The sequence below is a fragment of the Dendropsophus ebraccatus genome, chromosome 3 (genome assembly GCF_027789765.1).
Source record: "Dendropsophus ebraccatus isolate aDenEbr1 chromosome 3, aDenEbr1.pat, whole genome shotgun sequence".
NCBI classification, from domain to species: domain Eukaryota; kingdom Metazoa; phylum Chordata; class Amphibia; order Anura; family Hylidae; genus Dendropsophus; species Dendropsophus ebraccatus.
The window spans coordinates 162,534,315-162,601,621 of record NC_091456.1 but is presented as its reverse complement, the minus strand read 5'-3'; the positions used below and the strand labels follow the sequence as shown (position 1 = coordinate 162,601,621).

General features: G+C 46.3%; 1 protein-coding gene across 1 annotated transcript; it reads left to right on the top strand.

The window, feature by feature from the left end:
* Positions 1-23,096: 23,096 nt before the first annotated feature.
* On the top strand, positions 23,097-50,908 carry SNX18 (sorting nexin 18). The gene is made up of 2 exons (XM_069963044.1): positions 23,097-24,650; positions 49,252-50,908. Exons 1-2 carry the CDS (start codon positions 23,153-23,155, stop codon positions 49,503-49,505), a joined length of 1,752 nt encoding a protein of 583 aa, XP_069819145.1. The 5' UTR covers positions 23,097-23,152; the 3' UTR covers positions 49,506-50,908.
* Positions 50,909-67,307: the final 16,399 nt, after the last annotated feature.

Sequence of the window (67,307 nt, the reverse complement as noted above, 5' to 3'; positions counted from 1 at the left end):
GGGGTGTTATATAGGAGGCCAGGGTTCTGGTCCAGAACACAATTGGACCATCCCTCTGATCTCCAACCACAGGCATCTGACCACAAACACATCCACAGGCAGGAAGACCTGTGAGTCACAGAAAAAAACAAAACACAGATTAACCATGACGGGGCCAGACAGAACTTAGCAGGTGAAGTCGGGTGTGTCCATGAAACCAAGTGAGCAGACAAAATAAACCAGTGTTCAGACTAATGCAAAACAAAACACAGAAACAGAACAAATTCAAGACATTCAGCGCCTTCTCGGCTGCACAGCACCAGCCAAGGGGCGCATCAAGCTCCGCAAAGATACAGTCCTGACAATTGATTTGTAAATTACTTCTATTTTAAAATTCCCAGTACTGTATTTCCTGCAGGAAATGGTGTATTTTTTCCAGTCTGACACAGTTATCTCTGCTGACATCTCTGTCCCACACATGAACTGTCCAAAGCAGTAGCAAATCCCCATAGAAAACCTCTCCTGCTCTGGACAGTTCCTGTCATGGACAGAGGCGGCGGCAGAGGGCACCATGTCAGACTAAAAAGAATACACCACTTCCTGCAGGACATACAGCAGCTGATAAGTACTGGAAGATTTTTAAATAGATTTAAATTACAAATCTATATAATGTTCTTAAACCTGTTGATTTATAAGAGAAAGATTTTCCCCGGTAATGTTGGCATAGTAGTGGCTACAGCTCGCCAAAAACACAGACAACATGCATGAAAGCTTTAGTGCCAGATAAATAGTACCCAGGCCAGTTTCTGCCATTAGGCCAAATGTGTTTATTGCTCCGGCGGCAGATTGGTAGAGGTGGCATGTTTTGGAGTGGGCATAAATTATACCGTCTGCTACACACTGCTGACTTTATTGACCTCATGCCCTGTAAATGATAGCTGGACAAATACATAGAATGCAATGAGGTCTTCACACATCACTACACTACAATTGATCACTGCCCCTTTATATGGAGCACAAGGTGTAATGGTAGTATGACCATGAATAAGACCACCAGGAGTAGTCATAATGAGAGATGAGCGAACCTCGAGCATGCTCGAGTCTATCTGAACCCGAGCATTCGGCATAGCGGGGGCTGCTGAACTTGGATAAAGCCCTAAGGCTATGTGGAAAACATATCCATGTATTAATGTTTTCCAGACAGCTTAAGAGCTTTATCCAAGTTCAGCAGCCCCCGCTATTCCGAATGCTCGGGTTCAGATAGACTCGAGCATGCTTGAGGTTCGCTCATCTCAAGTCACAATACATTGACTCTTGTATATGTCCAGGATGGTAATAGAGATGAGCGGAGTTCATATGAACCTGAACAATCGGCATCTGACTCCCGCTGTCTGCCGGCTCCGTGCAGCGGGTGGATACAGCCTAAGGAACGCCTAGATAACTGGGATACAGCCATTGGCATAGGTTCATACGAACCCGAACTTCGGGAAATCCACTCATCTCTAGTAATAGAGCAGGTTTCTGAGTTCTAGCCACAGCCCCAAAGCTCGAGGACGGTAATAAATCAATTTAAAACACATTTAGTTTTTTAAAAAAGGTTTTAATTTTTTTTAAAGCTGTCAAATAAAATAAATGTTATACAAGTTACCTATCGCATAATTGTACTGACTTGAGGAACATAGATAACATGTCAGTTTTACCATAGAGGGAACAGCATAAACACAAATCCCCCCCCCCCCCCCCCCCCCGTGAAATTTAAAAATAAAAATTACTTTTTTTTTTTTTTTAATTCATTGAATTTTAATTCATAATGCAAATAATTTTTTCTGGTTTCTCTGCATATTTTAGGGAAAAATTAAGTCTGCATTTGCAAAGTACAATTGGATTTGGAAATTATAAGGGCTTATGTGGGTCTGTAGGTGAAAAAATGACGGTGCTATGGCCTTTTAAACACGAACAGACAAAAGCGCAAAACTGAAAATCGCCTTTTTTGTTAAGGGGTTTATAATTGCACATCATTGTGCAAATAACGTCCGTTATTTCAAAAATAATGTCATTTGCGCATTGATGGCATTAATTAAAAAAGACGGCCGTCATTTTTACATAGTGTGAACTTAGCCAGATGGTGATGTAAGCTGTAGGGGTTGGTCAGAGATGGTGACATCACTCTGGGGGTGTGGCTAGAGCTCAAAGATAAGATCCAGCCAACCCTCCTGTGACATCGGAGGAGGATGCTTTGATTAAAAAGAGGGAGCTGAGGAGCTGGAGACAATACACATTCTGTAGTGTATCTATTTTCTATTTCTTGTCAGCGAAAAACACACTGAAGCCATTACTATAAGTGATAACACTATATTACAAAGTTATATATCCTGGGGTGATCATCCTCTCCAGCAGCCACAGCCCGCACAGCTTTGGGAGTCGGGTCGTGACATCACCATGTTATCCAGGAAGTGACATCACCATGTTATCCAGGAAGTGAAACATTGTAGTAGTGTAAGTAATAAGTGCAGGGAAAAAAGCACTTTATGTGCATTTCCCGTAATAAGTATATATTGGTCATTTGTATAACTTTTTAGGACAATACAATGCTTTACTAAAAATTTACACCGGACTTTTCCTTTACGTATACCTAAACCAAGGTATCACTGTATAATTATATATTTCTTATACCGGAATACCCCTTTAAGCCTGGGACTAGCCTGTTGTACGTCCAGCATAAGTTATGTGATCATAGCACTTAAAGTGACTCTGTACCCACAATCTGACCCCCCAAACCATTTGTACCTTCAATTAGCTACTTTTAATCCAAGAACTGTTCTGCGGTTTGTTCGGCAGGTGATGCAGTTATTGTCCTAAAAAAATACTTTTAGGGTATAAACCCACACACCGTATAAGCAGCGTATTTACTGCTGCGATACGCAGCAAACACGCAGCAAATACGCAGCAAAAACGCAGCAGATTATATCTAAATAACTGAACACAGCATCAAATCTGTACCAACAAATCTGCTGCGTATTTGCTGCGTATTTGTTGCGTATCTGCTGTGTATACGGTGTGTGGGTTTGTACCCTTAAACTTGCAGCCCGTGCCAAACTGGAGTATCTGTGCCCTAACTTTGCACCACCACCCGTCCCTCCTCCCCACCCTCTTCATAATTAGGAATGCCACTGAAACATTTTCTCCATGCTGAACATTGCACAGGTCCTTAATAGAGATGAGTGAACCTCAAGCATGCTTGAGTCCATCTGAACCTGAACTTTCGGCATTTGATTAGCGGTGGCTGCTGAAGTTGGATAAAGCCCTAAGGCTATGTGGAAAACATGGATATAGTCATTGGCTGTATCCATGTTTTCCAGACAACCTTAGAGCTTTATCCAAGTTCAGCAGCCACCGCTAATCAAATGCCGATCGTTTGGGTTCGGATGGACTCGAACCCGAATCCGGTTCGCTCATCTCTAGTCCTTAACAATCCAGCCTATGTGCTGGGCAGACACAGGTGGGGAATAGGAAGCAATCTGCCTGGAGCATTCCTAATGATGAAGAGGGCGGGAAGGAGGGACAGAGAGGTTGTGTAAACTTAGGGCACAGATACTCCTTCAAGTTTAAAAGTATTTTTTTAGAACAATAACTGCATCACCTGCCGAACAGACCGCAGGACAGATCTTGGATTAAAAGCAGCTATCCGAAGGTACAAGTGGTTTGGGGGGGGATCAGATTGTGGGTACAGAGTCGCTTTAATACAGAATAATAGCTTGCTGTTTGGTTGCTTCATTGAAAGGGTAAAAAAACATTAATGGAACATGATGAATAACTGAAAAGCTACTAAGAATACTAATCTCAGTGTAAACGAGTGGATAGTGGAAAATGGGTTACCTTGGCTATATATAGGTATATCATTCTGTGCTACCTTCAGCCCTGCATAGTTAATGACCTTCGAGAATATGAACCCAACAAGCACATTGTAAAAGTATCCAGCCTGGGAGTATCCAGTGACGTCAGTGTGCCAGTGCCAAGGAGAGCCGGCCAGTGCTGATAGCAGGCTTCCTATAATTAGAGCCGGCTCTGGGAAAGAAGCTGTAATGTCTCACACCAGCGGAGTGACAAGGTTAATCAGCTGCCATTATCCTTTGGCTTAAGGGGAACAGTCACTTTTCAGCCAATGTGGAGAATATGTTGCTTAAAGACCAATCCAGCGTTAACTTCTCCTGTTACATAAAGGAGCTGGAAAGATGTTTTAGCCATACCTCATAGGGACAGAAATGATGAGGAATGATGTGTCTTTACTAGATATGAGTACAACTCCACCAAGCTTGAGTCTGATCATTCGGCATTTGAATACCGGTGGCTGAAGAAGTTGGATGCATCCCTAGGGAGTCTTGGAAAACATGGATACAGCCATAGGCTTGTGGTGTATGTTCCTTAAACTCACAGGTATTGATACCTGGAGCTGTACCCATCTAGATAGAGGCCAGATACTTAAAGGGGTATGTGGTCCGACCCCTGAACCCCCCGGTGATCTCCGTATTGGCTGGCTCTGTTATGAATAGAGGCCCGGGCCAGCACGTGACCCTCAGCTCTATTCATTGCTATGAACTGTCAGGAAAAGCCGAGTACATAGCTCTTCCAGCATACTCGCCTCTTTCTGTCGATCCATAGGAATGAAAAAAGCCGTGAGTCACGTGCAGACCCGGGGCTCTATTCATAACAGAGCCAGCCGGCCTCCAATACAGAGACCACCTGGGGGGGGACCCCCGCGATTTTCCCTGGAATACTCCTTTAAGAGGTTGTTCACGTCAGGTGACATGGGAGCGTCCAACAAGGTTCCATCTAGTGCCAGATCAAGAGGGCAATCAGGGTCCGGCTGTCAAGAGTGTGAATAGCGAGCAGCTACTGCCTCCACTATGTCAATGTGGAGCTTCACAATGGGCAAAGCTCAATTGCACCCCTGCCAAATGATCCATCCTGGTACACCACTTAACGAGCGGCTGAAGCGGCCTTGATCTTCAGTCACCATGAAATCTATCTAGTATAAGTAGAACATAGTAGGGAGTGGAGAGGGATGCAGCTGCAGGGTTTATTCAGGATTTTGCCTATTCTACGTCATACTGTGTGTTAAAACATATACTGTGTATAAGGGTCCTCCCTACACGTAGCGATCTTTGTCCAAACGGTCAGCACATTGAGAGATGTGCAGCTGATAAGATAGATTTTACCATCATATAAAATAACAAATCAGCCAACAAATTGACATTTTCCTGCTCATCAGCTAATCGCTGGCACTTTTCCACAGGCGGATTGTCGAATTATCGTTTATCGTTTTTAGGAACGTGATCAGCCTTTAAGGGTTTTTAAAGGGGTTATTCAGAATTAGAAAAAGCGCTGTTTCTTTTCCAGAAACAGAACCACGCCTGTCACCAGGTTGTGTGTGGTATTACAATACCGCTCCATTCACTTTAATGTAAATGAGCTGCAAAACCACCCTCAAACTAAGGGCTGCATTACCCTGCCCCATGACTTGATTTAAGCAAGCGCCAATCTGCTAGATACGGCTCAATAATCCTGGAGCAAGGGCTGTATATTTATATTGTTAACAATGTCCATGCAGCCCTTGCCTTAGCTTCAGCCAGCTTCCCGCAGAGTTTAAAGTGACAGGCTGCTCAGCCAATCACCAGGACAGCCAAAGATTGACTAAGCGGCCTGTCACTTAAGACACTGGGAGCGAGCTGAGGCTAGCAGGTAAACAGGGAGTGTGGTAAGTTATGTGTAAAGGCCCTATTCCACAGAATGATTATCGGCTGCATTCGGCCGATAATCGTCCCGTGGAATAGAAGGCAACGATTAGCCGACATCGTTCATGTCGGCTGATTGTTGCAGTCGTTTGTTTTTCAAAATGTTGAAAAATAAACGACTCCTATAGCAGTGATCTGCCGTCGCTCCGTGGAATAGGATGCTATGGGCTGCCCAGGAGATCAAGTGATCACCCGGGCAGACACCCCCCCCTCCCGGACTAACCCGCTCACTGCCGATGCGTGCAATAGCGGCGGCAGTAAGCAGGGTACTAGGAGCAAATGAGCGCTGACAGCGCTCATTTGCTCCTCCAGTCGGCCCGTGGAATAGGGCCATAAGTTTTTTTTTTTTTACAGTCATCAGCCGTCCGCCATGCATCGCTATTACACGTAGCAATGCAAGCCTGGCGACCGATGATTTTGGGTCAGGACCAAAAGACACAATCTGCCGACAATCATTGTCATCGGCTGTTCGTTGTCTTCAATCCACAAAGCAATGATCTGCCAAATCGTCCTGATTTAGTAGGTTATTTCTCCATGTGATAGGACCCTAAGGACGAGTGGTGCTGTTTCTGGAAGAAAGTGGACCTGTTTTTGTAAGATAGGATAACCCCTTTAAGGCAACCTGCCTGTGCTGTATCTAATACTCACTTATACATATCTATAGAACGAATGTGGTGTTATTATATATACATTACTAAGTTATATGCTCCATTAATTTATATGCTTCATTTACTTTACCAGAGGTTTCTGTACGGAATATTGCAAATCAAGTTTTTATTTGTAGTGGTCTATAATAAACTGTAGAGGAAGTTACTCTGACAACATACTCTACACCTCTGCAAAGCCGCAAAGACTGCGCTGTACTGAGACGTAGAAGTGGTTTCTGTGGTGTCTCCTGTCTCTTTAAAATGAGTTATTGTACTTTGCATTATTACTCACTCAAAAAGGTGCACCTAACAAAAGACACATACTTAATAAGGTTGAAAGAAGGCAAGAGTCCATCAAATTCAACCTACAGAAACCCTACTGTGTTGATCCAGAGGAAGGCAAAAACCGCTATGAGGCAGATGAGAATTGCCCCATCACAGGGAGAAAAATTCCTTCCCGAATTTAAAATGTCAATCAGAAAAATTCCTGGATTAGAGTCCTATAACTGAGTTCGGTTCGGGTTCGTACGAACCCGAACTCTCGGTAATGATTCCCACTGTCTGCCTGCTCCGTGGAGTGGGTGGATACAGCGGAAGGACCGCCTGGAAAACTGGGATACAGCCATAGCCATAGGCTCTATCCCAGTTTTCCAGGCGGTCCTCCCGCTGTATCCACCCGCTCCACGGAGCAGGCAGACAGCGGGAATCTGATGCCGAGCGTTCGGGTTTATACGAACCCGAACCTCGGCTGTTTTGGACAATCCCTAAATCTAGTCCATAACTTGTAATATTATATTTTTTCAAGAAAAGCATCCAGGCTTCCCCTGAACCTATTTAATGAATAAGCCATGAGGACATCATGTGGCCGAGAGTTCTATAGTCTCACTGCTCTTACAGTAAAGAATCCGCGTCTGTGCTGGTGGTGAAATCTTCTTTCCTCTAGACGTATATGATGCCCCCTTGTCATGGTTACAGACCTAGGAGTAAAAAGATCTCTACAAAGATCTCTGTACTGTCCAATCATATATTTGTACTTTGTGATCAGATCGCCCGTAAGATGTCTTTTTTTCTGAACTAAATAACCCCAAGCTTGATAACCTGTCCTGGTACTGTAACCCACCCATTCCCTTCATGAACTTTGTCATCCATAAAGTAAGCAGCCCAAGAGCCTGGTCTGTGTTCATACACTACAATCCTCCTCTGCACCCACTCCAGTTCAGCTATGTCCTTCTTATATACCGGTGCCCAAAACTGTACAGAGTATTCCATGTGTGGTCTGACCAGTGATTTATAAAGAGGCAAAACTACATTATGTATTCAGCCATAAATTAGGGCCCTAGAAAGATTATGTTATGTAATAATGTTTTTATGTAAACGTAGCATTTTGCACACTAGTCGCTAGTACAAACACAAAAACCTGGTATTTAATTGTAAGAAAAGAAAATGCACAGTTACTGTCTTGCAAAAACAGCACCACCTGGACTGACCTGTTAACCCATAGCTGCACCAGGACGTTACTGAACGTCCTCGTGCCGCTATGGGAGTTCAGAGGGGGGTCGCGTGGCGACCCCCCTCTGAACTGCCGCGATCCCGGGTGCCACATGTAGCCCGGGATCGCGGCTATTAGTGGGCACGGTCCGATCGCCGTGCCCGCTAATTAAGTACTTAGAAGCAGCTGTCAAAGTTGACAGCTGCTTCTAAATACTTGCTCATATCCATCCCTGGTGGTCTAGTGGGGGGATCGCCCCCCTGCGGCGCGATTGCGGGGGGGGCGATCCCCGCATCCATCCCGGGCCGGGGTCTGCGCCGTAATGGCGCTGATCCCGGCTCAGCATTCTATTGCTTTTGGCTGCAGCAGCCAAAAGCAATAGAACACCGATCTCATGGATTCATGCAGTATAACTATACTGCATGGATCTCTATGAGAGATCAGAGTGCATATACTAGAAGTCCCCCAGGGGGGCTTCTAGTATATGTGTAAAGTAAAAGAAAAATGTATTTTTAATAACACAAAATCCCCTCCCCTAATAAAAGTCTGAATCACCCCCCTTTCCCCATTTTATAAATAAAAATAAATAAATAAATTAATAAACAAACATGTTTGCTATCGCCGCATGCGTAATTGCCCGAACTATTAATTAATCACATTCCTGATCTCACACGGTAAACGGCATCAGCGCAAAAAAATCCCAAAGTGCAAAATTGCGCATTTTTGGTCGCATCAAATCCAGAATAATTGTAATAAAAAGCAATCAAAAAGTCATATATGCGCAATCAAGGTACCGATAGAAAGATCACATCATGGCGCAAAAAATGACACCTCACACAGACCCATAGACAAAAGGATAAAAGCGCTATAAGCCTGGGAATGGAGCGATTTTAAGGAACATATATTTTCTTTAAAAGGTTTTAATTTTTTACAAGCCATCAAATCAAATAAAAGTTATACATGTTACATATCGTTGTAATCGTAACAACTTAAGGAACATATATAACGAGTCAGTTTTACCCCAGGGCGAACGGAGTAAAAACAACCCCCCCCCCAAATTAAAAAAAAAACATATTTTTTTCAATTTCACCACACATATAATTTTTTTCTGGTTTCCCGGCACATTTTAGGCAAAAATTACATCTGCCGTAGCAAAGTACAATTAGTTGCGCAAAAAATAAGGGCTCATTTGGGTCTCTAGGTGGAAAAATGCAGGCGCTATGGCCTTATATATACGAGGAGGGAAAAACGAAAACGCAAAAATGAAAACTGGCTGTGTCCCCTAAGGGTTAAACCCAAACTCGAACTGAGGACAGGAGAGGTGCTGTTTCTGGAAGACAACCCCGTTAACTGTATAGTCCATTTATTAAGAAAGGGAAATAAAAAGTGTTAATCAGATGACTGCAACAAAAACCACAGGGTGTGATACTGAGATGGAGAGGAATTGGTTTAGCAGCTCAGAGCTCTTTTCACACAGTTTGCAGAGTCCGGCATTGGTACATCTGTGTGCCACTCCCAAGCTTAAAACCCCATATTTACCACATAGTATGTTCTGCGCTATTCTGTCCAACACACAGTCAGAAACCAAGATTGTTTGAGGCCAAAATGACAGGAACAGACTATAAACAGGGAACAGGTCATAAAGGAAAGACTGAGATTTCTCCTCTTCTCAAATCCATTCCTGGCTTTGGCTCCAAAAATCTGTCAGATAAATCTGTCTAAATGCACCATTACTAAGCATATTACATGGCCCCATCACTATAGTAAACAATTGGAGAAGCCCATTACACTGTCGTGCAGCAAGAGCTGTATATATCATATGTCATTAGCGATGTCCGTGCAGCCCTTGATATAAAATAAACGTTCATACATTACCTGTCCACGCTCCCCGGTGTTCTCTTAGTTTCTCCACAATCCCCGCAGCCGACGCTGTGACTGTTAATGTGACGGGGGTCCCGTCCAGGACAGTGATTGACTAAGCCGCCTGTCACTTCAGAGACTGGCTCTGAAGTTGCATCAGCGGCTGTGGGAAGCACCGAGAAGGGAAGAGAACATCGGGGAGCGAGGAGTGGTAATGTATGAACGTCATTATTTTCTTTACACATTATAAGCCATCAGCCACGCATCAGCAGCCCGTGATTTCAGTTCAGGGCCAGAAGACACGATCAGCCAATGATTGTACTCATCGACTGATCGTTGTCTTTATTACGCAGAGTGATGATCGTCCCGATTTGGCAGATTATTGTTCCCTTAGGGTCCTATTACACTGAGCGATTTTTAACGATTAACACAAACAAGTTTGTTTATTGTTAACCTGAAATTGTTCACCACATTACACAGAACGATAATCGTCAGTTACAATCGTTACTATGATAGTAATGAATTTTTATCATGAAAAAGCAGTTTGAAGCTCTCCCCCCTGTCTTCATTGTTCTCTATGGAGAGGTGAGAGATGAGGCACCAAAACAGGACAACAAAGAGTTAATTTACATTCACATCACAGGCTCTCTCCTCTGACAGTCACCACTGACCTCTGAATAGGGATCTGAATAGCTCCCCCCATGTGTAATCCTTTGTTCTCGGCTCTCTGCTGCCCATCTCGTTCCTTCCCCCTCCCCTCTTCATAGAATAGACAGATCTGACTGATAAAAAAAACTGTCGAGATTTCCTGATTCTGAGCAGTGGATGAGAGAGAGAGGAGAGGAGGGGGGGCCTGGGAAAAGGCTTTTTACATGCAGATAATGGCATATTTGTCTAATAAACCCAATGACAAAGTTTCTTAAAATCGCCTGGACTATGATTTCTGCAAAAAAAAATATTTAACGACAGTGACTCTTTAAATTCGAACATTTTACCGATTTTTCGCACGATAATAGTCCCATGTAATAGGGCCCTTAGACTGCCTTCAGTCCATTAAAGGACAAGTCCGGCGAAAATTATTTTTTTATATGTTATTACTTATGGAAAGTTATACAATTTTCTAATGTACATTAATTATGGGAAATGCTCATATACTGCTATTTCCCTTAATTTAGTGTATCAGGAAGTGTTAGAATTATCTCTGAAGCAGTGACGTCACGACCAACGGTGTAATTCCTATGGAGTGTCCAGCAGGGGGCGCTCTATATATAGAAGTCAATGAGTACCATTGACTTCTATATATAGTGCGCCCCTGCTGGACACTCCATAGGAATTACAGTGTATGTAATGTAATGTAATGCACTGTACTGTTGTGACTTTATGAATACATTTATGGAATACTTTGGGGAGCAAGTGTCCTTGCTCCCCAAAGTATCCCATAAATGTATTCAATGAATACATTTGCAGGGTACCGAGCAGGGAGGGAGAGAGGTGCCATCTACCTCCCCCCTCCCTCCCTGCTCGGTGCTGGGAACATATACAAAGCACTACTCCCCCATTATCTGCAGATAATGGGGGAGTAGTACCTTTTGCTATCCCTATCACCGCCCGCGCCGCCGCCGCTCACACAGGGGCTGCTATTCATGCCCCCCGCCGCTCCCCCTCCTCCTCCTCCTCCTCCCGGCATCAAACTTACGATCGCGCCGCTCCTAACTACCCGCCCGCTCGCTCGCCCGCCCCGTTCCTGGCCGCCGCTCTCTGCTCATGCCGGCCGCGTCAGCCCGCCCCCACCCCGGCCGGGGACACCAGGAAGCGCCGTGCTCCCGGCCGGGGTGGGGGCGGGCTGACGCGGCTGGCATGAGCAGAGAGCGGCGGCCAGGAACGGGGCGGGCGAGCGAGCGAGCGGGCGGGTAGTTAGGAGCGGCGCGGGCGGCGGGGAATCAGCGGCGCGATGAATAGCAGCCCCTGTGTGAGCGGCGGCGGCGCGGGCGGTGATAGGGATAGCACAGGCACTACTCCCCCATTATCTGCAGATAATGGGGGAGTAGTACTTTGTATATGTTCCCAGCACCGAGCAGGGAGGGAGGGGGGAGGTAGATGGCACCTCTCTCCCTCCCTGCTCGGTGCCCTGCAAATGTATTCATTGAATACATTTATGGGATACTTTGGGGAGCAAGGACACTTGCTCCCCAAAGTATTCCATAAATGTATTCATAAAGTCACAACAGTACAGTGCATTACATTACATACACTGTAATTCCTATGGAGTGTCCAGCAGGGGCGCACTATATATAGAAGTCAATGGTACTCATTGACTTCTATATATAGAGCGCCCCCTGCTGGACACGCCATAGGAATTACACCGTTGGTCGTGACGTCACTGCTTCAGAGATAATTCTAACACTTCCTGATACACAAAATTAAGGGAAATGAGCATTTCCCATAATTAATGTACATTAGAAAATTGTATAACTTTCCATAAGTAATAACATATAAAAAAATAATTTTCGCCGGACTTCTCCTTTAAAGGGGTTCTCAGTTTGTGTGTGGAATTACAGCTCAGCAGCATTGAAGCGAATAGAGCAGAGTTGTAAAAACACAAACACAACGAGGACAGGTGTGGCACTATATTCCTAATCCTGGATAACCCATTTAAAGTCAGTGGTTCGATTAGGGATGTCGTAGTATTCGTCAGAAAACCTTCTTTATAAGTTGCCGACAAATAAGGGGCTTTACGCTGCATTATAAGGGCATAAAACGGGCTTCATGCAATGATTTCACACGTACGTTGTCGGTAATGTCCCTCACTTTCGCAGTATGTGTTCCTTACAATAGTGTCTTTCTTGGTATACACATTTTCTTTTTCTACTCCGTTTCAAGGATTGTTATGTCTAGATATATCTTGGGTTATGGATATTGTTCACGCTGCTGAATTATTCAGCTGGTCCCGGCTGACGTCTACTGTTTTAGTTTTTAAAATGGCAATTTGCATAAATTCCAGAATGTTATAAAAAATGATCAGCTTAACAGCAATTACTTGCAAAGTCAATATTTGCCTAGAAAATTAACTTTATCCCCCAAAACACATTTCAACATCATTGCAGCCCTGTCTTAAAAGGACCAACTAGGACAGGGCTGGAGATCACTCTGTCATGATTAATGGTACTTTTACACGGTGCGATAATTCGCCCGATCGCACGATTAACGATTTTGAATGAACAATGTTTTTTTTTTTAATAACGATCAGCGTTTAGACGGAACGATACATCGTATGGAATAATTGTTTTGCAATCGTTTTGCGATCGCTTAAGCCTATCTCACACATAGGGGAAATCGTTGAAAGAATGTTTACACTGAACGATCTGCAAATTTTTTGTGAACGATCAACGATGATTTAAGAACATGTTGAAAGATCAAAATGAACGATTTCTCTCTCGTCGTTTTATCGTTTGCAGCGTTTACACGTACGATTATCGTTCTAATTAGATCGTTATCGTGCAAAAACGAACGATAATCGTCCCGTGTAAAAGGACCATTAGTAAGAATGACACCACTGGACACTTTAAAAGGAGGCTGGTGCTTGGCATAATTGTTTCTCTTCTGTTAACCATGGTTATCTCTAAAGAAACACGTGCAGTCATCATTGCACTGCACAAAAATGGCCTAACAGGGAAGAGTATCGCAGCTAAAAAGATTGCACCTCAGTCAACAATCTATCGCATCATCAAGAACTTCAAGGAGAGAGGTTTCATTGTTGCCAAAAAGGCTCCAGGGCGCCCAAGAAAGACCAGCAAGCGCCAGGACCGTATCTTAAAAGTGTTTCAGCTGCGGGAGCTTGCTGAGGAATCGAAGCAGGCAGGTGTGAGTGCATCTGCACGCACTGTGAGGTGGAGACTCTTGGAGCAAGGCCTGGTCTCAAAGAGAGCAGCAAAGAAGCCACTTCTCTCCAGAAAAAAGATCAGGGACAGACTGATATTCTGCAAAAGGTACAAGGAGTGGAGTGCTGAGGACTGGAAAAAAAGCCATTTTCTCTGATGAATCCCCTTTCCGATTGTTTGGGATTGTCTGGAAAACAGCTTATTCGGAGAAGACGAGGTGAGCGCTACCACCAGTCTTGTCTCATGCCAACTGTAAAGCATCCTGAAACCATTCATGTGTGGGGTTGCTTCTCAGCCAAGGGAATCGGCTCTCTCACAGTCTTGCCTAAAAACACAGCCATGAATAAAGAATGGTACCAGAATGTCCTCCAAGAGCAACTTCTCCCAACCATTCAAGAGCAGTTTGGCGATCAACAATGCCTTTTCCAGCATGATGGAGCACCTTGCCATAAAGCAAAGGTGATAACTAAATGGATCAGGGAACAAAACATAGAGATTTTGGGTCCATGGTCTGGAAACTCCCCAGATCTTAATCCCATTGAGAACTTGTGGTCAATCATCAAGAGACGGGTGGACAAACAAAAACCAACAAATTCTGACAAAATGCAAGCATTGATTGTGCAAGAATGGACTGCTATCAGTCAGGATTTGGTCCAGAAGTTGATTGAGAGCATGCCAGGGAGAATTGCAGAGGTCCTGAATAAGAAGGGTCAACACTGCAAATATTCACTTGCTGCATTAACTCATTCTGACAATATAAGCTTTTGTTAGTCATAATATGATTGCAATTATATTTCTGTATGTGATAAAAACATCTGACAAACACACATAAAAACCAGAGGGCAGCAGATCATGTGAAAATATAATATTTGTGTCATTCTCAAAACTTTTGGCCATGACTGTATATATAGCGATAACCTAGATGTATTGAAATATAGTATATATATATATATATATATATATATATATATTATAGCCAGATATACACCAGCCAGGCCACAGCTATTTAGAACTATTACGATGCACTCAGGTATGTTTACATTCAGGTATTGTAGAGTTACCTACCCCATCTGTTTGTTCCAAGCATCTACTACTCTTTCAGTAAAGCAATATTTTTTTTTCGTGTTGCTTCTGATCTTTCTCACAGCTAACCTCAGACTGTGTCCTCTTGTTTTATCCCTTTTTTAATTAAAGAACTCTTCCCTCTTGAACCTCATTTAGTTTCGATCATGTCCTCCTTTCTCTACTTTCCTCCAGACTATACAGATTCAAATTTATACAGTCTTTCCTGATATGTTTTATGCTTCAGACTGTTCACAATTTAAAATCTTTTCTATTTGGACCCTTTCTATGTAATCAATATCCCTTTGTAGGTGAGGTCTCCAGAACTGGACACAGTATTCCAGATGTGAAGTCACTAGAACTCTACAACGGGATCACAATCTCCCTGTTCCTACTGGTTATACCTCTAGCTATACAGCCCAGCATACCATTATATATACAGCCCAGTATACCATTATATATACAGCCCAGTATACCATTATATATACAGCCCATCATACCATTATATATACAGCCCAGCATACCATTATATATATATATATATATATATATATATATACTCACCGGCCACTTTATTAGGTACACCTGTCCAACTGCACGTTACCACTTAATTTCTAATCAGCCAATCACACGGCGGCAACTCAGTGCATTTAGGCATGTAGACACGGTCAAGACAATCTCCTGCAGTTCAAACCGAGCATTAGTATGGGGAAGAAAGGTGATTTGAGTGCCTTTGAACGTGGCATGGTTGTTGGTGCCAGAAGGGCTGGTCTTTCAGAAACTGCTGATCTACTGGGATTTTCACGCACAACCATCTGTAGGGTTTATTTGATTAGCGGTGGCTGCTGAAGTTGGATAAAGCCCTAAGGCTATGTGGAAATCATGGATATAGTCATTGGCTGTATCCATGTTTTCCAGACAACCTTAGAGCTTTATCCAAGTTCAGCAGCCCCAGCTAATCAAATGCCGAACGTTCGGGATGGACTCGAACCCGAACCCGGTTCGCTCATCTCTAATTCTGAAGTTTTTACCAACACAGAACTGCTGATATGAAACCTAGATAGAGGATTCCTCCTCCTCAATTTTACATTTGAAAACTTTGAACAGCAGTTTCCATTGTTAGGACAACTTATCTAGTAAAGCTAAATCATTCTCCATATTACTGACACCTCCAGGAATATTAACCCTATTGCATACAGTGTCATCAGGAAAGAGTCAAATCTTCTCCTATGTCACTAACCTCACCTACCAAACCTTCTCCTATGCAGTGGCGTAGCTATAGGGGTCGCCATGGCGACCGGGCCCCTACGCTAAGGGGGCCCGCACGGCCCCCCTTGCCACTTGTCTCTTTAAGCATCCCGAGAAGCTGCGGCCGCGCAGCTTCTCGGGATGCACAGATCGCTTTCATGTTCCGCCCGCACAGTGTCTGGGCGGAACATTAAAGCGAGCAGAATGCAGGAGCAGGACCTGTCAGCGTCCTCCTCCTGCATTCCCTCCCATAGGCTGCCGGCACTTCATACCAGCAGCCTATGGGACGCCGGGACATGACCTCTCCGGCAGGCGTGATGATGTGACGTCATCACGCCTGCCGGAAGTCCCGTCCCTGCGGCTCGCAAGATGGAGCCCGAAGAGGAGGAGGAGAGCTGCTGCCTGCACAGCGTGGATTAGGTGAGTAGGATGTTTTTTTGTTTTTTTTAGGGGCACCTCTGGGGGCATTATTAGTTCATGGGGGCACCTCTGGGGGCATTATTAGTTCATGGGGGCACCTCTGGGGGCATTATTAGCTCATGGGGCACTATTAGTTCATGGGGGCAGCTCTGGGGGCATTATTAGTTCATGGGGGCACCTCTGGGGGCATTATTAGTTCATATGGGGCACCTCTGGGGGCATTATTAGTTCATAGGGGGCACCTCTGGGGGCATTATTAGCTCATGGGGGCACAGCAGGGGGCATTATTAGTTCATGGGGGGCACCTCTGGGGGCATTATTAGCTCATGGGGGCACAGCAGGGGGCATTATTAGTTCATGGGGGGCACCTCTGGGGGCATTATTAGTTCATGGGGGCACCTCTGGGGGCATTATTAGCTCATGGGGGCACTATTAGTTCATGGGGCAGCTCTGGGGGCATTATTAGTTCATGGAGGCACTTCTGGGGGCATTATTAGTTCATGGGGGCACCTCTGGGGGCATTATTAGTTCAAAGGGCGCACCTCTGGGGGAAATATTAGTTCATAGGGGGCACCTCTGGGGGCATTATTAGTTCATAGGGGGCACCTCTGGGGCATTATTAGTTCATGGGGGCACAGCAGGGGGCATTATTAGTTCATGGGGGCACCTCTGGGGGCATTATTAGTTCATGGGGGCACCTCTGGGGGCATTATTAGTTCATGGGGGCACCTCTGGGGGCATAAGTTCATAAGGGAACCTCTGGGGGCATTATTAGTTCATGGGGGCACCTCTGGGGGGCATTATTAGTTCATGGGGGAACCTCTGGGGGCTTTATTAGTTCATGGGGGCACCTCTGGGGTCATTATTAGTTCATAGGGGGCACCTCTGGGGGCATTATTAGCTCATGGGGGAACCTCTGGGGGCATTATTAGTTCATGGGGAACCTCTGGGGGCATTATTAGTTCATAGGGGGCACCTCTGGGGGCATTTTTAGTTCATGGGGGAACCTCTGGGGGCATTATTAGCTCATGGGGGAACCTCTGGGGGCTTTATTAGTTTATGGGGCACCTCTGGGGGCATTATTAGCTCATGGGGGCACCTCAGGGGGCATTATTAGTTCATGCGGGCCACCTCAGGGGACATTATTAGTTCATGGGGGAACCTCTGGGGGCATTATTAGCTCATGGGGGCACAGCAGGGGGCATTATTAGCTCATGGGGGCCACTATTAGCTCATGGGGGCACGTCTGGGGGTATTATTAGCTCATGGGGGCACAGCAGGGGATCCTACATACAGGGGGCATCCCATATTCCTACTCGCTTTACTGCACATAACACCAAACAGCGCAGTTACTATGGGAGCCTACAGGAGGGAGAAAGGAAAGGAAGCTGCTAGAAATGTGCGGAGCCTAAATTGTTTGTCTCGCAGGTTCTGAAGAGATGAAACGTAGCTGGAAGGAATCATCCTAGAGGTCTGGACTGGATGGAGAGGAAAAGGGAAAGTGACGCCTCAGATCAAAGAAGACATCACCTGTGAGTCACTGTATGATGGTTTTCTTATTTGTAGAACATTATTTAGTAGGGGAGCCCCAAGGTAATTTTTTTTCCCAAGGGGTGCCCCGAGGTGGAAAAGGTTGGGAAGCTGGCACATGCTGTCATCTGATTGGGCCTCTTACCTAATCAGATGACAGCAAGTACCAGCGCCTCCTCCAGACATCTGCGTTGGCGGCCCAAGCTGTGTCCTATGGCCGTACCTTTACCGCGTCGAGCTCCAACTTGTGCTGCAATCCACCTCTCCTCAGCGTTGAGGCCCCTCCCCCAGGTCAGGTGACATCACTGTACAGCCGGCAAGTAACATCAGAGAGTACAGCAATGTTGTGATCTGGTGGGGGGGGGGGGGGGGGAGCCTCGACCCTGCGGGAACCACTTACACCATGGAGGAGAGGAGAAGTGGACTGCAGGGGACATCTACATTATCTGTACTCAGAGATATCACTGTGTTATCTGTGGTGTTACATAGGACTGCAGGTGACTACTACATTATCTGTACTCAGAGGGATATCACTGTGTTATCTGTGGTGTTACATGGGACTGCAGGTGACATCTACATTATCTGTACTCAGAAGAATATCACTGTGTTATCTGTGGTGTTACATAGGACTGCAGGGGACATCTACATTATCTGTACTCAGAGATATCACTGTGTTATCTGTGGTGTTACATAGGACTGCAGTTGACTACTACATTATCTGTACTCAGAGTGATATCACTGTGTTATCTGTGGTGTTACATGGGACTGCAGGTGACATCTACATTATCTGTACTCAGAAGGATATCACTGTTATCTGTGGTGTTACATAGGACTGCAGGGATATCTACTACATTATCTGTATTTAGAGATATCACTGTTATCTGTGGTGTTACATAGGACTGCAGGTGACTACTACATTATCTGTACTCAGAGGGATATCACTGTGTTTTCTGTGGTGTTACATGGGACTGCAGGTGACATCTACTACATTATCTGTACTCAGAGATATCACTGTTATCTGTGGTTACATAGGACTGCAGGTGACAGCTACTACGTTATCTGTACTTAGAGATATCACTGTGTTATCTGTGGTGTTACATAGGACTGCAGGTGACATCTACTACATTATCTGTACTCAGAGATACCACTGTGTTATCTGTGGTGTTACATAGGACTGCAGGTGACTACTACATTATTTGTACTCAGAAGGATATCACTGTTATCTGTGGTGTTACATAGGACTGCAGGTGACATCAGGTGACTTATCCAGGTTGCAGAAGTTCAAACTTCATCGTGCCCTGCTGACAGTTTATTTAGTTTTGCAGCATGTGGCTCTTCAGGTTGCAGCACTACAACCCCCATCGTTTCCAACTGGCAGTTGATGATGAGAGTTGTAGTTTTTCAGCTGGAGAGTCAAAGATTGGAATACAATGATTAGACAATGACACAGTACAGTCCATTATTTATAGGGGCAGTAGTGCAGTACATGAGGTGGAGGCAGTGACAGTGCATTAGAACATGGTGGCACATTAGAGTAATTGGATATAACGTTAGATAGGACTTTGCCTGACCGGGTGAGATGGGGGGGCCCCAAGCTAAAATTTTGCACCAGCTAAAACCTTACTGCCATGACGCGATGTTTCGGGGTCGCCCCCTTACTCATGCGTGAGTAAGGGGGCGACCCCGAAACGTCGCGTCACGGCAGTAAGGAACGCCCACTCCGTTCTATGCACACCTGAAAGAGCCCAGAGCTACCATTGCATATCAGCATGCGAATGTATCAGAAAATAAAGTAAGAAAATGAACGACTAAACGTGAGTCAAATCCATTTCCAAAATATTAAGTAGAAGAGTTGTATCTGCTATCAAGTATAGTGCACCGGTACGCATATTTATATACACGTGGACACACAGGCTTGTGGTAGCCTGGATGACCGAGAGCACATTGGTATTATACATACGCCAAGAAGTGAGACACTCCTCGGAAACATGAGCATCTGAAAACATTGGGGCTGAAGCCATACAACTGGAGCCAGTGCTGTGTCCAACCATCCTGTGATTGTGAAGACCTCTTTCTGAAAATACTGAGAAGAAGTAGCTAATCAGATAGTCAGCGACCACCTTATTTCCTTCCATGAATGTATTGTCCCCATTACTTATCTTAGTAATGCTGCAGTTTTTCTTCTTCTTTCCGCCACTAATGGGCTAGGTTCACACTGTGTAAACATGACAGCCGTCTTTCATAATACTTTTTTTTTTTTTAAACGAACCAATGACGGCCATCATTTTTACATGCTGCCAACATAGCGACATATCTGAAGGTTTTATTCCCCTACTTAATAGATTTTGCCATTCCTTCCCCTTTTGAGGCTTTAGCCACATTTATAATCTACTTTGCTGCCTTCTGTATAATTTTTCACCCCTCTCTGTCATCTGCATTTCCAGTGTCTTTATACCTCCTATAGCCCTAACATCTCTAGTAAACCATGTGGTTTCTTCTTTCTTTTACTTTTGCTAATAGTAGGAACTATTGTGGAGGCACTTTGTCACTATTATGGGGTTATTGCAGATGGTACTGTTATGGGGCACTTTGTCACTATTATGGAGGTACCGCAGATGGTACTGTTATGATGCACTCTGGTTGGCATTATTTTGGGGTATGGCAGATGGTACTATTATGAGGCACTCTGGCACAATTATGAGGGTATGGCAGATAGTACTATTATGAGGCACTCAGGTTGGCACTATTATGGGGTATGACAGATGGTACTTGTATGGGGCTTTCTAGTTGGCAATATTATGAAGGTATTGCAGATGTTACTGTTATGGGGCCCTCAGGCACTATTATAGGGGTATGGCAGATGGCCCTGTTATGTGGCACTAATATCGGGGTATTACAGATGGTTCTGTTATGTGGCACTATTATGGGGGTATGGCAGATGGTCCTGTTATGTGGCACTATTATGGGGGTATGGCAGATGGTCCTGTTATGTGGCACTATTATGGGGGTATTGTAGATGGTCCTGTTATGTGGAATTATTATAGGGGTATTGCAGATGGTCCTTTTATGTGGCATTATTATGGGGGTATTGCAGATGGTCCTGTTATGTGGCATTATTATGGGGGTATTGCAGATGGTCCTGTTATGTGGCATTATTATGGGGGTATTGCAGATGGTCCTGTTATGTGGCACTATTATGGGGGTATTGCAGATGGTCCTGTTATGTGGCACTATTATGGGGGTATGGCAGATGGTCCTGTTATGGGGTACTGTTTCTCCAGCTTAGCTCTCCACCTCCATTACAGGACAGAGGCTCCGGGGTGTGAGGGCAGACGCTCCGGGGTGTGAGGGCATGGGCTCCGGGGTGTGAGGGCAGACGCTCCGGGGTGTGAGGGCACGGGCTCCGGGGTGTGAGGGCAGACGCTCCGGGGTGTGAGGGCACGGGCTCGGGGGTGTGAGGGCAGACGCACCGGGGTGTGAGGGCAGAGGCCCCCGGGTGTGAGGGCACGGGCTCCGGGGTGTGAGGGCAGACGCCCCGGGGTGTGAGGGCAGAGGCTCCGGGGTGTGAGGGCAGACGCTCCGGGGTATGAGGGCACGGGCTCCGGGGTGTGAGGGCAGACGCTCCGGGGTGTGAGGGCAGACGCTCCGGGGTGTGAGGGCAGAGGCCCCCGGGTGTGAGGGCACGGGCTCCGGGGTGTGAGGGCAGACGCACCGGGGTGTGAGGGCAGACGCTCCGGGGTGTGAGGGCAGACGCACCGGGGTGTGAGGGCAGACGCTCCGGGGTGTGAGGGCAGACGCTCCGGGGTGTGAGGGCAGACGCTCCGGGGTGTGAGGGCAGACGCTCCGGGGTGTGAGGGCAGACGCACCGGGGTGTGAGGGCAGACGCTCCGGGGTGTGAGGGCAGACGCTCCGGGGTGTGAGGGCACGGGCTCCGGGGTGTGAGGGCAGACGCTCCGGGGTGTGAGGGCAGAGGCCCCCGGGTGTGAGGGCACGGGCTCCGGGGTGTGAGGGCAGACGCGCCGGGGTGTGAGGGCACGGGCTCCGGGGTGTGAGGGCAGACGCGCCGGGGTGTGAGGGCACGGGCTCCGGGGTGTGAGGGCAGAGGCCCCCGGGTGTGAGGGCAGAGGCCCCCGGGTGTGAGGGCACGGGCTCCGGGGTGTGAGGGCAGACGCGCCGGGGTGTGAGGGCACGGGCTCCGGGGTGTGAGGGCACGGGCTCCGGGGTGTGAGGGCAGACGCTCCGGGGTGTGAGGGCAGAGGCCCCCGGGTGTGAGGGCAGACGCTCCGGGGTGTGAGGGCACGGGCTCCGGGGTGTGAGGGCAGACGCTCCGGGGTGTGAGGGCAGACGCTCCGGGGTGTGAGGGCAGACGCTCCGGGGTGTGAGGGCAGACGCTCCGGGGTGTGAGGGCAGACGCTCCGGGGTGTGAGGGCAGACGCTCCGGGGTGTGAGGGCAGAGGCCCCCGGGTGTGAGGGCAGAGGCCCCCGGGTGTGAGGGCAGACGCTCCGGGGTGTGAGGGCACGGGCTCCGGGGTGTGAGGGCAGACGCTCCGGGGTGTGAGGGCACGGGCTCCGGGGTGTGAGGGCAGACGCTCCGGGGTGTGAGGGCAGACGCTCCGGGGTGTGAGGGCAGACGCTCCGGGGTGTGAGGGCATGGGCTCCGGGGATGTGAGGGCAGAGGCCCCCGGGTGTGAGGGCACGGGCTCCGGGGTGTGAGGGCAGACGCTCCGGGGTGTGAGGGCAGACGCTCCGGGGTGTGAGGGCAGAGGCCCCCGGGTGTGAGGGCACGGGCTCCGGGGTGTGAGGGCAGACGCTCCGGGGTGTGAGGGCAGACGCTCCGGGGTGTGAGGGCACGGGCTCCGGGGTGTGAGGGCAGACGCTCCGGGGTGTGAGGGCAGACGCTCCGGGGTGTGAGGGCACGGGCTCCGGGGATGTGAGGGCAGAGGCCCCCGGGTGTGAGGGGCTCGGATCCCGCTGACTGCTCCCAGATCTGGGGGGATGAGGAGCAGCCGGGCTGGGGCGGCCGCTCCGGGAGATGCCGGGCCGGGATGGGGCAGCAGAGGAGGGAGATGACAGGGGAGGCCGGCCCGGAGAGGAGGGATATGACAGGGAGGAGAGGCCGGCCCGGGGGAGGAGTCAGGCCGCAGGCTCCGCTTCGTTTCCTCCGGTTACATCTCAGTGTCCAGGCTCCAGCGGCCGCTCCACGTCCCGGGTGTCCGCCGCTGCCGCCTCTCCTCCCCGCCGGCGATCATGGCGCTCAGGGCCCGCGCTCTGTACGACTTCCGAGCCGAGAACCCGGGCGAGGTGTCCCTGCGGGAGTCGGAGGTGCTGAGCCTGTGCAGCGAGCAGGACATCGAGGGCTGGCTGGAGGGAGTAAACAGCCGCGGGGAGCGGGGGCTCTTCCCTGCCTCCTATGTGGAGATCGTCCGGGCAGAAGCGGCCGGTCCTCCTCCTCCGCCGCCGCCGCCTCTCCCTCCCTCCGACAACCGCTACGCTAACCTGCCCCCCGGCGGCTACGAGCCGGCCCCGACGCCCCCCAACTACCAGAGCTTCTCCTACCCCGGGGTGTCCGCCCGGCCCCCCGCCCTGCCCTACCAGCACAGCCAGCCGAGCGATGACGACTGGGACGACGAGTGGGACGACAGCAGCTCCACAGCCGCGGATGAGGCCCCGACCCCCGGTTACTATGGAGGCAGTTTCCATGACTACGACAGCAGCAGGTACCGGATGTCAACCCCTGGCTCCTACTCCACTACCACCTCGACCACCACCGCCTCCTCCCAGGCCGCCAAGGGCTCGGGCACAGTGGGTCGTAACCTGAACCGCTTCTCAGCCTTCGTAAAGAGCGGCGGCGAGGCGTTCGTGCTGGGGGAGGTGGCGGGCTTTGTGCGGGACGGGGACAAAATCTGCGTGGTGCAGGGTCCGCATGGGCCGGAGTGGCAGGAGAACCCATACCCCTTCCACTGCACCATAGACGAGCCCACCAAACAGACCAAGTTTAAGGGCATGAAGAGCTACATCTCCTACCGCCTGCTGCCCAGCCACACCAACCAGGCCGTCCACCGCCGCTACAAGCACTTCGACTGGCTCTACGCCCGACTGTTAGAGAAGTTCCCGGTCATCTCTGTGCCCCGTATCCCCGAAAAACAAGCCACTGGCCGCTTTGAGGAGGACTTCATCTCCAAACGGCGGAAAGGCCTGGTGTGGTGGATGGATCATATGTGCAGCCACCCAGTGCTATCCCGCTGCGATGCCTTCCAGCACTTCCTCACCTGCTCGGACGAGAAAGCGTGGAAACAAGGCAAGAGGAAGTGCGAGAAGGACGAGATGGTCGGGGCCAACTTCTTCTTGACCCTTAGCACCATGCCTGGGGCCGCCATCCTGGAGCCGCAAGAAGTGGATGCCAAGCTGGACGCTTTCAAGTCATTTGCCAAAAGAATGGATGAAGGTGTCCTCTTGCTCAACCAGACCGCTGGGGAGTTTGCTCGCAAGCAAGCCTCGGGCTTCAAGAAGGAGTACCAGAAGGTGGGGATGGCCTTCAAGGGATTGGGTCAGGCCTTTGAGATCGACCAGCAGCCCTTTTCTGGTGGCCTCAACCGGGCGATGTCTTTCACGGCAGATGCCTATGATACTATTGGGGAAATGTTTGCTGAGCAGCCTCGCCAGGACCTGGACCCCATCATGGACTTGCTAGCCGTGTATCAGGGTCACCTAGCCAACTTCCCGGACATCATCCACGTCCAGAGAGGTAACCTCAGCGTGTCACATTGCATGTCTCTTCCCTTACAGGTCTTCTGTGTTATACTTCAGGTGGCATAGGGAGGGCATCATGCTACCTGAGCTGGGTGACACTTTCTTTTTCCACTATATCAGTAAGTGGAGATGTCCTCCTCCTTTCTGGTGACTCTTGTAGGCCATACACCAGTGTCAGATAGCACAAAAGTTTCAAGCTGATGTAGTGCATTAACCCATATGATTTAGCGGTAAGAGCTGCCCCTCAGTTAGTTGTTGGGGGGACCTGCAAACACTCCATGTAAAAGTTATAGGATCCTTGTGACTTTATAGGTCTTTCTCAATTACACACGTTTGGCATATTAACTGGATGTACTATAGAAGTCTCATTGACTGGGGCTCAACCACTGAGTGGCTGTCAGACCCCCCATTCTTACTAGTTGACACTCTGCAACTTTGTTGGCACCTTGCATCCAGGTTTCAGTGTGAAGCATTCTGCCATGACTTGTTTTGCATGAGGGTTCTACTGGTGGGATGTGTGACCTCGAGCTGAGAAGTTTTTGGTCCCTTCTGGTGTTTCTGGGTTTGACTTTGTGTTGCATTTCTCTTAGAGTGATGGTCTCAGACCTGTGGCCATTCAGCTGTTACAAAACTACGATTCCCAGCATTTCCCGACAGCCAATGGTAATTTTGTAACAGCTGGAGATCCAAAGGGAGAAGAACACTGTCGTAGAGCTCTCTCGTTGTTCTGCTGTCCTATTTATAATCTAGTGCTTGAATAGCGTTATGACAGTGCCCTATATGTATCTGCTGCAACATGATTTGCTGTTCAGGACTCTAGAAGAGTTGGTTGTTGGCCCCTATGGTTGCAGTTATGTTTCCCTTACTATTGAGGATATTCTTCCTCCTCTCTGCTCAATGTAACTGCTGGGGCACTGTCTTGGGCTGGCCTTACACTGGCACTGGCATGGCGGTGCTGGTACTCTGCTTTATATGCATGTAACGGGTAAAACATGGGGAATTCCCATCTACACCCACTGATAACGGTGTGCCAACTGTACACGCAGTGCATTATAAATTCGGGGACCCAGAGTTTGGACCCCACCAATTATAGTGATTTTCTGACTTTGTAAGATCACCCCAGACATTCTATGACCTCCGAGTAACCATAAAATCCTGGCATTGAAACAGCTCACATGCAACCTCAGTGTACAAGTCGCTCCACAATCGCACCAACCATGGCAACACAATAACAGGAATACACTGCGGTCAGGCAAGTGCAGCCGTGCCACCGCCGTACTACAATACTAAGAATGGGTTCCGGAACCTGGGAGAGTCCAGACTTTGAAGCCCTACTAAAAAATGTATACACCAGGCAAGGGGAACTTTCAACCCTCCAGCTGTCGCAAAACTATAATTCCCATCATGCCTGGACAGCGAAAGTTAAAAATTTGGCTGTCCAGGCATGATGGGAACTGTAGTTCAGCGACAGCTGGAGGGCTGAAGGTTCCCCATCCCTGATCTACACTCACAAATATGCCGAGTGTTTGGATCTGGATCACATTGTGGTTACGTCCACATCTCCTGGCTTGCTGATGTATACTATAAATTAGCTTTGTGCAACGTGAATCTATAGAAAACGTTCTAGATTTGTCCAGATTTTGCACACTATATTTGGCACAGCTTGCACTTTCTTACATTCTTCTATAAAACTGTGCTAGTCCATAACCATTGTGACTTGTCCCGCTTCGCCCTCCCCCCGTTACACATGTAGCAGACAGTTCCTTCCCATACAGGTCTTTCGGTAATATGTGGACATCACTAAGTGACGCCATATTTGTAACCTCATACAGTTGTCTTCTTGTGTTCCCTCTTTCTCTGGTGTTTTCGTGGTGACTTTTTCCTGTGGAAATGCAGAGTACGGCTTCTTGTGTGTTACGTGCCGAGCCCTCACTGCTTCAATAGAAAACAGATGTAGGTTCTGCTTCTCTCCATTGCCTTCAACATCCCCCTCTGCCGAGATAGTCGTCTGTCGGATTCCCGAGTAGCAGGGTGGAGGTGTCTCCACAGTTTCCACGTCTTACAAGTCTGATGATCACGGTGAAGGGCTGATACTTGGGATGAAACGTGTTAATGTGCGTCACACTTCACAATGACTTTGTCAGATGTTCATTCATTTCCATATAACGTCTTAAAGGGGCTTTTCCCTTAATATGGAATAAAATTCATTTTGTAATGTACTTGCTCACCTTTAATATACTCCACGCTCCCATGTCCTAGGGTCAGAGGAGTGATAGACTGGCCATTTACTTTGGATAGCTGTCAGCTGAGTGTTTATACTCTTGGGGTATGTTCACATGCGAGGAATTTCAAACTGAATATGTGCTTAATTTTACATGTATTCCGCCTGTAAAATACGTACAGCGCAATGTTCCATTGTGTTCAGTGGGATTTCTGCTCTGTCGTTCACACGTGTGAACATACCCTAACTCCCCACATGCACTCTTGGCTTGGCTGAGTGCACATGTATTATGAATGGGAAGATGTCAGACATCTCAGCTTTCCTTATTCAGAAGCTTATTATTTATTATTATTATTATTATTATTATTATTATTATTATTATTATTATTATTATTTATTTATTTATAAACAACCCTTAATTCCAGAGCGCTATACAATAGAAAGGCAACAGGCAGGAACAATACAAGATCAGAAAACATTACATGATGGCAAAAGACAGACTGGTACATGGGGAAGAGGACCCTGCCCGCGAGGGCTCACAATCTATAGGGTATAGGGAGAGAAACAGGAGGTAAAGTGCAGCCAGTCAAGTGTGATGCAGTTATTGTAGGTTGTAGCCTAGTTTGAAGAGATGGGTTTTCAGGTTACTTTTGAAGGACATGATGGTGGATGAGAGACTTATGTGTCGGGGTAGTGAGTTCCAGAGTATGGGGGAGGCTCCAGCAAAGTCTTGGAGGCGGTTGTGCGAGGTACGAACAAGGGGGAAGCGCAGACGGAGGTCACTGGAGGATCGAAGGTTGCGTGAGGGACGGTAGCGGGATATCAGGTCAGAGATGTACGGAGGGGACAGGTTGTGGATGGCCTTGTATGTCATGGTCAACAGTTTAAAGTGAATACGTTGGGCAATGGGCAGCCAGTGGAGGGATTGGCAGAGGGGAGAGGCTGAGGCAAAGCGAGGGGAAAGGTGGATTAGTCGGGCAGCAGTGTTAAGGATAGACTGGAGGGGATCAAGGGAGTTAGCTGGAAGGCCAGAGAGGAGGATGTTACAGTAGTCCAAGCGGGAGATAATGAGAGCATGTACCAATAGTTTGGTGGAGTCAGGGGTGAGGATAGAGCGGATTCTGGAAATGTTTTTGAGGTAAATGCGGCAGGAGGTGGTCAGGGCCTGAATATGTGGTTTAAAGGACAGGACAGAGTCAAAGGTGACCCCAAGGCAGCGGACTTGGGGGACAGGGGACAGAGTGCAGCCATTGATAGTGATTGACAGATTAGAAGGCGGGGTGGAGCGAGATGGGGGAAAGATGATAAGTTCTGTTTTGTCCATGTTGAGTTTTAGAAAGCGGGAGGAGAAGGAGGATATGGCCGATAGACACTCTGGAATCCTGGATAGCAAAGAGGTGACATCCGGACCAGAGAGGTAGATCTGAGTGTCATCAGCGTAGAGGTGGTAGCTGAAGCAGTCTAAAGCCCCTATTACACGGGGCGACTAAGAGAAGCAAAGGATCTCTGTCAGCACTGTGTGCTCCTCGTTCCCGGCTCGCTGCTGCTGCTATTACACAAGTAGGTGCAGAGGAGATCACAGGGAGCTGCGGCGAGGGGGGGGGGGGGGGGGATGTTTGCTGCCCGGGTGATCGCTAGATTGTTCAGGAAGCCCATAGAGGATAGCGTCCTATCACTACTCCTATCACTGCTATCACAGTAGTTTGTCTTTTAACATGTTGAAAGACAAACCACAGCAACGATCAGTCGACATCATTCATGTCGGCTGATCGTTGTCTTCTATTACACAGGACGATTACTGTCTGTAACGGCCGATATCAGCAAAACACGGCCGATAATCGTTCCGTGTTATAGGGCCTTAAAGGGGTACTCTGGCCCGGGGGTAATTTTCAGTTATGGCCGGGGATGGGGTGCTTATGGATGGCGGAGGTCACTAACCTACCCCATTCCAGCACCAAGTCCCGGATTGCGGCGCCCCGTACCCCCGTCCTGCGGCTGCTTCCCGGTGTGAGCTGCCGCATGAGACGTAACGTCTCAAGGCAGCTCAGCCATTCAGCGGCCGAGGCGGGACTTTGCTACGGCCGCAGAATGGCTGAGCTGCCATCATGTCTCATGCGGCAGCTCACACAAGGAAGCGGCTGTGGGACGGGTGTACCGGGCGGCGCGATCTGGGACTCGGCGCTGGAACGGGGTAGGTAAGTGACCTCCGCCGTCCATAACCACCCCATCCCCGGCCATAACTGGAAAATACCCCCAGGCTGAAGTACCCCTTTAACTCTGACATCTGCCATTGAGTGACAGTTGGAAAACCCCTGTACACCAGTTTACCCATTTAACGATTATGCCCCCCCCTCCATTATAGGTATGAGCACACTGACTTTCCGCTGCATTTTCACACCTGCATTGTGCTGATTTTTTTATTTATTTTATTTTTTTTTTTGTGCAGATTTTCTGCAACTTTTTCTGGAAGTAATCTGGCCAGTGTGCATTTACCCTAAGGGGTTAAACACTGTCAGAAAGGTGCAGACACCCTGTGTTTTCAGGGGACTTTTCCTTGTACTGGCAGAATGGCGCTGATGGGTCAGCTTTCTGCTAGAATTGTATGCTGAGAGCTCAGGAATAAAGTGCAGACGCTGTTATAGTGTTTCTGTGCAGAAATCTGTTAGTCAGTCACAGCTATGTGTTTGTATTTGGAGGGGGTAGTTTCTTACCATCACCCTAGTGAATATTAGTCCTGGATTGGGCGGTCTAGAAAAATTCTCAACAAGAGTCATATACTAAGCTTGCGGCTGGAACATCACAATCGTTAAAACTTCTCATCTGGCATGCTATGTGTAGTCTGAAGCTTGTAGGCCCCAAAATCTGCCCCAGACCCCCACTATAACTAGCACCAGCCAGTGTTGCACTAAAATTACATCTTGTCACACAAGGGCTTAGACTGCGTTAGACACTCAGTGGCCTAGACACCATGTTCCTCGGGCTCTCACAGCCTTGGGTGGTTGATAAACCACTAATGATAGTGACGTAGCTCCCACATGGACCTGCAAAGTCACAAAGCAGCCCCCATACTGACTTTTTCAGTGCTACAGGGTAGCAGGCTGTGCTAGAGGATCGCCTATCTGTCACCCATATCAGCTCAGTAGGACAGACGGACAACCTGAATCACTTGGCACAGTGTGATTCAGATGTACACTGAAGTCCTCAGTCCTGGGTGTAATGACCGTTCAGAATTAGTTGTGAAAATAAAGGTTATTTGTTCCCCCGGCCTGCGTCATTCACAGGAGCGCCCCCCTCCTTACAGAGAGGCATCTGGATATTGGCAGGCCGCAGAGCTCACAGCGTTTAGTGAAATTCCTCCGATGACTTCACACCGCGCTGCTGTTATCTGTGCAAACATCCTCCGTGTCCTGGTGTGATTGGGGGGGGTATCTTCATACACTCCCACTCATTGCGTCCCTTTAAATTTTTATTTGAGCTATTAAAAAGGATTGGGCAATTGAATTTCCCCTGCCCTTATAGAGATAAGCCGATGACAGAGCTGTCAGACGATGACTCCAATTCAAACCCATGCATGCTCACTTGAGCTGAGGATCCATGTGTATGGGGGTAATCGGATGCTATAACTTTTGTATGGTTATTGTATGTATGTGACTACCTTTACAGGCGGTAACAATGTCCGTGCATTTGCCGGTGGAGCTAGTTTCCTAGTCGGCATGACGATTGGTTCTCGTCCTAATGGAAGCATGGCTCTGCGTTCTGTATACCTCAGAGGCGCCACAGTTACCAGGTTTTGAGAGGCCGCTTAGTGTGGAAGGAAATGTTGCGTCCTGATGTACAAGTGTAGGATATATAATTATATGTGTGAACGCTTACTCTGCGGTATATCGGAGGAGCACTGTGATGGTTTGTGGTGAGTATTACCAACTCAGTGTGTGACTGCAGCCTCAATATAAGGAATACTTTGAGGTCTTGGTCTGTCGGACATGATGCAGATGTTTTTGACTGTAAGATGCGGTTATTCCTATGTTTGCCATATTTTCCAGTAAATAGGGATAAACGTCCATTGTAGGACATCCCCTTTAAATGCAGTTTTTTACAGTATTAAATCTTCTCCTGTTTGTAAAGGGAGAGCTGAGCATTGTCCATCGGATACACAGGAATAATACTAGGTGTAATGAATGATTACCCTTCATAGCTGCTTATCAAGTGGAGGGGGAAGGCAGAACAGCTTAAAGGGGTATCTCATCATAAAAGCTATCCACAGTGTGAAAAGTATCTGAACGGTGGAGGTCTTATGGCTGTACACCCCATTGATCACAAGAACAGGAGTCTCTTGTCTCCCGCATGAATGGAATGGCTGTGGGGCTATGCTATGGGACTGCCAAAGGCAACAGAGTATAGTGCTTGGCTATCTTCAGAAGTCCCATAGTGAGTGGAGAGTGGGTCCGAGTTGCTCCATTGATTTGGGGGCTATTGTTTGTGATAGTGATTGGACCCCCAACTGGGAGGGGGGGGCAGTACAGAAGAGGAGAGTGGTGACATCTGCAGAACGGTGACATCTGGGGACAGTACAGGAGGGGAGAGCGGTGACAGCTGGGGGCCTTACAGGAGAGGAGTGCGGTGACATCTGGGGCCATACAGGAGGGGAGAGCGGTGACATCTGGGGGCCTTACAGGAGAGGAGTGCGGTAAAATCTGGGGCCATACAGGAGGAAAGTGCGGTAACATCTGGGGGCCTTACAGGAGAGGAGTGCGGTGACATCTGGGGGCCTTACAAGAGAGGATTGCGGTGACATCTGAGGGCCGTACAGGCAGGGAGTGCAGGAGTGCAGTGACATCTGGGGGCCTTACAGGAGGAAAGAGCGTGACATCTTGGGACAATACAGGAGGGGAGAGCGGTGACATCTGGAGGCGGTACAGGAGGGAAGAAAGGTGACATCTGGGGCCATACAGGAGGGGAGAGTGGTGACATTTGGGGCCGTATAGGAGGAGAGTGTGGTGACATCTCAGGGCTGTACAGGTGGGGAGTGCAGTGACATGGTGGGGCAGTACAGGAGTAGAGAGCGGTGCCATCTGGGGGCTGTACAGGTGGGGAGTGCTGTGCCATCTGGGGGCTGTACAGGAGGAGAGTGCGGTGACATCTGGGGGCTGTACAGGAGGAGAGTGCGGTGACATCTGGGGGCTGTACAGGTGGGGAGTGAAGTGACATGGGGGGCTCTATAGGAGGGGAGAGGGCTGTACAAGAGGAGAGTGCTGTGCCATCTGGGGGCTGTACAGGAGGAGAGTGCGGTGACATCTGGGGGCTGTACAGGAGGAGAGTGCGGTGACATCTGGGGGCTGTACAGGAGGGGAGTGCGGTGACATCTGGGGGCTGTACAGGAGGGGAGTGCGGTGACATCTGGGGGCTGTACAGGAGGGGAGTGCGGTGACATCTGGGGGCTGTACAGGAGGAGAGTGCGGTGACATCTGGGGGCTGTATAGGAGGAGAGTGCGGTGACATCTGGGGGCTGTACAGGAGGAGAGTGCGGTGACATCTGGGGGCTGTACAGGAGGAGAGTGCGGTGACATCTGGGGGCTGTACAGGAGGGGAGTGCGGTGACATCTGGGGGCTGTACAGGAGGGGAGTGCGGTGACATCTGGGGGCTGTACAGGAGGGGAGTGCAGTACCATGGGGGGGGGGGGGGGCTTTACAGGAGGGAAGAGCAGTGACATCTGGGGGCTGTACAGGAGGAGAGTGCGGTGACATCTGGGGGCTGTACAGGAGGAGAGTGCGGTGACATCTGAGGGCTGTACAGGAGGGGAGTGCAGTACCATGGGGGGGGGGGGCTGTACAGGAGGGAAGAGCAGTGACATCTGGGGGCTGTACAGAAGGGGAGTTCGGTGACATCTGAGGGCTGTACAGGAGGGGAGTGCAGTACCATGGGGGGGGGGGCTGTACAGGAGGGAAGAGCAGTGACATCTGGGGGCTGTACAAGAGGAGAGTGCGGTGACATCTGGGGGCTGTACAGGAGGGGAGTTCGGTGACATCTGAGGGCTGTACAGGAGGGGAGTGCGGTGACATCTGAGGGCTGTACAGGAGGGGAGTGCGGTGACATCTGGGGGCTGTACAGGAGGAGAGTGCGGTGACATCTGGGGGCTGTACAGGAGAAGAGTGCGGTGACATCTGGGGGCTGTACAGGAGAAGAGTGCGGTGACATCTGGGGGCTGTACAGGAGGAGAGTGCGGTGACATCTGAGGGCTGTACAGGAGAAGAGTGCGGTGACATCTGGGGGCTGTACAGGAGAAGAGTGCGGTGACATCTGGGGGCTGTACAGGAGGGGAGTGCAGTACCATGGGGGGGGGGGCTGTACAGGAGGGAAGAGCAGTGACATCTGGGGGCAGTACAGGAGGGTAAGGGCTCCTCTGCTCCAGATGCCCACCATGTGTATGAAGCAGGTTGATCAAAACCAGTGACATATTCTTTGCAACCAGCTAGGTCTTGGCTTTCGATTTCGTCCTGATTTTTCTGACCGCCATGTTCCTTCTTCTTCTGGTGCCATGTATTTGTTGGTTGCATTTCTGCTTAATTTCTGTGATCATCGTATTCTTCTGGTTTCCATCTTCCCATTTTTTGTGGTTGTTTTAGATGGTGCTGTATATGCACACGTATACATATTATATTTGTACGTCTATTTGTATCTACCACTGATTTGAGGCTCGGTTTGTCTGTTTTTATGACTTAAATGGATTACAACAGACTTTAAGAGGGTTGTTCCATAGACAATAAGTGGAGCATTGGCGCATGAGTGGTTAGGACTGTGGTAAGCTGCAATACCTGACACAGCCTGTACAGAGTGTGTGGAGCTATACCTGGTAACTAACAGACCACAGCACTTGTTCACTCCCCATAGTCCCTTTAGTCACATGATCAGTGGGGGTACTAAGGGCCACATGTATCATCCTGCGAACGGATGATTTTCGGCGGAAAGTGACGATTTGCGTATTTTTTTTATACGCAAATGGCCGATCTGCGAATAAAATATTCGCAAATCGGCACTTTCCACCAAGTACGTCAGGGGGGCGGAAAGGGGGCGTGTAGTGGGCGGTCCGCGCGATTTACCATCCGTTCCGCCCAAATATACGCCGAAAACCTACTCCAGTCCTCAGCTGGCGTAGGTTTTCGGCAGTGCGCACCGGCGCGCACGGGATTTATGTAGAGGCAGTCCGCCTCTACATAAATCTCCGTAGCGCCGGAGCTGCGGGGGAATTTTTAAGTCCGGCGTAAAAAACGCCGGACTTAATAAATGCCCCCCTAAGACTTTTTTCCCTCATCTGACATTGATTTTATAATGAAATCCTGGGAAACCCCTTTAAGCCGTTCCCATTGTTATACATTGGCTTCACTGTAACCTGTAACAGACAATGGGCAAGCTAACAGGAACGCTGCTTGTGTTGCCCATGGTAACAGTCAGATCAGAAATGAAAGCTGTGCTGTGATTGGTCACTAAGAGCAACAAAGCCAGTTTCCTTTTAGGCAATTCCATAAATCAGTGTGACAGAGGCCTACGTGTATATGTGACATGTGTCTGACACTCGTGTTACCTTGGATAGTGTGAGGGCCTGAGGCGGAGGGCTGTGGGCGACATTACAGGAGGATGATGGTTACTGGCATTTCCTGTGTGTAGGTATCCTAGTTAGAAATGCACCTCACTGGGGATCTGTATGTGATCTGTGTCCTGTATACAGCACTCTGTATATGTGATCTGTGCCCTGTATATGTGATTAGCACCCTGTATGGGGGGGATCTGTGTCCTGGATATGTGATCAGTGCCCTGTATATGTGATCTGTGTCCTGTATACAGAACTCTGTATATGTGATCTGTGCCCTGTATATGTGATCAGCGCCCTGTATGGGGGGATCTGTGTCCTGGATATGTGATCAGTGCCCTGGATATGTGATCTGTGTCCTGTATACAGCACTCTGTATGGATGATCCATGCCCTGTATATGTGATCAGCGCCCTGTATATGTGATCTGTGTCCTGTATACAGCACTCTGTATGGATGATCCATGCCCTGTATATGTGATCTGTGTCCTGTATACAGAACTCTGTATATGTGATCTGTGCCCTGTATATGTGATCAGCGGCCTGTATGGGGCGATCTGTGTCCTGGATATGTGATCAGTGCCCTGTATATGTGATCTGTGTCCTGTATACAGCACTCTGTATATGTGATCTGTGCCCTGTATATGTGATCAGCGCCCTGTATGGGGGGATCTGTGTCCTGGATATGTGATCAGTGCCCTGTATATGTGATCTGTGTCCTGTATACAGCACTCTGTAGGGATGATCCATGCCCTGTATATGTGATCTGTGTCCTGTATACAGCACTCTGTAGGGATGATCCATGCCCTGTATATGTGATCTGTGTCCTGTATACAGCACTCTGTATATGTGATCTGTGTCCTGTATACAGCACTCTGTATATGTGATCTGTGTCCTGTATACAGCACTCTGTATGGATGATCCATGCCCTGTATATGTGATCTGTGTCCTGTATACAGCACTCTGTATATGTGATCTGTGCCCTGTATATGTGATCAGCGCCCTGTATGGGGGGGATCTGTGTCCTGGATATGTGATCAGTGCCCTGTATATGTGATCTGTGTCCTGTATACAGCACTCTGTATGGATGATCCATGCCCTGTATATGTGATCTGTGTCCTGTATAAAGCACTCTGTATATGTGATCTGTGCCCTGTATATGTGATCAGCGCCCTGTATGGGGGGATCTGTGTCCTGGATATGTGATCAGTGCCCTGTATATGTGATCTGTGTCCTGTATACAGCACTCTGTATGGATGATCCATGCCCTGTATATGTGATCTGTGTCCTGTATACAGCACTCTGTATATGTGATCTGTGCCCTGTATATGTGATCAGCACCCTGTATGGGGGGATCTGTGTCCTGGATATGTGATCAGTGCCCTGTATATGTGATCTGTGTCCTGTATACAGCACTCTGTATATGTGATCTGTGTCCTGTATACAGCACTCTGTATAAGTGATCTGTGCCCTGTATATGTGATCAGCGCCCTGTATGGGGGGATCTGTGTCCTGGATATGTGATCAGTGCCCTGTATATGTGATCTGTGTCCTGTATACAGCACTCTGTATGGATGATCCATGCCCTGTATATGTGATCAGCGCCCTGTATATGTGATCTGTGTCCTGTATACAGCACTCTGTATGGATGATCCATGCCCTGTATATGTGATCTGTGTCCTGTATACAGCACTCTGTATATGTGATCTGTGCCCTGTATATGTGATCAGCGCCCTGTATGGGGGGATCTGTGTCCTGGATATGTGATCAGTGCCCTGTATATGTGATTTGTGTCCTGTATACAGCACTCTGTATATGTGATCTGTGCCCTGTATATGTGATCAGCGCCCTGTATGGGGCGATCTGTGTCCTGGATATGTGATCAGTGCCCTGTATATGTGATCTGTGTCCTGTATACAGCACTCTGTAGGGATGATCCATGCCCTGTATATGTGATCTGTGTCCTGTATACAGCACTCTGTAGGGATGATCCATGCCCTGTATATGTGATCTGTGTCCTGTATACAGCACTCTGTAGGGATGATCCATGCCCTGTATATGTGATCTGTGTCCTGTATACAGCACTCTGTATATGTGATCTGTGTCCTGTATACAGCACTCTGTATATGTGATCTGTGTCCTGTATACAGCACTCTGTAGGGATGATCCATGCCCTGTATATGTGATCTGTGTCCTGTATACAGCACTCTGTATGGATGATCCATGCCCTGTATATGTGATCTGTGTCCTGTATACAGAACTCTGTATATGTGATCTGTGCCCTGTATACAGCACTCTGTATATGTGATCTGTGCCCTGTATATGTGATCAGCGCCCTGTATGGGGCGATCTGTGTCCTGGATATGTGATCAGTGCCCTGTATATGTGATCTGTGTCCTGTATACAGCACTCTGTATATGTGATCTGTGCCCTGTATATGTGATCAGCGCCCTGTATGGGGCGATCTGTGTCCTGGATATGTGATCAGTGCCCTGTATATGTGATCTGTGTCCTGTATACAGCACTCTGTATATGTGATCTGTGCCCTGTATATGTGATCAGCGCCCTGTATGGGGCGATCTGTGTCCTGGATATGTGATCAGTGCCCTGTATATGTGATCTGTGTCCTGTATACAGCACTCTGTATATGTGATCTGTGCCCTGTATATGTGATCAGCGCCCTGTATGGGGCGATCTGTGTCCTGGATATGTGATCAGCGCCCTGTATATGTGATCTGTGTCCTGTATACAGCACTCTGTAGGGATGATCCATGCCCTGTATATGTGATCTGTGTCCTGTATACAGCACTCTGTATATGTGATCTGTGTCCTGTATACAGCACTCTGTATGGATGATCCATGCCCTGTATATGTGATCTGTGTCCTGTATACAGCACTCTGTATATGTGATCTGTGCCCTGTATATGTGATCAGCACCCTGTATGGGGGGATCTGTGTCCTGGATATGTGATCAGTGCCCTGTATATGTGATCTGTGTCCTGTATACAGCACTCTGTATATGTGATCTGTGCCCTGTATATGTGATCAGCGCCCTGTATGGGGGGATCTGTGTCCTGGATATGTGATCAGTGCCCTGTATACAGCACTCTGTATGGATGATCCATGCCCTGTATATGTGATCAGCGCCCTGTATATGTGATCTGTGTCCTGTATACAGCACTCTGTATATGTGATCTGTGCCCTGTATATGTGATCAGCACCCTGTATGGGAGGATCTGTGTCCTGGATATGTGATCAGTGCCCTGTATATGTGATCTGTGTCCTGTATACAGCACTCTGTATGGATGATCCATGCCCTGTATATGTGAGCTGTGTCCTGTATACAGAACTCTGTATATGTGATCTGTGTCCTGTATACAGAACTCTGTATATGTGATCTGTGCCCTTTATATGTGATCAGCGCCCTGTATGGGGGGATCTGTGTCCTGGATATTAGATCAGTGCCCTGTATATGTGATCTGTGTCCTGTATACAGCACTCTGCATGGGGGATCTGCGTCCTGTGTATATGATCAGCGCCCTGTATGGGGTGATCTGTGTCCTGTATACAGCACTCTGTATGGGCGATCCGTGCCCTGTATATGTGATCCGTGTCCTGTATACAGCGCTCTGTATGGGGGATCTGCATCCTGTGTATGTGATGAGCAACCTGTATGGGGGATCTGTGTCCTGAATATGTGATCTGTGTCCTGTATACAGTGCTCTGTATGGGGGATCTGTGTCCTGTCTGTGTATGGGATCTGTGTCCTGTGTACAGCGCCCTGTATGGGGGATCCGTGCCCTGTATATGTGATCTGTGTCCTGTATACAGCGCTCTGTATGGGGGATCTGCGTCCTGTGTATGTGATCAGTGCCCTGTATGGGGGGGGATCTGTATCCTGTATATGTAATCAGCAACCTGTATGGAGTGATCTGTGTCCTGTATGGAAGATCTGTGTCTTGTATATGTGATGATCAGCAACCTGTATGGGGGGGGGATCTGTGTTCTGGATATGTCCTGTATACAGCGCCATGTATGGGGGGGAATCTGTGTCCTGTGTATGTGATCAGTGCCCTGTATGGGGGGGGATCTGTATCCTGTATATGTGATCAGCAACCTGTATGGGGGGGGCATCTGTGTCCTGTATGGTGGATCTGTGTCCTGTATATATGATCAGCGCCCTGTATGGGGGGGGATCTGTGTCCTGTATATTAGGTCTGTGCCCTTTATGAGGGGATCTGTGTCCTGTATGGTGGATCTGTGTCCTGTATATATGATCAGCGCCCTGTATGGGGGGGATCTGTGTCCTGTATGGGGGATCTGTGTCTTGTATATGTGATCAGCGCCCTTAATGGGGGGGATCTATGTCCTGTATATGTGATCCGTGCCCTGTAAACAGCGCCCTGTATGGGGGATGTATGTTTTGTATATGTGATCAGCAACCTGTATGGGGGGATCTGTGTCCTGTATATTAGGTCTGTGCCCTTTATGAGGGGATCTGTGTCCTGCATATAGGGATCTACAACCTGTATATATGTTCAGCGCCTTGTATGGGGAGGATCTTTGTCCTGTATATGTGATCAGCGCCCTGTATAGATAGTCGTTGCTCTGTATAGGTGATCTGTACGCTTACCTTACAGTATGTATGACCTCTGTAAGAACTACATATGCGCTTGCTCATCATCTCGTGTGTGTTCCCCATTTACTTAGCAAGTTGGTCCAACCACTTGAACCCCCACTAATGTCCCCGAAATGAATGGTGCACACTGCATGCAGAACCAGTCCCCCATTCATTCTCTGTGGGTTTTTCGGGCATTGCCAGACCTGGAACTCTGAAATATTCAGCAGCCCCATTAAGAATGAATGGAGTACTGGCTGCATGCATGGTCCGCACCCTCTGCACAGAACTATGTGGTGGTCCCCTTCACATGAATAGGGCTGGCTGCAAAGATGGACACCACTGTGCAGGAACAGTTACAGCCTGCATTATACTCCAGAGCTGCATTCAACATTCTGCAGATTCAAGAGTTAAAATCTTCCAATACTCCTGAATGCTGAACTGCCCCCTGGGTAAAACATAATTGTCCCGCTGCATTATAAGAGTTCATCTTGCCATTTTAGGGTCATGTCTTACAATAAGATTGATGATGTTGCAGTGAGAATCATAGTTGTGAGTGCAGCTCCGAAGTATGCTTTATACTATAACTCATGATCAGTATAAATCTGAAGTTGAGTAACTTTAAATATATTGCATTATCCGCACTATTCATTGTTACATCATTCACCATTTCCAGCTCTTTTGTATAGCTGTGGTTATTGCATTGTCTGGTATGAGAACACTGTGATGGTTGCAGCGTCCTGAGCCGCCCTGGACTTGGAACAGTCTGTAGAGCGGCATGAAGTCATAGCCTCTCCCATGTGTGACCTCAGCAGTGAAACACTAGATGCCGATCCCTTGTGCGGAGGAAATATGTTAGTTTTTCTGTCTGCTTGGACCGCAGCCCTGCTAGGTAGACAGTATGTACATAACTAGACCGGACAATAGGCTTGTTAGACTCCCAGAAACCCCCAGGTCTGGGTGGTGTAACCCTTTCAGCAGACCCCCACAGGCTGCATATCATACTATCTCCATATAGTCCCTCTGCTGCTGCTGTTATACAGGAGCTGAGAGATCATGCAAAATTCCTGATGCAAAACTTCACGTCAGACATGCAAATCGCAAGCCGTATCTGATGTATCCATGGTAAGTTCTTCACCGTGCCAGAGCGACTGACTCCTGTGCCTCACGTCACCAGCAAAGCCCATCAAATCCCGTGTATGCCCGGGGAGCGGAGCGGGCATCTCTCCTAATCCTCACAGCAGTGATCATGTGCCAGGAGCCACAACACATAGCGAGGGGGGAAGCTCTCTTATAGGCCTCTGTATAGGATAGCCACATCAGGACCCTAGGAAAGATGGGTGACCCCTACCCAGCACTCACAAAATGAAGACAATTTAACCCCTTCATAACCAGCCCATATGTGTTAGAACCAGTTTGTTTAGTTGTTAGCCATATTTTTTTCCATTGAAGTGGATGTATAAGGTCTTGTACTATTTTATACTTTTGTTCACAGAAAGATAATCCACTGCCAGGCTAACTCCCCACCTGTATGTATTGAAAACGCACACAATTGTTCATAAGTATGGTGACTTTGAAAGAGAGATCTGTCAGCTTAATGCCCTTTACTGCCCTGCCAGCAGGCTTAAGGGTCTAATACATCAAATGATTATCAGCCATACCTGACCGATTATCAACTGTTTTGGCCAATAATCTTTTGATGTAATAGCACCTGTAATAAGGCAACGGTCAGTCGACATACACAATGTTAGCTGACTGTTGTTCTTGAAATGACACAGTTACGGCAGAGACGGTCTGCAGCTCATCGCACCACTTTATAAGAGCAGAGGCAGAAAATTGCCACTGACTTCAATGGGTTGCGCAGACAATATAATGATCATCCGAGCCACTACTCCCGGATGCTATCTCCCCCCCCCCCCCCCCCCCCCCCGACCTGCCACTCGGTCCATCTGATGACCTCTGTTATAGTCTATAGCAGAGGTGTCAAACTCAAATACACAGTGGGCCAAAATTAAAAAATTGAACAAAGTCGTGGGCCAACCTTGATAATTATTGAAGCACAAATGCGGCGGTCCTGGCACTGTCAGAGCAGTCTGCGGTGTTCCTGGTACTGTCAGTGGTGTGTGTCTCCCAGAGCTGTGCACTATGATAAATGACATGATAAATTTCTATGATATGATTAAACCCCAACCCATGTAATAGCCAACCCCCCCAATATTGCCCCATGTAGTAGCCAACCCAAACAAAATTGCCCGACATAGTAGCCAGCCCTCCCAGTAGTGCCCAAATAGTAGCCAACCCCCCCAAGTGTCCCATATAGTAGAATGCCCTCCAAAATAGTCTCCTAAAGTAGCCAGCGCTCCCCAAAAGTCTCATTTGGTAGCCAGCCCTCCCCTGTAGTCTCATATAGTAGCCAGCCCTCCTCCATAGTCTCTTATATAGTAGCCAGCCCTCCCCCCATAGTTTCTCAAATAGTAGCCAGCCCTCCCCCATAGTCTCATATGGTAGCCATCCCTCCCCGATAGTCTCTTATATAGTAGCCAGCCCTCCCCAGTAGTCTCATATAGTAGCCAGCCCTCCCCCATAGTCTCTTATATAGTAGCCATGGTGGGACAGATGTAATTCAAATTCTGAATTGCCTGGCGGGCCAAAAATAATTGCACCGCGGGCCAGAGTTTGACATGACTGCTCTATAGTCTTCACATACTTATTACTCACGGTCATAGAGTGTCATGTCAAACGACAGTAAATCTATAATGATAACCATAAAAATACATACTGCTTTTAAGGGGTTAATCAAGGTATTGTTACCATAAAACATTACTCAAGCAGATTATGTTGACACCAGTGGAAATTCCTAACAGGCATACACACCTTAACGTTAACCTTAGCGTATGTTGGGGATTGCACTGTCAGTGGTTTCCTAGTATAGATAATATGTGAAATCTGAAACAAGCCACAAGTATTACAGATGTGATCTCTTCCCCCCCCCCCCCCTCCATCACCCAAGCTATTCCTGCTAGTATAGGGAGCCATAAAGTAAAAATTGCTGCTTTTGCCGTTCCTGAAACACAAATAGGGTTGCAGCTTACCTCCTGCTGGCCTCGCACATTTCCTGGGCCTGGTTCTCTGTGCAAGGTCAAGTGAAAGTTATCTGAGCAGAGGGGCATCCACTGCATGTATTGCCATTTATCCTAGGTGGCCCATTTCTTGGGCAGCGCACTCTGCATCCATCTCAGCAGATGTTAGCTGAGCAGCAAGCTCATTGTATAGGAGCATGAACCCTGTGCCTGCTCATGTACATACTTGGGTGCTGTACCCTGTTCGCCAGAAACGGGTAAACAGAAAGTCCTAATGGTCCTTTACACGAAGCAATAATTCACACAATCAATCGTTTAACGATTTTGAAGCCACGATTTGATTATTAGAACGATCAGCGTTAAGACGAATAAATCGTTAGAAAAATCGTTATTGCAATCATTTTAAAGATCGCTTAAGCCCATCCCACACATAGGGTGAATCTTTGAAAGACTGTGTACATGAAGCGATCTGCGAATTTCTAACGAACGACCAACGACAATTTGAGAACATGTTGAAAGATCACAATGAACGATTTCTCGCTCGTCACTTGATCGTTCGCTGTGTTTACACAAGCCGATTATCGCTCAAATGCCATCGTTATTGCGAAAATTCGACGATTATCATTCCGTGTAAACGCAGCATAAGAGTTTGAAATGTGGATGAATCCAAACTTATACCAGCTGGAGAGAGGCTAAAAAAAGCCTCCATGAAGCAAAGGTAAGTTTCCAGATATGTTTAGTATGTTTTGTAATCCTTTTATCTGGTGGCACTAAATATTTTTCCGATTAATACAATGATCAGCATACAGTATTGGGCATTTAGATGCAGAAATTAGGTTTAAATGGGAAGTCCGGTGATTTCTAAAAGCTGGCAGCCAGCAGGGGGAGGGGGGAAACTGATTACAAGTAGGAATTTGCCTCTCTCTGTGCCGCAGGCCCCCTACCGGAAGTCCTTTTCCCCCGAGTTGTGATGACGGTAGGAATCGGATTGGGGGGGTAGTAATACCTGTCCAGGCTGATGGACTGGCCACTCAGCCAATCAGTGACTGGAGTGGTGTCCTGCCACATTCACTGATTGGCTGAGCAGTGATGTGGACACCTTGAAGATCCTGTAGCCCGGTGGGGGTCTGGCAGTCGCTCCCGCCATTCACTGCGGGCACAGGGAGAGGTAAGTTTGTACTTATAATCTATTTCTCACCTCCCCCTGCTGGCTGCTGCGTTTTAGAAAATGCCAGCCTTCTCCTTTAAGGGTGGATTTACCCTTTAATAAATGGGAGAGAAAAGGCTACTGGTCCACTGATTGGCTGAGCAAGCTGGAAGCCATGTGATGCAATCCAGCCAATGAAAAGGCTGCCGGTGCACACGCGCTCCAGTAGCCTTTTCTTTCCCATTCATTAATCCAGTACTCAGAAATGAGAAAAAGGCAATGACGCCAACTAGAGCTGAAGGGGACCACCGCTGGTGGGAATTTTGAACAATCATGAGTATAGGGATGGTGATTGTTTGTCAGTGGGGTTTGTTTGTTTTTTGCTAGTGCTGGAGCCGTCCGTTATGCTTCAAAACGGAAAACCCATTTATGGTGCGTTCACACCTACAGGATCTGCAGCTGATTTTCTGCAGCAGATTTCAGTTAAATAACTGAACACAGCATCAGATTTGATGCTGTGTTCAGTTATTTAACTGAAATCTGCTGCAGAAAATCAGCTGCAGATCCTGTAGGTGTGAATGCACCCTTACACAGCAACATCGCCCAACATGAAAGCATCCCGAGTGACCAGCCATCCTTCTTTAGGAGTATTTAGCTGTTTCTTAGTTCTTGGAAAGCTGGGTGGCAGCCAATATAGCAGCATCACACTATCCTCACCCGCAGGACCTGCCCGACAGCTATCTAGGTTTGCAGCAGTGTGGACAATGGCAGTGCACGCTATGTAATAGGAGCCATAGTCATTCTGGAGTCTAGGGAAGCTGGATGACAACCATTGTGAGAAGTGTAATAGGACTGTCACCCAGCTTTCCTTAGCAGTCTGAGGACCTTCGAGGACCTTTATTTCTTGGCTATATGATGACTGTCTCTTAATGCTGAGACTTTTACAGGGTGTCAGGTAAGGACTTAGTGGTAATCTCCCCAGCACTTTCCTCCTGTATAATCCCAGTCCCTGCCTTTAGGTGATGTCCTCGCTGCGACATTCATGTCTTTTGTGCTGCTGACAGGCGCTCCTCCCTTTATAATAATGGGTCTGGAACGAGAAGTATCCAGCATGACAAAACCAATGTGTCAACTGCAGCGATCCGCTCCCAGCTGCCCGTATCCTGGAAATATACACCGTCTGCTGAACCAGCAACCACTCCTGGAACGGAGGGCACCACAAATTCTGCACCTTATGTATAATGTTCCCTTTTCTGCTGAAGTGTCGGTTCAGTATTGAGCAGTTTCATCTCCTTCACCCGGATCAGTTATGCTATGCTCTTCTTGCTTACTTATAGGGAATGGGAGTCCATCCGGCAGGCAGATCTACCTTCTCCCGTCCTGGGATTGTGCTGTGTCCTTATGTAACTATTCCATATAACCTTTTAGTGTAGGTTCTCACTCCTTTGTCCTATGTATGGATCCTTAGGTTTTGGGTTTTACTTTTATTAACTGGAACCCGTCACCATAAATGCTGTGCAGTCTGCTGGCGTCATGATACAAAGGTGGAGGAGCGGCTGAATGGCCTGATACATAGTTTAGTTAAAAAAAAAAAAAAATGCGTTTAAACCTCTGCTCGTTCTGCACTTAGGAGTCCAGTGGGCGGTCCCAGCCAGTGACTGACACCTTTTGCCTGTTTACGTATTCAGAGGTTTTACACAAATACTGAATATTTTCCTACAAACTGTATATGCATTTGCTTAGTTCCTCCTTTCCCTAAAACGTGATGCAGGACGCTTTTGTAAGAAAACAGCTATGATTTTTCTAATCTCAGACGAAACCCCAAAGGACCTTTTGTTAAATGTGGATTGTACTGTATACATTTCATTTCTCAATGAGCAGTTCTCCTCCAGTCATTGGTTGAAGACCAGAAAGAAGCTAGCAGCTGCAGTTGCTATCGGCTGCACGACGTCCGGTCAGAAAGGTGATTTGCGGCCCACAGTGATGAATTTATAATCGTGCCATTGTTACAACCTGGTAATAGACCCTTAAATCTTAATCTTAAAGTTATAATGCTGTGACAATGTCAGGATGAGAGAAAACTCAGTTTTCACCACAAGTCAAGGTATAGCTGACATATAGCCCAGGGTGTTTCCGTCAGATTTGAGCCTAACATAGTCTAAGGGCCTCATTACACGGAACGATTATCGTTCAATTTGAACGATAATCGTTTACTTGATTAGCAGACAACGATTAAATGACCAACGAGAAAGTTAGTCGTTTAATAGAGTTTGCACCTATATTTATCGTTGATCGTTCGCATGGAATAAGAATGATCAACGTTACGTGTTATTGGACTAACGATATCAGTTCGTTTGCAATAGTGGCCGTTTATGATCGTTGATTGTTGAAAAATCGCTTTGTGTAATAATACCCTAAAGGTCTACTTCCCAAATGGAACATATACTGTGTCTGTGGGACCACACTTTTCAGTCCCACATAGAAATTGTATACCCTTCTGATCGCAGGGCAATGTAGCACAGTAGAAGCTCTAGTGGGGGCGCCTTGGTCTCTATTTCCGATAATTGGCATGTGGTCACTACAAGCCAGTGGTCCTGTATTGCAACCATTGATCGGCAGTCACATACTAGCCATTAAGCAATGAAAGACTGCGGCGCGCTAAGCTACATCACTGTAGGATTAGATACCAGAGTAAAGGATTTTTTTTCCCTTTCAAAATGTGCATAACCCATGTAATGAGACATTAACATGGTCTGTAATTACGGTCCATTCACCTATAATGTGCTACAGACTGGAACTCCGCATCATCATTCATAATGGTGGAAGCGCCAACACTGTTTTAATCTTCGCACTACTGTACTGCCGATGTGGAGTTAATTATGAAAGATGATGCCGGGAACTCCGATGTCTGTTCTGTAGCGCATTGTCCGTATTTCTTTCTTGGATCCAAGATAACCTCAGCACTTTTTTACGAGTTATGTTGTTGGAAGGTTTTTGTCTGCCAATGGGTCCAATATCTTGCCCTTAAACATTTAGGAACTCCTCCAGACTCTCTCGTGATGCTTGTAAAACCATTTATTTTTATAGTATCTTGGCTAAGGATGACAGGTCTACGTGTATTACTTATCGACTAGGTCCAGGCTACTTGTTTTTCCTTCTTCCCACAGTCACACCACTTGTCCTCCTTGTAAGAAATGGGATTTGAACTCTGGTTGGGGTCATCTACCCAGATAAAGGGTGGGTTCTTTCTGAGGAACTCTTGCGGATTATCCGCGAGAATTCCTCAGTATGAACCCACCCAAATGATGTATGATATAAGCCCTGGTCAGTAGTGTAATAAGTCAGTGTGCTGGATCCGCCATCCCATTCTTCTCTCCCCCGATGTCTTCTCTGCGACTTTCCTGTAACGTGGCTGGACATGAAAGAGACAGTGATGAGCCCCTTGGTGTTCAGGCTTAGCAGCCCCTTAAAACCAGGTGGTAATATATTTCAGCTGGCTATGTGTGTTGAGCATGTATGTATGTGATTGTACAAGGAGTGCCCACCATTGTTCTGTCGCCAAGGTTATATATGTGTGAAAGGTTTCCTAATGGACCCTAGTGACCTACGTGAGGGGGGGTGAGGCTGAATCTGATCGTTCTAGTTCAACCGGTCAGTAGAGCCGGGCCATGGAAGCCTTTTATCCTAGTCTCGTGTCATTGTCATATCTATTTGCTTAGTGGATCTGTGGGAGGATGTGGCATCTTGCAAATCCTTTATACTTCTAAAATAATCTGCTAAATCGAAGAGTGTTTCAAAGCTTTTTTTGGTTTCATCGGGTTGTTGTCCAAGCAGGCAACATTCTTGACATCGCTGGGGCTGCCGGCTGCTGACCAATATAGACAGGGGCTTCCGGTTTACATGATATGGTGCTTGTGGATGGGAAAAGCCTTCATTGTAGACAATTATATGTTCTCACATTACCAAATTGCCTGTGGCAAACCCAATCTGTAGTTACCAAAGGATTGGTTATAGGCTTCATGGAGGCCGTGCACACCAACATACAAAACCTGGTGTATATGGAATCCATATATATAACACAAGCATGCTTCAGTGCTGGGCATAGGGCTGGTTTTCCCTGAGAATCACCGACTTCAGGAGGAAACACGTCTCGTCTAGAATCCTGATGCTTATTCTCTGATCCTCATGTTTTAACTTTTATTATCTTGAGCAATGAATCTTAACAACCAGGATCTGTGGTCATAAAACGGATTGTAAGTCGCCTCGGGAAGATTTGGAGTTTGCCCTTTTGTATAGTTTACAGCAATCATGTATTTGCCTTCCTTGTTAAAGGAAAACCCTATCACGTGAACCTCTATACAGTTATAATATCTTCCTGTAGGTTCTGCAATATGTCGGCAATATGTCTCGTATAGCCTCTGCCAGTATGTTGTCATTGATACATCTCAGTCATTGTCCTTGCTATTAACCCTGTAGTGCCTCATTGGTCAGAGAATATACAGAACCATGACCTGCCTTACCTCTGTAGTGTCTGCACACTGATAGTCTGCCTTTATACTGGATGCAAAGTGATGGGTTGCCAGAGATGCAATGTGTGACTGCTGCATAGGCCAATGCCTATCTACTAGGAACATGGGTGAAGGACCTACGAAAGTAAAGTGCACAGTGGCAGGGTCATAGGTGTGATGGCATGGGGAGTGACATCCCGTCTGTACAAAATGCTGACTATGTTAGGAAGGTGTCTTCTCACATCGAGGATCAGAGCTTGCAGATCGGCGTATAGTCCTGTAACCTCTAGCTGCTGAGATTTTTCCACAGTTCAGCCCTAAATACTATTGACTTCCTAAATATTTTTGGACCTTTTTCCGCTGACCTCAGCTAAACCTGCTATGTGTAACATGCTCATTACGTTTGCTTTTAAGCCATTGTTCCTCTGTAAAGCCAATAGTGTCCTATTGATGGGGTTACAGATATCAGTTGGCTATGCTGCGGATTAGTCAGATGATGAGTTATAATCCTTATGAGTGTACGGCCGGGTTCACATGTAGTATCTGGTTAGTAATGGAGTCTAAAATCAAGGTTAAAAGGACACGGAGAACAACTCATTTATAATGGAAAGATTTGCTCCTCTTTTCTTTTTTGTTTTAAACCCACTCTCCATCATGGCTAAAAATACTGACCTAAGTAGTACTTGTGACCTCTGTCATATTCTCAATTTTTTTTTTTTTTTTTTATTGAGGCCTATTATATTTTAAGGGGTTGTCTTTAGAGATGAGCGAACCTCGAGCATGCTCGAGTCCATCCGAACCCGAGCATTTGGCATAGCGGGCGCTGCTGAAGTTGGATAAAGCTCTTAAGCTGTCTGGAAAACATTAATACATGGATATGTTTTCCACATAGCCTTAGGGCTTTATCTAAGTTCAGCAGCCCCCGCTATGCCGAATGCTCGGGTTCAGATAGACTCGAGCATGCTCGAGGTTCACTCATCTCTAGTTGTCTAGCCTCAGAAAATTTGACACCTTTATGTGACACATAGTGTGACATAAAAGAAAAATCCTACTCGCCTGCCCTGACCCCTCACTACTGCCAATGTGGTCCTCCCAGTATCTGACACTGACTACTACTACTTGGTTACCTGTTCAGTTCTTGCGTGGGGTATACACATCAGGAACCACTTTTTTTTAAATTGCGACCCAATGGGAGGCTGTCGGGCTTAGTGTTAGAGAACTGTGCCAGGCAGCTATAAGGTACTGGGGCCAGTTCACAGTCCACCAGGGAGGGGACCAGTTACCTTTAAGGAGACTGCAATAATGCCAATGTCACACACTTTCTTATCTTATGGAACTTTTTTTTTTAGATTACATTTTAGTTTTACTTTTTCATTTTCCGTCTAGTGACCTTTAATCACTGTTCTGGGCCATAACCCTTCTCTCTGCTCTTTCATAGGGGCACTAACCAAAGTCCGTGAAAGCAAGAAGCACATCGAAGAGGGCAAGATGGAGCTACAAAAAGCTAACGAAATCCAAGAACGTTGTAACATTATATCCTATGCCACCTTGGCGGAAATCCAACATTTTCACAAAATCCGCGTGCGGGACTTCAAGTCACAAATGCAACATTTCTTGCGGCAACAGATAACTTTCTTCCAAAAAGTGACGCTAAAGTTGGAGGAGGCGCTACAAAAATATGACACAGCCTAGTCATCCCATCTGAGAACCCTGAACTTGTTTCTCCTCATTTTGGGGAGGTTTAAAACTTTTGGGGTTTTAGTCACTTTCCCCCCCAAGAAAGAAACAACCTGTTGCCAATAATTGGCGGTGGTACACGAATGGTCGTACATTTATTTTTTAGTATACTGTGATTTAAAAAAATGGACTCGTAATCCGCATAGGTCCAGCATTGCGCATTTATATTTAAATTCTATTATCGATGCTTACACTACCATTGTACCTTTGTTCCGGAGTATGGAGTATGCCATTTGCCTTACCATTGGACTGTATCACTGAGCATACTCCGAGTGGACTACGTAACCTATGAGATGATGTCATCAGTTGCCTTTTTTTTTTTTCTTAAACATTCTGGATTTAACAAAAATCCTCTGTTTACAAAACTTTTACTTGAGCAATTATTCAATCCTTGTGCCTTCCCAAACTTTATTTTTGTTTTTTTTATTAGTAATAAATTCATATTTTATCACAGGAGAGGCATGCATCTGATGTAACTTTGAATCATATTATGTTCCTGTTTCCCACATACTTTTTCTTTTTTTTACACTTTATTTATTAAGAAGGGTTCAGACTGAGAAAGTAAGTCAGATGCTAGTCAGATGCAAGGTGTTAACAATGCAGTGATACTATTAGATGGTATTGGGGGGAAACGCATGGTATTTGTGTCTGCATATAAAGTGCTAAACCTTTCTAAGACACAGACATTGGCCGAGGACCCAGCTTGGTTTGAGCCCTTAAAGAGGTTATCCAGGATTAGAAAAAAACACACAACTACTTTCTTGTAAAAACAGCACCACCCCTGTCCTCAGGTTGTTTGTGGTATTGCAATTCAACTTAATTCACTTCAGTGCAACCGAGGACAGGAGAGCGCTGTTTCTGAAAGAAAGCAGACATTTTTTAAGCCAGGATAACCCCTTTAATGGGGTGGTGTACTTCTAGAAAACCCCTAATAGGGAATTCTGAGTTAATAGAAAGGAGTCCTCTGTTCATGCACCTCATTTGTTGGTCAGAGGGGATAGGGGCTGCTCTCACTCAGACCTGTCCTGTGTTGCACAGACAGTAATAATGTTTATAGAGCGCCAACAAATTCCAAGAACTAAGACAGTAAAATTTTATAGGCGCAGTGTAATGCTTAAAGTGATATTGTCACCCCCTTAATATATGTGCAGTTCTCCACACCATCCACTAGCCTAGATGCGGCACATTTGATATACACCTGTATAAAACTTTTTTCGGTGTTCTTTCTGTGGACAGTGTCACCTAGGCGGGGCTTCATTGCAGTTGGGCTCCCCAGCTGGGAGAAAGGTCCTAACTGTCGTGTAGCCCCGCCTATCTGACACTTTTAACTGATGAAATGAAGCAAGAGTAAGGGGTGGGGGTGGGGGGGGTGACATAATCACATTTTAAAGCTTCATATACATAATTGATGTGGTTGAAAAATGGGGAAGTGTCCATCAGGTTTAACTTATAATCCTACTATGTTGATCCACACATGCATAGTTTTCTTGGGTTTGGATGTTCAGCCGATCTCTCACCGGCTTCCATCTCTATCTAACTCATTACCAAGCATAAGTTTCGACAAGTCTTTGTGACATGTCAAAGGTTTTTGAAGTGACAGTGATGCCAAAAGGTCTCCCAGGACTGTATCCAACTTAAATTTCTAGGAGACCTCAACATCTCATACCTGACGCTTCAGGGCAAGTGGGGCACTTTGACATCATTATTATTTTTGTTTTGTAACTGAAACAGATTGATGGCCAATTCATTCAATTTGGGTTCAGTCCACTTAAAGTCTGGTTATAGAGCAGGGCCTTAGTTCAGGGTCTGCTTGTTTGTTTGTTTTTTTGGCTGGAAAAGAGTAGGCATGTAGGTACATTGGTTTTAGTGGGCACCATATAATGATTTATGGTCTTCAGCAGTGGGCACCATATGATAATTTATGGTCTTCAGCTGTCTAGTTGAATGCTTGATGCTGAGTTCCCTTGTAGATTTTTAGCTGACCTTTAGGGGGTCCCTACAGTACAGGCCTCTTTGGAGACCCTTCATACAAAGTGATTGTAAAATGCAGACAACCCCAGTCCGGTAAATTTCCCTATATTCATTCACCCTCGAATATCGTTACAATTTTACACCATCCCTATACATTAACATCAGGGAACTTTACGGAGTTGATACAAATGTTTTCTTCTACATTCCTTGTTTTTAAAGTTTTGCTAGTTGCCCTTGCTAACTACAAGACTTGTCACCCAATAACTTAGCCTTACCTGTATGACTCATCATGGACAGATGCACAGAGACCATTGGGATTATAGTTAGTATTAGTACTTTTTTTTCCCACCATTTTCTGCACTTGAATATAACTGGTTAAGTTTTTTTTTATCTATGCCCCAGTACCATAAATATAGAATTACGAACTGAATAATCGACACTATGTGGACCTGAAGTGCTTGGTGCACATTTCACCCCTTCAGTCCCCTTTTATTAAAAGAAGTTGTGGTTTCCGTTCACTTACATTGGATTGTGAATAGTCATCTGCATGTTAGGTTCAGCCTATGTTTAGTCACTAAATTGTTTGTCATCGCTTTCTTCCAGAAACAGCGCTGCACCTGACTATACATTGTGTAATTGTGTATAATCTTGCACCTCCATTGAAATGAATGGGACCCAGCTGCCAAATTAGACGATACCTGTGGAGACGGGTGATACTGTTAATGGAAGAAAGCAGCCATTTTTCTTTCCTATTAAGTCCTGGGCACCCTGTTTTTCAGCTTGCAACTAAATGAAGTCGTACCTTACATTGATATGAAGACTACTAATACAAATGGTTGTTTATCTCTCTAGTACATTTTCTGCTATGGGTTAAGAGATTACAATGCCGGTATTCACAGCCATATTGCAAAACGGTTACAGAATACGCAACCTCTTGACATGCCTTTAAACACCGCAAATAAACGTTAAAGGGATTGTTCCATCCGCATCAGCAATACTGCAGCTTTAAGAAGTGTTGCACTATGGGAATGGGTTTTTATAACCCCATTGACTACTATGCAACTACATCAAGTTCTTTATGACAATGCACTGAGTATATGATGTGCGGTTTTCCATCCTCTCCACATTTCAGGACACATTTCCAGTATTACAATTTTATATCCTGATTAGTTTTTTAATACTTTTTCTAGGAAAAGATGTGGCTTTTATCTTAGCATTTTATACCACTTCCTCCTTTCCGATGTCCACCAGACGGTACAGTCTCTGAATGTTGCATATTGTGGTGTTTTTTAGACCCATGTGACGAGTTACCATGTGAGTGAACGCTTGAGTCACTGAAATTCCGCGTCTGTCTTTTAGAAGTTTCGGCCAAAACATATCCAGTTCCCTTTACGTCTTTTTATGGCATTCGATGTCGCCTATTATTCATCAAACGTCAAAGGAGATTAGGAGGGGATTAGATGTAGGAGAAGCAAACAGACGGGGAGTAATGGAAGCAATGATGAAAAGTAGTGTTCAGAAATATTAGACAAGGAATGATTCTATAATGGGGCAGGGAGGAGTAAAGGTACAGGGCAGGGGCAACTTATTCCTATAGCCACAAATACTGACCACAATGCTACATGTGCATATAGTATAAAATGGCATAAAGCTGACATAAAGGAATCTCGAACTATGCACATCTTCCTCCCATGTCTCTTCCAACATCTTTGAAGTCTATGTGAGGGGATGTGTGTAAGTCCTGATCATTACGTGTGGGTGGAACCATGTTGGTCCAAGTGTGCATTGAGGCCGCTCAGTATACGATGTATGGGGCTCTCCCGTTTGACCACTGGCAGATGATGATGGTAGAGAGAGGGCATTATGGAAAATCACCACCCGACCCCTTTAATCTTTCAGAGAAAAGCTGCAGTCAGAGCTCTCGGGAACATAGGAATGCTCGGCCATGCTGAACAGCCCTGTGTATAGAGAGGACGGGAGAAATAAACGATTGTTCAGTTATTGAAGGTGGATGGCCACCTTTCCACTAGCCCCCTCACGAGACATGGGAAGAGCAGAAGTTAGTGCCAGATAGAACACCTTAAGTTTTTCATTCAAAAAACAACTAATAAAAAAAAAAAAAATCAGCATAAAGGTTTCCATAGCCTTTAACATATTACACAGTATAGGTATTATTTGCTTTACCTCCCCATTTCCTGTGCGGAGAGCTAATGAACCAAAGTTTCAACTGTTACTTAAAGGGGTACTCTAGGATTTTAAAAAAAATATTATATGTGGGTGGGAGCTTTAGGGTAAATTCACACGGGCGGATCCGCCGGGAGTCTCACGCACGAAATCCGCAGCTACTCCGCAATACACGTATTAATAACAATAAGAATAATACATGTATGGTGGATTTCGTGCGTGACACTCCCGGCGGATCCCCCCGTGTGAATTTACCCTAATACTCAACTATCCCAATCCCATTCCGCTCCAGGTCTGTTGACTTCCGGTGCCCAACTATTCCCTATTTTATAGGATGCTTAGCCAATCACTCTGGAAATGGAAAGGTACTCCTTTAAAGAACCAGTTCAGTCAAAATCGAGAAATAAATCAGTGTTTAGTATAGATGAGCGTAACTGGAGCTTGCTCGAGTCCGATCGTTCGGCATTTGAATAGCATGGTTGAATTGCGCTCATCTCTAGTGTTTGCATGAATACATATATTCTACATTGCAATGTTGAAGGGGTTATCCAGCGCTACAAAAAAAATGGCCACTTTCCCCCTACTGTTGTCTTCAGTTTGGGCAGGGTTTTGAAACTCCGTTCCATTGAAGTAAATGGAACTTAATTGCAAACCACACGTAAACTGGAGACAACAGTAGGGGGAAAAGTGGCCATGTGGCGCTGGATAACCCCTTTAAAGGAGTTATCCAGACTTACAAAAACATGGCTGCTTTCTTCCAGAAACAGCCACTGCCTTGTCCTCAGTTTGGGCGTGGTATTGCATCTCAGTTCCATTGAAGTGAATAGCGCTAAATTGTAATACCACATACATCTGTGCTTTCCCTAATCCTGGACAACCCTTTTAAGTGGCTGTGAGCTCCGCACCACAACATTTTCCAGACCAGTGATTGTGGCAGGAGTATGCTAATGACCTCAAGAGGGTAGAAAAGGCAAAATTATAAAATATATATAAATAAATAAATAAATAAAAAAGTCTAGTTTTTTCCAGTGTAGAAAAGTTGCAGTGTTTTGGGCAAGCTTCATTAGCACAAAAATTTTCAAAGCTTTGCTTCTCTCTCGAGTGGGACATAGTGGTGGAACGTGGACTCCTCATGCCCAATAAATTTATTTCCATGAATTTAACAGGAAACTCTGCTGACTTGTAGATGCTGTATGCTTCATGAGAAGCCAAAGATGGTCCATACTTATAATAAGGCCTACCCATCTTAATACATTTTCCTCGTCTCTCAGGTCAAAGTAACTAAAAAACGTAAAAGGTATTAGCCCTTCCATTTTTTCCTGACCCCTTCCACCATTAATGCCCTATTGCTATAAAGCAGGGGGATGACAAAATTTTCCTCTAAACAAATTGACGATTTTTTTTAATGTTTATATCCCATGTTTAGTCTAATCATTCCCTACAATGATAAGTTAGTGATGGGATGTAGTGGATGTGATGCTGAATGTCACTGGTTTATATGGCTGACCTTGATGACCTATATGCATGTGTCTCTGTCCACTGTCTAACTTCTCAATGTCTTTTGTTATATACTGTATATTCATGTAATAACATTTCTTGTGGAAATTAAAAAAAAAAATCTGAATTTCTTATACCTAAGCCTTTCATGTATGTCTTTTTAACATGTCTCCCCCCCCCCCCTTTTTTTCTTTGGGAGTCTAGAATCTGATGTAGCCGAGCTGAGTTTGTCACCTATGTTATATATCACGGTGATAGATTAATGTATTCTAGGCTGATAGAAGACAGGGGGTAAGACCCAGTCAGATCCCATCCCAGTCCCATATAGTGAATGGGACATTGATCCAAGAGATACTTATTTTCCTTAAGGAGAGTCCGTCATAAAGACGTGTGGAGACTTAAAGACCATTCCAACTCCACTGGTAATTATGAGGTTATGCAAATAGCTCTCACACCACTTAGGCAAAGTGTTGTCCCTTCAGATAAGTGTTTCCCTCCATCTAGGAGTCTTAGGCTGCATTCACACGTCCCATAAAATTGTCCGTGGTCGCGGATTTGCGACTATGGACAATTTTAAGAACCATTCAACTGGATGCAGCCATTCACACAACCCATGCCGCAATCCGCACCGTGAAAAAATAGGATATGTCCTAGTGTGGATCCCCCACGCCACCCGGCAGCATAATAATAATTTTTATTTATAATAATTTTTATTTATATAGCGCCAACAGATTCCGCAGCACTTTACAATGCTGGGGGCACATACAAAGACAAAAATAGACGTTACAGAGATACATATAATTATCCATACATGAGGTGAGGGCCCTGCTCGCATGCATCAGCTTACTGCAAAGAAGACAAATACTTACCCACTCCCCTTGTGCCGGTGAACATGTGAGCCGGCCGGCACGGGGAGAGTAGGCAAGTAGTTGTCTTCTGTGCTCCTGTCATCTCTGCTGTCAGGCAGTGGGCGGGCTGCACTTTGGGGGATTCGTGCTGCGATCCTCCACCGGTCATCGCGGCACGAATCGTGTGAATGAGACCTAAGAACATTGACTGCGGATCTATGCCAAACCATACAACCTCTTCAAAAGGAAAAACTTTCCATCTGCAGACAGCTGTTTGCCTAAGTGGTGTGAGAGCTATTTTGCATATCTGTTTTTTCACCAAATTCCCATTGGAGCAGGAATGGCCTTTAAAGGAGTTATCCAACGTTAGAAAAACATGGCCACCTTCTTCCAGAGACAGCACCCCTCTTGTCTCCAGCAGACTTTTTCTGCTGACAACTTTCTATGTTTCTATTATAAGGACAGTTTTGCCTCACTAGTCAGACCATACATTTCGGGCACCTGTATATAAGAAGGACATGGCTGAACAGGGACAGATTGTGCAGGGGTAGGTGACCAAGGTAATAAGGGAATGGGTAGGTTGCATTACCAAGACAGATTATCAATTTAGCGTTACTTGTTTACATGGACAGATTTATCTGACAGATATCTGACATTATTGAAGCCAAAGCAATTCCTGACTTTGGCTTCAATAATCTGTCACATAAATCTGTCTGTGTAGACACACCATTAGTTTAGGATAAAGGGACTATGCTTTGGGTGATCTGATCTCAATGTACAACTAGAAATCCAAAGAACATGTGGAGTGGGCATTGTATCAGCAGCCATAAATTTAGCAGCTCGTCCTAAAGGCCCTATTCCACAGGAACAATAATCAGCCCCATTCAGCCCGATTCGGCCGATTATCGCTCGGTGGAATAGAGAGAACGATCAGCAGATGATCGTGTCATCGGCTGATCGTTGATTTAGAGCCAGACCTAAAATCATCGTTTCCCCACCGCGCATCGCTACGGTGGAATAGCGGTGCGCGGCGGGCGACCGACGATTTGAGAAGCGCAGCATACATTACCTGCAGGGCTTCTCCTTCGCTCTATCTTCCTCCCCGGTCCCGCGTGCTCTAGCTTCAGAATGGCCTGTCAGCTGATGGAGCGCTCAGCCAATCACAGGCTGCGGCGGTCCCGGCTGACAGGCCATTCTGAAGCTAGAGCGTGAGGGACCCGGAGAGGAAGACAGAGCGGAGGAGAAGACCTGACAGGTAATGTATGCTGCAAGGACATCAGTAAAGATGTCCCTGCAGCCCTAGCTCAACGATCATCGAGCCAAGGAATAGGCCCAGTAAACGAGCGTCGATCTAGCAGATCGGCGCTCGTTTACATCGTTGATCGGGCCCTGCTCGGCCCGTGGAATAGGGCTCTTAGTTATAGATCTTTGAACTATCTACTAAGGCCTTGTGGGAGCTTTTGGCATGGAGCCAAAATGTTCACTGTTTCCAGTGTTGTACAGATGACTTTCTATTGCCTATGCAGTATCAAGAAGCTTGTGCTGGCCTTCCCCCGCCAGCTACACTGGGAATGCAGTAACGGAGATTGTTAAGCAACTGACTCGGGATCATATGGCCGTACGTTCTTTGCTGGCCTCCAGCTGGCTCATTTCATGCTGCAGCCTTCACCATCCTACCATCTGGAGTACTGTGTTCAGTTCTGGAGACCTCACCCACAAAAAGACTGATTAGAAAGAAAAAAGGCTACAGAATGGTGGAAGATCTTAAAATAGAATTCTTAAAGGGGTACTCCACAGAAATAAAATTGTTTTAAAATCAACTGATGTCAGCAAGTTATAGAGATTTGTAAATTACTATTTAAAAGAAAAACTCAAAAAAAAAAAAGTCCAGTATTTATCAGCTGATGCCCTGCAGGGAGTGGTGTATTGTTTTCAGTCTGACTTAGTGCTCTCTGCTGCCACCTCTGTCAGGAACTGTCCAGAGAGTAGATGTGTACTGTCACTGTACCAATAGCTGGATCAAGCCAAAACTTCAGTTTTCTTTCTTCCATAATAAAATTATTAAAGGGAAACTATCAGCAGTGATATCTCCCTATAGAGCATGAGGCACTGAGGATAAAGATAATTTTCTTACCTTCATCCTTGGCCCCTTTTCTGTGCAATTTGTTGTTAGATCCCTATGCTAATAAGGCGGTGTGGTGCACCGGGGGCGGGACTTAAATTTTATTTTTCTCGTCAAACTTTTCCATGTTCTGCAGTTATACTGTATAAGGCCACCACACACAGCAAAGCCAAGAACAATGATGATTAGAAGTATCAAGCGTCTGGGAACATATTAAATAATAACTCAATGCCTCAAAATAACATCTGAAAAAGTCCCGCGTCTACGAATGTTCAGGGAGAAGTTTATTACAGAAACAACAAACGCTAAAGATGGAAATTTTCCATCCTCCTATCTATTTTTAACAGTTTAGCCCATGTCCATCAGTTTGCCTCGTATTCCTTTGTTTGCCAGTTTATGTTTCATTCTTCCCGCTCCTGAGTCTAGACGCTTGGTGTCCACATTATAATAGGAATCTGTAAAAGAAAAATTATGTTACATAACAAAGTAGAAAGACAGAAACCAGACGACGTTGAAGAGTATATCAAGTACAATGAGCTGGAAAAGTTCCCATAGTCTATAATAACACAGGAGGAGAGGAGTAGGTAGTTGAAGGATGTATAGAAAAGTTGCAAAGCAGAAGGCTGTCACCTTCTATTAAAGGGAAGGTCATAGCAAAAAAAAAAATATTCTTTCAAATCAACTGGTTTCAGACATTTATATAGATTTGTAAATTATCTTGTCTTCCCGTACTTATAAGTTGCTGTATGTCATGCAAGAAGTGGTGTATTCTTTCTAGTTTGACACCGTGCTCTCTGCTGCCACCTCTGTCCATGTCGGGTACTGTCAAGAGCAGTAGCAAATCCCCATAGACAACCTTTCTGTCTCTGAACAGTTCCTGAACAGAGTCTCAGACTGGAAAAAAAACACTATTTCCTGCAGGACATACAGCAGCTGACTTTTTAAATAGAAGTAAATTACAAATCTGTATAACTTTCTTAAACCAATTCATTTAAATGAAAGAAAAAAACAAAAACCTTTAGCATGAGAAGCAAATAGTTCTATAAGGAGTTTGTCCATGTATTTCCAGCATGTAATACTACTTTTCCCCTGTAGTGGCCGCTGCAGTGAACAGTTATAGCTGGCTGTAGCTACCCCAGATGGGAACAGCTGATTGACAGGGGTTTCTGAAGCCAAACCTATGGTCATCATCTGGGTCGGTTTCAGTATAAAAAAAAAAAAAGTTTCTCATGATGAGACAATCACATATAAAACATAACCCATAATAAACAACATAGGCCCACAATAGATATCTACTGCAGCTTATTTATGGGTGCGATTTATCACTATAGCTATTTTGGTGGATACAAAGTTGCTTTACATATTGATCAAATTTAGTTTCAGTGCTTCAATAGTTTGGTTACAGAATAAAACCGACTATCTGAGCACTACTACCCAGTGGAGGTCACAAAAAACCATTGTACTTTCCCAATATAGTAAAGGTCGACCCAAAGAGGAATCTTATTATCTTGTTGCTTCCTTTTCTTATCATGAGACCCTGGAAGGAAATGGTAACATTATTACAACAGAGCAAATTCCAGTAATCTTTTAACCCAGGAACTCCTTGTCTTACATATCTCGCGTCTCAGCAAAAACTATTTGGGGAACAATTGTTACCGTCCATAAAAACAACGTTCAGTATCGGGATGACCGCAAGCAATAGATCAATCAGACAGCTCCGTGATTTTGCAAACCTTGGCAATTGCAGCACATTTAAAGGAAGTGTTCTGATCTGCTTCTATGGAGCGGTTGTAAATTCCATGATTTTTTATGCAGATCAGATACACATGGCTGTAAAACAACCACCTTTGACCAACTAGGATGTTCCTAAAAAAGTTTTTATTTTTTCCCAGAAATAGCACCACTAGTGTTCATTGGATGTATTTCGTATTGCAGTGCAGCTTCGTTTCCTTAAAGGAGGAGTCCAGGGTCAGCCTTTTTTCAAAAGAGCCGGGGAGGAGGTGGCTGAACATAACAACATGCACTTACCTCCCTGCTCCAGTTCTGGGTGTTTTGTCCCCTGCTTCACTTCCCGATCACCCAGCCACTTCCTGGTCTGAGCAGGGGCCCTGGGTAGTGACGTGCCAGGCGGGACACACCACAACTGCTGACTGAATGAGCGGGCCTGACACCTCTCCACCTGGGTCCCCACTCAGACCAGGTATCGTCCGGGGGACTGGAAACTGAAGAGGAGAACAGAGAACCCAGCACAGGAGCCAAGGAGGTAAGTGCATGTTGTTATGTTCAGCCACCTCCTCTCGGACTCTTGAAAATAGGACAAATGGAAAAAAAAAAGCCGCGAAGATGGCGCCTCGTGTAATCCTGTAAAATAAAAGTATAGGTGGACTCTCACCTTTTAGCCCCTTGGGCTTTATGCGTATCACCCCACTTTGGGGTAGCTTGTAGCGTCGGATGATGGCTGCCGGACGAAAATAAATGCCAACCCCAGACTTCTCTTTTAATGGGATTTTTCCAGAGTTTAAAAATGGATGAGTTAGGGTACTATTACAGGGGCAGATGGGGGCCTGATAATAACTGTAAATAAGCGTCGATCTACTAGATCGCTGCTCGTTTTCCGGGCCTATTACACGGCACAATAATCGTTTAACAAGGGCTGCATGGACATCGTTACCGATGTCCTTGCAGCTCTTGCTTACACTTTATACATTACCTATCCATGGTCCAGGGCTCCTCTTGCGCTCTGCTTCTCACTGGGTCCCGCGTGCTCCAGCTTCAGAGCGGCCTGTCTCAGCTGACAGCCTGCTCAGTCAATCACTGGCCACGGCGGTCCCAGCCAGTGATAGGCTGAGCGGCCTGTCAGTTTAGACAGGCCGCTCTGAAGCTGGAGCACGCGGGACCCAGTGAGAAGCAGAGCGCAAGAGGAGCCCTGGACCATGGATAGGTAATGTATAGAGTTTGGAAACGTCAGCTGCCGGCCGCACATTGCTATTACACGTAGCGATTCCCAGCACCCCCCATGATCATCTGATTAAAGCTACTGTGGTGCTGTTCACAGGTCTATACATTTTATGCACTTGAATGAGACTGAGCTGCATAAAGGTGCAGTACCAGACACAGCCACTACAAAGTATATGGCGGTATGCAGGAGCCGATTGCAGCGCCCACTAGAGCTCTTATGGTCTTACTACCAAGACCCTAAGTGATTAAAACATTTGGCATATTACACATTCATGTTAAAGATATTTGACCTCCACGTTTCTGTTGACTAATGTATGTAGGAGTGTAAATTGTATAGAGTTATCTGTGAACTGCCTGGCTATAATTCTCTTGGTAACCTCCTTCTCCCTTGGGTGATATCTCTAGGGTGGTGACTCATTACATCTATTCAGCTGAGGTTAATCTATAGATTCCAGATGAGTAAATACAGTGAGCCATAATGGCATAGCATTCACCTGGAACAATGCTTACACCCAGAACCATTATATACTGTACCTATCAAATGTGTTCACTCCCCCGTGTTTTCATGGATTATTGTAAGTGAAGAAAGAGACTTAGTAAAATAGAAGTAAATAAAAACCAAAAACTAATCTCTGCAAAGTTGGAAAGCATGAATAGCTGTAGGGTGAATAATTCTACATTTAAAGGGGTACTCCGGAGAAAAAAGTGTTTTCAAATCAACTGGTGGCAGAAAGTTATATAGATTTGTAATTTACTTCTATATAAAAATCTCAAGTCTTCCAGTACTTATCAGCTGCTGTATTTCTTGCAGGAAGTGGTGTGTATTTTTCAGGTGTGACACAGTGAGATTTCTAAATAGAAATAATTTACAGATTTGCGCAAAATTCTGACTACAGTTGATATGAAAATAATTTTTGTTGTCTGGAGTACCCTTTTAATCACTTTTTCCCTAAATGGTTAACCCTTTACTGACAAGTGTATTAAACAAAAAATAGTATGGCAATGGTATATGTTTTTAGTAGACAGTAAAGTTATAGATCCATTCGGTCTATACGAGTCTATGTACCTGATCAGCATATGTGTCAAAGATATTTCCTGCCACAGACACATCAATCCTGGTGTGAATAGAACCTAAAAGCTGTGAAAAAAGGCTTGAGGAGGGTCCTAAGTGGGGAATTCCTCTATGACCTCCGAAGGCTCTAATACACTTTTTCCAGCTTTGGAACTGTGTGGTTTTTGGTTTCCTGCTTATATAATAGAAGAAACAATGCAAATGAGAACATGGATGTGAACAAAGCCAAAAACCGATCCCCCGCCCGCTGCCAGAACTATTACATGCGCCAACAGCGAGCAGGTAAGAGCACGGGGCGGGGGGGTTGGTGTTCGGCGTGGGAAGCTGCCCAGGTGATTGTTAGACACAGAGCTATGGCAGCAGATGTTTCTACCCCCGTCGTTTTGTTTGCCTTTCAACATGTTGAAAAACAGCAATCAGCTGACATCGTACATTTCAGTTGCTCATTGCCTTTTATTACACTAAGCGATTATCGGCCATAATGGCCTATAATCGGCCACATACGGTCGATAATCATTTCATGTTATAGGAAAGAAAGCGTTCTCACCTAGTACCGCCTGATACAGCATGCTTTCCTCTGCAGGTAATCGACGGCAGTCAGGATTGTAGGATGAATGGCAACCATATTGCTCAATATCTCTATCTATCATCTATCTATCTCCTATCTATCTATCTATCTATCTATCTATCTATCTATTCTTCAAGGAATCGCCCACAGCACTCCAATAACGGTGAAATGAAACGTGATTTATTTCAGTTCATGGTGATACAGCACAGCAAAAACAGTCCATAGCAACGTTTCAATGACCACTGTCGTCTTTTTCAAAATTCGCCCGATAATCGCTCCGTGTAAACTTAGCATAATGGTGCATTTACACAGAGAGATTTATCTGACAGATTTTGGAAACCAAACCCAGAAATGGATTCGAGAAGAGAAGAAATCTCAATCTTTCCTTTATGACCTGTTCTCTGTTTATAGTCTGTTCCTGGCTTTGGCTTCATAAATCTGCCAGATAAATCTCTCTGTGTAAACACTCTATCTATCTATCTATCTATCTATCTATCTATCTATCTATCTATCTATCTCCTATCTATCTATCTATCTATCTATCTATCTATCTATCTATCTATCTCCTATCTCCTATCTATCTATCTATCTCCTATCTCCTATCTATCTATCTATCTATCTATCTCCTATCTATCTATCTATCTATCTATCTATCTATCTATCTCCTATCTCCTATCTACCTATCTATCTATCTATTATCTATCTCCTATCTATCTATCTATCTATCTATCTATCTATCTATCTATCTATCTATCTATCTATCTATCTATCTCCTATCTCCTATCTATCTATCTATCTATCTATCTATCTATCTATCTATCTATCTATCTATCTGTGTAACTGCGATGTTAAATCAAAAACACTTTGCACAGGTGACCTTGTCTTTCACTTCCAGGGACTGATCTTCAGTTATTAGTAGAGTTTATAGATTGGTCTCCATGGTTAGGGAGGGAAGCGGCGTGCTGGGCGATTGTTTTCCTGAATCTACTTTACAAGCATTTCTGGCATTCTTCAGGGTCATCAGTCTTTGTGGAGCAGGGCACACAGGAACTGGTTGTGGAAACAGAACAAGATGTGGATTGTCCCTGTGACAAATATTACTTCCACCGTATCCCCTTGTTCTGATGGGTAAAAGTTTCCCTCATCCCCCCATTCCATTCAGCCAATATTATTCTGTTTGTGGTTATGACTGACACTGGTATCTCTGCAACATCTGCTGTGCTGATATCAGGGACATACACAACCAGAATGTCCTCAGACCCATTACTGGGAGATAAATACTGATCAGAGTTTTAGGGCCGTATTTACACAGGATGATTATCGCTCGAAAAATCATTCTGTGTAATAGCAGGCAACGATTAAATGACCAACGAGAAATCGTTGATTGTTTGATAGAATTGGGAACTATGTTCATCGTTGATCGTTCACAAATCGTTCGAACATCATTTGTCAATCAGTCATTCCCTGGTCTATCAGCCAGGAAAGGATGAGCACAAGTACGACTGTAAGTAATGATTAGAGATGAGTAGAGATGAGCGAACCAGGTTTGGGTTCGAGTCGATCCGAACCCGAACGTTCGGCATTTGATTAGCTGGGGCTGCTGCTGTGAGCCACACCAGAGAGCGGAGTCTAAGTTCTCTCTAAGGGTACTATTACACGGAACGATAATCGATTATCGCTTCATGTAATAAAGACAACGATCAGCCGATGATCGTTGTCATCGGCTGATCGTTGATATAGGTTAGAACCTATATTTGTCGGGCGCCGACTGCGCACCGCTACATGTAACAGCGGTGCGCGGCCGGTGTGGATAGGTAAAGTATATAGTTTAAGCAAGGGCTGCAAGGACATTGGTAACAATGTCCCTGCAGCCCTTGTTAAACGATTATCGGGCCGTGTAATAGGCCCAGTAAACGAGCACCAATCTAGCATCTAAAATGTAACTTTTATTACTATGCGTTAAAAGAGAAATTATTCGTGTGCTTATGACTTAAGAGACAATCACCTCCATCCAGTTTAACATTTACTGTATATTTGGCTGGTATTGGTGGTATTGATGGTATTTTTTCAACAGAAAAAATGTCTGTGGCTCATTTGAAGTCTCACACTATATAGCGTGATTGGTTGGTCTCATTGCTTTCACAGTCATATGCATGAAGCAGGAGTCTCTGTGTGGCCATAATGGGGTTCACTACAGTAAGCTCTAACAGTTTGATTGCTGTCACTTCTGAGCCTCAATGGGCTCACTTCCTGACCATAATCTCTTAGTTTACTGAGTGCTGTCATGTATATGCCAGTCCGGTTTGGGATCAAAGGTAATTCTTGTCTGGCAGGAGCCCCTGTGTGTCCATGCTGGTTCACTACAGTGGGCCCTAATTGCCTGACCCCTGTACCTTCGGTACAGACATCGGTCAGTAATCTGAAGAATAGGCACAGGTCAGAATTCACAGAGAGTCAGCAGAATAGCAGAACAAACCTTTGCTTGGAATGCAAGAATCCAACAATGCTTAGGCAGGGAGAGTCAAATGAGTGAGATTAAGGGCCAGTTCACACGGAGTTCCGCCGCGGAATCTCGCCAGCCTCCGTGTCATACAGGCTGTCTATGGGAGGGCTTGCGCGCCAACTTTCCCCGCGCCTCTCCGCTCGGAAGAATTGACATTCCGACAGTTTTACTCAGTTTCTCTCCATGTGAACTGGCCCTAAACAGGTGCAGGTGACAAGCTACCTCTATAAATCCAGAGCAGTTAGTGGCATGCACATCCTAGTGGCCAGAGGTGTCATTGCAGCAGAAGGAGGAAGAAGATGCTGAAAGTCATAAACAACCCCAGGACTGCGCCTCCGCCAGTGAGTCTCATTCGGCAGTGTTACACAGAATGACCAGGTTATTGTTCTCATTCATCTCAGTCACATCACTTTTCCTCCCTTTGCATGCAGCCACAGTCGTAATTTTTATTTTGCGAGATCCATATGTGAGGTGCGTCATCTGTGGTTATGTGTGACACCATGGTGTGGGAAATGATGCCAATATCCAGGCTGGGACTGAATCACTCTTGCTTATACAGAACTATTTCAGGATATTACAGGAAACGTGTCTCCTTGGCTTAATATTTCGTTACACACCCTGCACACAGCAGACTCATATCTCAGAAATTGTGTCTTCTCCTTTGCCAAGTAGCTGTAAATCCAAATGGAAACTTGTCGACAACAATGTGTAAACTTCACGTGATTCTAATGGGAGACTGTTCAGCACAGGGATGCTTTATTTTACTTCTTAAGACCTCAGCCTTAAAGGGGTTATCCAGCGCTACAAAAACATGGCCACTTTTTCCCCTCTCTTGTCTCCAGCTCAGGTGTGGTTTGCAATTAGGCTCCATTTACTTCAATGGAACTGAGTCCCAAACCCCACCCAACCTGGAGACAAGAGAGGGAGAAAAGTGGCCATGTTTTTGTAGCTCCGGATAACCCCTTTAACCCCTTAACGACATCGGGCGTAAACTTACGCCCTCGCGCCCTGGTACTTGGCGCATCAAGGTGTAAATTTACGCCCGATGTTTCCCCGATCGCTGCGTGTTCGCACACAGCGATCGGGGAAGATGGCCTGCTATAAATCATAGCATGCCATATTAGCTTCACGGCACGGGGGGTGGTTAACACCCCCCGTGCTTACGATCGCCGCTATAGGCTGATCAATTCAGATCAGCCAATAGCGGCGATCGGAACCTTTCCGGGTCATCGGTGACCCGATGACCCGGGAAAAAAATGGCGGTCGGTGCTGTCCGCGGACGGCACCGACCGCCATTACTGTAAAAAGTAATGGTAATCGCCGTGCCACCGGCCCGATCGCCGTGAACGGCCGGCCGGCCGTTCACGGCGATCGGGCCGGTGGCACGGCGATCAGAGTCCCATAAAATAAAAAATACCTGCCCTGGACCCCTCAGCTAGGTAGCCGAGGGGTCCAGAGCAGGTATTTGTACATTACTCACCTGTCCCGGGCTCCTGATCGGCGTCTTCCGGGTTCGCGGTGTCCTCGTGTTCGTTCGGGTCTTCGGCTTCCTCCGTGACGTCACGTTCGGCTTCTCTCGGCTATTTTCTGCTCCAGCGTCGGCTTTTTCCGTATTTTGCGCTCTGCTGCCCTCTAGCGGCTGATATGTGTAATACACTTATCAGCAGCTACAGGGGCGTTCTGAATGTAAAAAAGTTTATTTTTTTTTTTCCAAAATTTTTTTTTTCTAATCAGCAACTCCTCCTTTTTGGCGTAGGGTGTTTTTTTTTTCTATATTCTACTGCCACGGTCTGCTGATAAGTGCCGCACATAAGTGTGGCATTTATCAGCAACTCCTTTGTTGGCGTAGGGTTTTTTTTTTTATACTTACTGTAATAAAAAACACGTAAAAAAACACTACATTACACCACACTACATTGAATAAAGTTTGACACTACACCACTACATACCCCATATACCAATCCCCGTATAAAGATGACCCCCAGGGTGTTTTCGGCGTCAGAGGAATACATTATTGCCTCCGACACCGAAACA

Coding starts and splice junctions, on each gene's coding strand:
- SNX18 (XM_069963044.1), top strand. CDS start 23,153: ATGGCGCTCAGGGCCCGCGCTCTGTACGACTTCCGAGCCGAGAACCCG. Junction 24,651..49,251: donor CATCATCCACGTCCAGAGAG/GTAACCTCAGCG, acceptor GCTCTTTCATAG/GGGCACTAACCAAAGTCCGT.